Source organism: Opisthocomus hoazin, chromosome 18 (genome assembly GCF_030867145.1).
Source record: "Opisthocomus hoazin isolate bOpiHoa1 chromosome 18, bOpiHoa1.hap1, whole genome shotgun sequence".
Taxonomy (NCBI): Eukaryota; Metazoa; Chordata; class Aves; order Opisthocomiformes; family Opisthocomidae; genus Opisthocomus; species Opisthocomus hoazin.
This window is the reverse complement of record NC_134431.1, coordinates 12,184,142-12,256,230: the sequence shown is the minus strand read 5'-3', so window position 1 is coordinate 12,256,230 and position 72,089 is coordinate 12,184,142. Positions and strand designations below refer to the sequence as shown.

The 72,089-nt window shown below is 41.7% G+C and overlaps 1 protein-coding gene across 1 annotated transcript; it reads left to right on the top strand.

The window, feature by feature from the left end:
* The first annotated feature begins 13,656 nt into the window (after positions 1-13,656).
* Positions 13,657-65,513, top strand: BCAS1 (brain enriched myelin associated protein 1). Its single transcript, XM_075438871.1, has 12 exons — positions 13,657-13,725; positions 13,824-13,905; positions 23,947-24,530; positions 29,970-30,125; positions 30,689-30,733; positions 35,411-35,551; positions 38,697-38,732; positions 39,073-39,276; positions 48,837-49,004; positions 55,058-55,123; positions 58,880-59,146; positions 64,577-65,513. Exons 1-12 carry the CDS (start codon positions 13,657-13,659, stop codon positions 64,649-64,651), a joined length of 1,893 nt encoding a protein of 630 aa, XP_075294986.1. The 3' UTR covers positions 64,652-65,513.
* Positions 65,514-72,089: the final 6,576 nt, after the last annotated feature.

Here is a 72,089-nt window from a genome sequence, read left to right as displayed (position 1 = left end):
CATGGAAAGTATAGATCCCAAGCCTTGGTCATGGAGGACAGGTCAGGTCATACCCTGGTCACCAAACAGCACAGTGTGTCAGACAGTAACCTGTCACTCCTGGAAAACTCTGCTTAAAGTATATGAATCTTCATTTGAAGCTCAAAAGTTGATGTATGATTTTAATCCAGAAGTAATTGTTCCAAGTCACCTCAGGCCTAAAAATTGTCTGATTTTTTTTTTTACTAATTTTTAATTCAGATGTGTCAAATTAAAATCCACTCAGTTTCATTTCTGCCCCAGAAATATTGGTCCTCACTACAAAATTAATATCAGGGAGCTTTCATGCAGTACTGATCACTTGTGGGAGGAATCACACTGAGAGGTTAGAGCTGAATTGCAATGTCAGAACTGTGGATGAGAGAAATTTGTTTTGCTGCTAGCTTTCCTATGCATAGCTCTCACTTTTACCTTTGAGAATTTACAGTTTTAAATATTAAATTTAGTTATGAAGTTACTATCTAGTAATATTAACCCCTTCAAAAATGTATAGTATTACTGGATTTGAGTATTACTGGTTTTACTGATAATGAATTATGGTTAGACTGTAGATCTCTTGAATTGCCATATGAATTCTGAATATTTGATAACTACTGTTTGCCTCTTTTTTACATATTGACAATTTTTCTCACATTGATAATCAATTTTTAAAAGACACATAGAATCACACAGAATCACACAGAATGTTCGGGGTTGGAAAGGACCTCTCTGGGTCATCTAGTCCAATCCCCCTGTCGAAGCAGGGTCACCTACAGCAGGCTGCACAGGACCTTGTCCAGGCAGGTCTTGAATATCTCCAGAGAAGGAGACTCTACAACCTCCCTGGGCAGCCTGTTCCAGTGCTCCGTCACCCTCAGAGGGAAGAAGTTCTTCCTCATGTTCAGACAGAACTTCCTCTGCTTCAATTTGTGCCCATTGCCCCTTGTCCTCTTGCTGGGCACCACTGAAAAGAGTCTGGCCCCGTCATCCTGACACCCACCCTTGAGATATTAGGTCCCCTCGCAGCCTTCTCTTCTTCAGGCCTAACAAGCCCAGCTCCCTCAGCCTCTCCTCGTAGGAGAGATGCTCCAGTCCCCTCATCATCCTTGTAGACCTCCGCTGGACTCTCTCCAGTAGCTCTTCATCTTTCTTGAACTGGGGAGCCCAGAACTGGACACAGTACTCCAGATGGGGCCTCACTCGGGCAGAGTAGAGGGGAAGGAGAACCTCCCTCGACCTGCTGGCCACACTCCTCTTGATGCATCCCAGGATCCCGTTAGCTTTCTTGGCAGCCAGGGCACACTGCTGGCTCATGGTCGACCTGTTGTCCACCAGGACACCCAGGTCCCTCGCCACAGAGCTGCTCTCCAGCAGGTTCACCCCGAGCAAAGTGTTTCTAAATGCATTCAAACACAAGTACCACTGAATCAATAAAACTATGAAATCCCAAGATTTGTGTCATATATTTTTGTACCTGTAACAACCGGTTTCATGAACCAGGAGGATTTACAGGAAGTCCTCCTGTGCTGCCTGAAATTCCTGCTTTGTTTCTCCCAGCTCACTTGTTTCAAGTTCACTGTCTGTTGAGCTAATCTGCTGGTGTCATGCCCCTGACTTCCATGGAGCTGTGCTGAAGGACAGGCCTGTTCTGTTAAAGCTGGAAGTTATCCCAAAATAAAGCTTCAGTTTACAACAATCAAGAACTTGCTGAGTAATACAACGGGGTCACAGAGTTTAACTGAAGTGCTGAGATGATGATTTCAGAAAGGGAAAGGGGCAGTGCAGGAGCTGGCAGAGGTCATATCTGGTATTTTAGTGGAAGCTCATCTCCTTATAAATTATATAATATTCTTACACTTCACAGCCATTCAGTGAAATTCATGTTTCCTTGCATAGTTTAAAGCTTTTATCCCTTCAGTGTACTAAAGTTAGGGCTATCCATGCTTATGTTTCACTTGACAGAGGCTGAGCGATTCGTATTTTTCCAGGAAGCAAAATTGGCTCCATCTGTCCTAATCCTGCCGTGACCTAAGGGACCTCTCCTGCGCTGAAGAGGAATATTAACTCTGCGGCAGCTGCAGGGGTTCACAACTGGAGCTGTATGCAGAGTTTTCCCAGATGATGCCTGCCCTGTGAGCATGAAGGATCAAAACAAAGTGCCTAAGAGGCCAGTTGATACTGTTTTCTTGGGAGAAGTCCAAAGAAAAGCAAAGAAAATATGGACATTTTCCTCAGCCCAAAGCCGTGAAAGCAGCTGGTGGTGAAATAAAAGTTGAAAATCAACACCATGACAGAAAGACGGGACTGCCGACACCACTTCACCTTCATGGCAGTTGGCACCAGGCATTTGCCAAGCCAAAACCTGACTGCGAAGACTTGCTTTCTGCCTGAAACCCAGCACTTACCCCCAGTGCAGCCCACCCCAACCCATCATCTGCTGGTATGGTCTTAACCTCATGCCTGGCTCCTCCTCAGGACAGAAAAATGTCATAGACATGATCCACATGGACCAAGCACCCTCTTAAAGGTAATTATTTCTCTTACTTCTAATACTGCTGCAGGTTCATGCTGATTGTGACCGGGCTAGTCTCTCGCTAAAGTGAAGAATGAAATATGTGGTCTACAATAAGCCTTTTCTTTCCTCTACTTTTTCTTTTTAGTAAGCCAAGCTCCTCACGTTTTATATTTCAGGCTTGGGAAGGGGAAGGGCGATAGACTGACGGGGGGGAAGGACTGCCAGCAGGCTTCAAAGCTGTGACAGCTGGTGCAAGTCGTGACCCAGCCTTTGCAGAAGCTGTATTAATGAAGTGAAATATTTAACATAGTATTGTTTTTATCAGTGCGTATTTGATGGCAACATAAAATGCTCATACAGGAGAATAATTGTGGCTCAAATGCCTGTCCCACCCACTAAGGCACGATGTATACAATAACTCTCTGTTTCAGTCCTGACACAGTGACCTTTTATCTGTTCTAGAAGCTCCCACATGAAGAAATAGCTGGTGTCTATTTTGTAATTCTCCCTCTTTAAAAAAATAGTGACAGCAGGATCCTGTTATTTTTTTTTGTGACAAGGAAAGGAGAGATAAGAACAGATTACCAGTTCCCTTCTTACATCAACACTGTGAACCACAGTCAGCGTCTGGAGGAATCAGCAGCTGCAATACACAGTTTGAAAAGTCACGTTGAGGCTCTTTCTGGTAAGCAGCAGGAGCGAGTGTTTCTCATTCAGCACGGAGTTTCAGCGGCAGCGCGCGAGCCAGATTCTGCTTTCACGTTAGTGTGAATCCGGAGGGATTCCACGGGGTTTGGTGGAGTTATTTGAGTGAGACCACAGTAACTCGGGCTGCAGCCTCGCTCGTGGTCCCCGCTGAGGGGTACGGGGAGCATGGCAATGATTACTGATGATTCTGCTTCCCTGGAGCTCCCTGCACTGAAGCAATTATTCTCCCTTTTTCATTACCCGTTCAGACGGCACTGGCTAAACACAAGACAGACTCAACAATTAATATGGACTCCAAAGGAGACAGTGGGGAAAATCTACTTGCTGAAAACATAATTCTTCAGCAATCACTAGGAATCACTAACTGTAAAGAAGCCAAATCCAATAAAGCTTAAAACTTCAGCAGAACTTAAGCAGAAACCATTTTCCCTGTAACTCTCAAGTCAGGCATTTCAGTTTTGGAGGCACATGAGTTCAGATGTGCTTTTCTTTGTCTAGCTCAAACCAGCACCTGCTTTCCAAAAGATGGGGAAGTTTGCGTTGCTGGTGTGCTGTGTCTGACTGCCTCTGCACCATCTTTCGAGCTCATGTCTGTCCCAAGGATTATGGATTTCACTCCAGGAATCAGGTGTTTAGGAGTGCCAGCAATTTATTTGGGGTACGTCAGCTGTTGAAACCCCAGATCTGTAACAGTATCAGTCATTGCACTGCCTCTGTGTTTCTGGAAACCTGTGCTACAGTGGGTTACTGAAGTAGCTTACAATGATCTGACAAATCTTAACCTCAGAGATCTCACTTAAGTTTCTTAGAAATGCAAGGTTACACCTGAAGCCTAAGGGTTGCTGTGTTGTTTGCTGTCTGCTGTCTGCACTGGAGTGTCAGACGGGACAGAGTCTCTCCCTTTCTTCTGAAATGCCAGTGCCAGTGTGCAAAAGCTCTCACTGCCAGGACAGCCTTCCCTGAGACATGGTATTTAATGATGCATTTGGCCAACGTTTTCACTGGTGAAAATTCCCACTGGGATATTCAGATTATATTAAATGTGGTTTGGATGTTCAGTTTAAGCTGAAACCACAGAATGGTGGAAAGGGAGATGGTTACGTAATTCCTGATGGATTTATTGAGTTTCCGTGAGAAATGATTCTACATCACCAACTCCATTTACTTTGGTGTCTGCTTCCTGCCAACACTGGCTGGAACCAAATCACCTACTTCAGACTTGCAATCCCACTGGGTTCCTTGTACCTCAGCCCATTTCTTTGACCAAAGAAGGCAGAAATTTACCCAATTTACCCTTTCCATGGTCTTCTTGGACAGGGATGAAAGTGAACTCAATGAACTTGGAATTTTTCACTGGAAATGAAGCATCTTTTCCTTCACAGCTCATCCCTGTTTGCAGCTGTTACTCAGCCGTCAGTGCAGGGCAGACCCTGCAGACCTCAGAGGCTGGTGTGTCACCCCTCAGGCAGTCAGCCCCAAACTGCCTGGGTGCTGGGGGCTGGCCTGGCTCTGGGATTTAGGTGGCTCACACGGCTCTCCCCACTTGGGATCTGGGGTATATTAAGCAATATACCTCATCTGAAAGAAGAAGGAAGTCCATGACTCACTTCATCCATCCTCTTGGGACTGAAACAGAAAAGGCTGAGTCAAAGCTTCATTCACATTTTGTCTGAAACTCAGAATTTGACTGAAGTTGTGCCTAATTTTTTTTCCTCTGCTGTTCTCCTGCAGGTTCCTTCTCTCCACTCTCTCTAGTGCTGCTAAGGGTGTATTGCTGCTCATCCCTCCAGCTCTGCTAAATAAACCTTGACCATAACAGCCAGAGGGAAGTCCTCACCTTAAACTAACACATCAGCCTCTTTCAAGACTACATATAGCAACAGGAGATGTAAACATAGACCAATATTAATATGCTCTTCAATTGTCAGTATTGGAATAGTGTTGGCTCTCATTCTGGACAGTAGTAAAAGAAGCTGGCTAATTGTATATAATTGTAGGGAGCTCTGTGCCATTAATTAACAGGAAGTTTTATGCAGCTGTCAGATGCAGAAGCTGAGCGTTTCCTGCAGGGGAGAAAGATTTATTTGGTGACAGTTTCATTATAAATTTTGGATAGAAAAAAGTAGCATTTTGATCACTGGAAAAATATGAAGGAAGCACACAGTTCCTTCTGCTTTGGAGAGGATTCTCCTCTGTGCCCGCTGTCCTCCCTCTGCTGCCACCCAGCTAAATAATTCCTGAGCATGAGGCAAAGCAAAACTCACCGTGTGCAACTCTCGTCTGTCCTTGATGAATACATGGAATGTCTTTGAAGTGGTTGTAAAAGAATAATCAAACCTGAGCTGAAATATGCCTCAAAGAATGGGTGGATAATTATCCATTAGGATCACATAACTGAGAAAAATTAAATGAGTATAAACCTCGCTCTGATCTCTCTAATTTAATAAGGTTACACTAGTGTAATCAAAAGAGCATCTCAGCGACTGCACATCAAATTAGCTCTCAGTATAATTGCACTGATGTTGGAGGAGTCACAGCAGAAAGATATTTCCTCTGATATTTGCTGTAGTTATTTCTGTTGCTGTAAGTGCTGCCATGCCAGGTCAGAGAAGGATGAGCTATGAGTAGGGGATGGAGAAACGGCTTTGATCTCAACACGAATGGCCTTGATACTATGGAAAGCCGCACGGGGACACTGAGAGTATTCACATTGCCTGGTTGCAGGCATCCGGCTCCGTTGCCAAAATTCAGGGATCAGACTTGAAAGATACTTCAGCTGGGTGTCACAACAACCTCCTGATTTGTCCAGGTTAACGCACACTCACAGGACAGCCGACGTAGCACCCAAAGGAGATTTGTCCCCTCACTTAAGCACTTATGCTAAATGCCCAAAGCTAGGCAGTGACCTTTTCTTTTAAAAGTATCTAAACTATTCCTGCCCATTTCAAGTCATGAAGGGGAAAAAATACCTAGATGAATGATGGCAAACACATTTCTGTGGAAAATAAACAAAAGCGTACAAACATCCTTTAGCAACACCACCATCTGTTTGGGCTCAATTCTAAGAGCAGCCTTGTTTGAGGCAAAGGAGTATTTTTATTCTTCTATTCATAGTACGTACCATAAGGTGAAGTATATGATAATCCAATTTATTTTTTTCATGATGCACTTTAAGTTTTTAAGGCTGAATTTGATGCCTTTTTAGGAGCAAATAGATCCATGGAAAGCAAAATACGGTGCAAACATATACTGAATCTTAATGACATTTTATTAAAGAAATTAAATATTTCTGTAATTAAATATTTACAACTTGCATTTCAAAATTACTTCATGATAATATTTAAACCCAAGGAGAAAGATCAAAAAATTAAAAAAAAAGGGAATACAAGCAAGCCCAGAGTCGCTGAATGGGTGACTGAATTCGCAGCCAGGTTGGTATTTTGTGCCTTAGCCTACAGACAAAATTTGTTGCCACCACCACACGTGCCATCCAGTGATCATTCCCAAAACCATATCCTTCCTCTGTACAGGTTTATGAGACCAAGCTTGTGGGGTATCATCTGAGCTTGTAAGCAAGGATTTGCAATATCTAAGGTGATAAATTGAGGGAAAAATGATAAAGATGCTTGACCCAATGCTTGAAGACCCGAGGGAATCAGAATGTCCACTCACCCTCCCACGCTCTGCTGAGCTAGTGGATGGAATCAGAAGCTCTATTTTCAGTTTCTTCATTTCTTTAGCATCTGACACTGTTCACAGCCAGCACATCACTATTGTTATAGATCTGTTTCTGTTTCTTTATCATGTCTATTAACAGAATTATATTCAAAACCATAAAGCAAGACAGAAATAAAAGTGCCATCCAGATGATATGAGCAAGTCAATAGGGAAAGAGATCGCTGGGGACTGCAGTGGTATTCTAGTATATTTGAACCTTGAGACACATACTGCGTGGACAATGCACTACTTGAAGCAAGCTGATTGATGTATTTGAACACTTGAAGCTGACAGTCAAGTGATCTATGTGCACCAGGCTTGGATGAAAGGAAGCCTAAATAGAACTTCTGCCAACCCCTGGCCTTGGGATTCTTCATTAATAATTAAGTTGACACTTCACATCATGACGGTGTTAGCAGCATTGCTGCTGTCACCCGCTGTGCTGGGGAGGAGCCTTGCAGCAGGAGCTCCAGCCAGTCCCCAGACTGGTTTATGGTATCGCCCTGTGCGCACCTTTCACAACTCTTTGCTATTGCTTCCTCAAACTATAAAATAAAGAATTTTTTGTTTGTGTTACAACAGCCTGTGGGAACCCTAGTACCCGAAACCGATTTTTATTGGCTGGGGTGGTGTGAAAACTCAGAACAAAAAGGCTTTCCCTGCTCCAGACACCCCCAGTCCGAGCGTGGGCTTAGTGACTCACGTAAGGGAGCAGTAGATTGTGACAATAGGTTTAAAATACAAACACTTTGTCAGTTTGCACATTATGGAAGGATGTTAAGATCCACTTTTACTACAGCAAACAGTCCTGTCATTAAACGTACTTTGGTTATTTCTGCCATTGTGGGAAAAATCCTTTCTTGAATGGGCTTTTTGCTATTCAGCACAACGTTGCAATTTCCAACAGCAAAGCGTCCATGTTGGGCTGCTCCAAAGCCATAAAGTCCAGTACGCATATGAATAGGTACGGGTGGCCAGAACGCTTAAGAACAAAAAATGTTTTGAGAAGGGCTGGGAAGGTGGACTACTCCACCCCTCTGTGTGTTTGCACCTAGTGTTTGTGAGCACTCCCTGGGCTGATTGCGGGAGGCAGAGGCAGGGGCAGGGGCAGAGCCGCAGGGCTGGGCCAGCAGCACCTCACCCGGACCAGCTCCAGCTCCCAGGGGCACACGGTGCCCTGGCCGCCCTCCCCCAGGTAACTCCTGATGATGGTGATGATGGTTTGGCTTTTCTTGGGTTTTGCTTTTGCTCTTCCTCTGCTGCCACTTCTGTCCCATGCTTGAGTTTAGTCCTGCATGCGCTCTCATGTTAAATCATCTTGGGAGCTCCTGCAAGTGCTTGGCTTGTTTTGTGTGGGCTTTGAAGTGCCTGGTATAAATTTTCCCTTCTGGTGCACTGGCTTTTCCTGCAAAAGGGCACCAGAATAAAAAGATCAGATTTCTGACAGAGTGTTTCTACCAGCCAGGTTGGGATTGTTTACCTTTGTGGCATTGTTGAACTGTTCCCTCCCTGAAAGCCCAGGGTGTGAATGTTTGAACTATTTTGCTTTTCCCATTTGGCTACAATGCAGAGTGGCTGAAAGAATTGCGTGAAAATCTGCCCCTAGAGCCTTAAGGACTGTGAGTCTGCATGTCCTGGATGCACGGCCAGCCTCCAGATTGCTATTCAAATTGTTCTTGGGTGTTTCTTGTTTGCCCTGGGTGAGTCATCTCAATCCTTCCTTCTCCTGTCCCTTCACTACTGTCTGTTGTGTGTCCGTTTCTCCTCCTTAGCCACTGACAATGCTCAGACCCGTTTGTCCCTTGGTTTCATCATACTCGACACGTGTCTGAGTTATTTTTTTCTGCAGGAGAGCAGTTGAGAGCTGCACTGAAGGAAGGTAAGGAGACTTTCTAAAACCCTGTCCTACTATGAGTCCTTCTTGGCTCCACATGAATCAGAGCAGGAGCTTCTGCCTTTCTAGCTGGACACCGAGATTTCCCCATGTTCACCTATTTTCCAAGAGGCAGGATAAAGGGCAGGGATGTACTAAAGGGCTTAGGATCCAGTCCTTGCCCTGTGGCCACAAGGCAGGCAGCTTTCTGAAAGAATGAATGTATGCTAGGTCCTTCCTCTGCCTCTGGGAAATACACAAGTTAATTTAAGTCTTTCCTCGACACTTGCGGAGTGAACATATCTATAATGAGATGCAAAGAGAGCTAAGTAAAGTTGATTATTTTTTTCTGACATTTAAGCATAACATACAGCAAGTTTTAGTGAGGAATTACTTGTGTGCTTTTTATATTAACAGACACCGTGACACAGGTGACTGTAATATTCTAGGTTGGTCAATACATTAGAAAGGTCAGGCTTATCTGGCTTTAGCCAGAGTACACAGTAGATCCTGGATTTTTTTGTAATTTTCTCTCATAGTTTTCAAAGCTTTCACCACTCTGCCAGGACCAAAACAACGATTTTTGAGAGTAAGAGAAAAAGGAGAATTTTACCAAGCCTTGAGCTCATGCTCGGGGCACATTACGGTTCATATAATGTTAAAAAACCAAAATCTAAAAGATACAATTTTTCTTTTGGATTATTTTTTGCATTACAATAGAAGCAGTGAGGCATAATTTGGGAAAGGAACTATTTCAGAGCTTTGTCTGATCTGGAGGCTGGCAGTTCATGTTCCTTTCTAAACCAGTCAGGCTGCATTCCAGACGGTCTGAATGAGCCCCCCATGAGGATAATATCTTTGAAACATAATTGAAAATTCCGTATCTAGAAGCAAGCCTAAGGATGAGAATGACCTTACTCCAGTTCCTCTCAACTACTAAGGGTTTTCTTCTCATTTTGAAAAAAGTGTTCTTGCATCGGGATCATCTCTTTTGCCCCCTCAATCCCCCAAAATTGTGTTGTCCCAGGGAATGTTGTCAGACCTTCCCTCATAAAATAGACATCTTGACAACAGCACTTCCCAGGTCTGGTGGAAATTCGCTCCATATTCACAGCTTACTGCAGGGACCAGCTTTGTGCTTTTCAATCATAACAAAAAAGGGCACAAATAGGTCCTGCCTGGTGGTTGTACCACTCATAAATAACCATGAGTAATAACCAATACAGCAAAAAAACCCAATGGAGAGACCAAGTCAGCATCCCAAGAGATAGTGTAGGATTCACAGCTGGACAGAGGTCCTCAGTGGTTGACAAGGTCTGATTCTGCCCACCAGGAACAAGCACATGGCCAGATCCTGAGAGCTCCCGAAGACTCGCAGCTCTCAGGCGAGTCACTGCACGCTGGGAGTCCTCAGCATCTTCTGAAGCTCCATGTGCTGGTGTGAGGACTTTAGCTGGGTGCCAAAATGGGGCATGGTGCTTACCTTTTGGCAGTCCATGTTCAAAATGGTGGTCTTCTTAAATGTACTGGTGAAAAAAGACACCAAACAAGAGCCTTGTGGGAGCTTCTTATTTTTCCTAAAACTTTCTTGGCTCCACATTTAATGACTTTAGCTTCAAAATAAGTTGTTTCAAATAAGAGAAAGATTAATTTTTTAGTATAAACTAGAGTCCTGAGCACTCTGGGGAAGTTGTAGCCATTTCATGTTAATGACGGAGCTGGAGCAGAGCTTGTTCATGTAAATCTAGAGACCCATATGGGTGCAATAACATGCAATAGTCTCTGCAGCAGCAATTTCTAGATGCAACGGCAGAAGTGAATAGCTGTGACATTACTTGCTTGGCAACTTGAAACTGCCAATGTGATACCATTTTGTATGTGTGTATTATCACTTCTGCTGATACTCAGTTTTGTCTATAGGTGGCAGTGACCTTTCATTTTTTCTTTAAAATAGAGAAGACGCGTACATACATATATGTCTTCCTAATTTTACTACGGGATCTGGGCCAGGACTGTGAGGCTGTGCCGCTGACTGAGCTCTGTACACAGAGGAATGGCCACAGACTTGTCACCTTCCTTCAGTAGCCGCTTTGCCCTAGAGCATGCCAAATGTGTAGCTGTAATACTGCTCATACGATGCAAAAATCAGTGCAACACAATAATCAATTACTGTCGCAAGGAGGCAAAACGTCCAAAGATATATTGTACATGTGCAGAACTGCATTTGGTGTTTTGGGATCATGTTCTCGAGAGGGTTATGTAGCAAATTTGTCCCATTTTTAGCAAAAATAGCCTGGAAGACTTGTCCAGCTTTCTGTGAGAGAGAGGGTTCTGGTGAGTGAAAATTTTAAAAAATTCCACATGACCACTGCAAGTGTTTTATTTCAGTGAGAATTATAAACTTGATTGCAGAAAATGGGTAATCTCTCCTAGAGTAAACTATGCCAGAGATCAGAGCCTGTGATCTCTGCTCTGTATCAGTTAAAGATAACTTACTTGACATGAGTAGAGCTGTATCAACAGGAAACAGGAGTAATTGAGAATCAAGCTACAAATCATTGTCAAAAGTAAAAAAAAAAAAAAAAGAATTTTCTTCTCTTGCTCCCCTCAGATATGTACCGATTTTACAGCACATGTGAAAAAGGAAGCACGTAACCTGCAAATATTCCATCCTCTGCTTAAGTTGTCTTCTGGCATAAACCAGGTGGCCTTGTGAATGGAAAACAAAAGTAAATCCTCCAGATTCAGCCAGATACTAAATTTACCATCAAGACTAAGCAGTAGGATTTGAATCTTGTTTTCTTCTCTTCCGATAGGATAATACTTAAAGTTGCTAGGAAACAGAACTACATAGCAAGGACAAGAGGCCATTGTACATCCATGGGGAAACATTGGCTGTTTTCCACCATAAATCAGAAGTTCTGATTTACAGTGGAAATATCAGCTGAGAAGATAAAATCCCTGTAAAATAACTCGGCAGTCTGAAATCAAGGCTCAGTCCTACAACCACTATTTATGCAGCGATTCTCAGCAGCGCACGACTGCAGTTCTTGTTTCAGCATCAGTGGGGGCCGTTCAGGGTCCAGCATGGCACTAGGCACTTAGCAGAGAACACGAACTATCTCTGGAGAGAGGCCCAGCTTGCATTTCATGTCAGCTAGGATGCAGCATAAAATAGAAACCAGACCTGGACCATCCCTATAAAGCAAAAGTTTGTAGATTGGGGTTAGGAAAAAACCGCAACCAGCTTGAGCTCTGTAACTGGTAACTGGAAGCAGACACTTGGGGCTGTGGGCTGAAAGGAGAGCTGCCCCCAGTTCTGGCATTCAAATTCTAGTGAACGTGATTTAGCAAAACTTCTCTTTTCCATCTTTTCTCCTATAGCCAAGGGTTGTCTAATTGAAACACTAAAGAAGTTGCTCTCATCCACACCTCTGCAGCTCCACTGATTCATACGGGCGTAAACCAGAGCAATAATAAAACAGAAGGGCACTTGCTGCCGGTGGTGGCTGTGCAGGACATCCAACGGGATGAGCACCGAGGCGGGAGCTGGCTGCAGATCTCTGCCTTCCTCTCTTTAGAGACCTTCCTCTTTCAAGGCATGGCTCAGAATAGTCTCTCCTAATTGTTAATTTGTGCAGCTTTAACAGTGTATATACACATATATATCCTGAGCCAAAGTCAGTAGAAACCTTCCTCTTTATTTCTTGATGCGCATCAATCATGTCGCAGGGAGTATGTATGGCCCCAAAGAAGTTACAGTCCTAAAGCACAGCAAGCTCAGAGGGTACGTAAATGTATTTTAAATTAAGTGGAAAAGAAAAAAAGTAAAAAACAACCCAAAAAACCCAACAAGTTTATGTCTACTTGTGCACAGGAAAGAAGCTAAAATTGAATCAAGCACATTACTCCAGAAACTAAGTTTAAAGAAATTAGAACAGTTTCACCGAGTGTTGAATTATCTAATAGACTAATAGTAATTAACTAGCTAAGATTATGCCTGGATTGTAGTCAGAGCTGTGACTCCAGTAGGTATGAACATCAGAAAGCCATTTAAAACTAACTAGCTGGGGTATCAGTAGTGCTGCACCTCTGGTAACACAAGAGGCTTGCAAAACACATCCAGGACCACAGATGAACGCTGCGGTGGCTGGCTCATGTTGTCTCTGTCTTGCTGCAGCTACAGGCTTGGCAGAGCTCAGACTAGTCAAGGAAATGGAGCTCAGTTACTTCTGTGAGCTGCAGTTGACCTGTGAAGCTGTCTAGAGCAGGCCAAATACTTCCACAGCCATAGGCGAGAGTTTTCCCCAGTGGATTTGTTATGCAGAACTGCAGGACATACAGGGCCTAATTTTAAGAGTTTACATGCATGATGTCTTTACATGCTGCCTCTTTTCTCTTACTTTTTTAAAATTAAAACCAAACAAAAATGTAAAACCCCACCAAACTGCTGTAATTTATTCACCTTCTGCTGCTGCTAACTTCATGTTACTATCTGCTGAGCCTTAATGAATGATGCAGGTGTGATTCCATCCAGTTTTCCTCAACAGACAAGAAAAGTTTGTTAGTTTGTGCCATTTTCAGTGAGCAGCTGTAAGCCCTTATGCATAACTGGGTTTGAGTAAGACTGGTTGGTGCAGACTGATGACTAGGGCAGGTGCCTTTGGGAAAGCAGGTGAGGCTTTTAAACAGGGAATTTAAACAGCCTGTCAAAGTCTGTCACCATTTGCTGTCTCTTAATTTGAATTAGGCAGCAAATTCATATTACTGAGAAAGCAAGGGTTATTTAGGGTTTTTTTTTTTCCCCCACCACCTTACAGGAACTATGGGGAACACTGTGAGCGTCCCAGAGGAAGCTGAAGACAACAATACATGCACTGTGAAGAGCTACCAGGTAAGCAAGAGCTGCCAACTCTTGTCTTCACTGGCTATTGCAATTTTCTAATCCCATGATGTACCAAGTTCTAAGAACTGTATTATTTGTTATTTCAGGATCTATCTGAATCATCTGAGAATATTAAAAATGGATCTGTTGCATTTGTTCAGACTCATTTTCCTGCAATGAATGGTGAAGGTATGTACTGGGAAAGAAAGGGTGGCATATTTGCATTTTTTTTGTCACCATGCAGGCAGAGAGAGGTTTATGCTGGAGCAGCAATAAATACTGGTGCACGCTCTCAAATTAAAAGATTAGCCCTTTTTTCAGCTTTTACTTGTGAATCAGTATGTGTGGTTCTTCAGAAGCTTTGAAGTTTAAGGGTAACAAAGAGTGAAATAGGAAATGGTGTCCAAAGTCCTCTGGAAGCTGATGATTAATTGTTCTAAGAATTTGGTTCTGCATCTGGTCCACAAAAAGTGGTTTTATAGACTGAAGGTTTTGGTTAGTGTGAAGCATTGTAGGGCAGGAGTGGTCTGGCACTGGTCCCTTTCAGACTGCTGCAGAGACCTCGGGGTGTCCTGTGATGAACTACCTCTGTGTGGGCTCTGGTGGAAATGGTGCCTCTAACAAGCCTTGGAGGAATCGTTGCTGGACGGAGCGCAACTGGGGCTCTTGAAAGGGGCATAATGCAGCCACAGCACCAAGGCAAGGAGCAGTGACCTGTTACTGGGGACATAATGAAATGTTGTTTTGCAGACTGGAAAAAGAGAGCAGTTCATGTGTTGGAAGGGAGAGTGAGTTGTCTTTAAACAATCTCATGGCATCCTTTATCAGGAGATGTTGCTGTTCTCAGATGCTAGATTGAAATATCCACCGGTGTAGGAACCGATAGTCTGGAGGGAATGTAGGGGACTATAAAAAAAGAGGACTGAATGCAGTGAGAAAAGTAAACTTATGCAGGCTAGAAAATAAATTGGTTGAGCTTTAAAGTATTCCACAGCTACTGTGGAGGAGTAACCTTTGTGAGGCAAATGTTTGTGCTGTTCATTGGGCTGCTTGGCTTTGCCAAACCCATTCTCTGGTCACAGTAGGCACAACTCTGAGACTGTACAGAAACTGAGCTGTTACATGGAGAGCCACTATAATTTTGTGTTTATAAAGGGAATCAACAAGGTGCCCTAGACTTAAGGATCTGTCTCCAAATTGCCTAATAATGACGTCTGAAGACAGGCAGGCTAGAACAGTACAAAGCTTTGCGGAAATGGAGAATCTTGGGATGGACAGAGGAGATGAGAGTAATGGGCCAGAAAAATGACTATTGTATTGCTCCAAGTGACACTGTTGTGCTTACCAAGGAGCTCAGTGTGTCTCACTTCATCTAAGTTTTGTAAGGAGCTCGAGGAAGGCGTCTCAAGGGATGAATGAGGTTGGCACAATAGGAGTTCACCCTACTGAGCTGGCAGGTCGTTAAATATCGAGTGTAGGAAAGGGTGGTGGAATCATACAAGCCCAAAAGAAGTGTGTTAGTGTAAACTATTTAAAGCCAAAAGTAGTATTGTGTTAAGGTGACAAAGGGAAAAAGATGGGAGTAGGAAACTGTTTTGGGGGACTTCTTTTAGTGACTGCAATAAAAGGTATTCTTCTGAAACATTCTGCATGCACTGGGGTTGTTTTGAGCAGCTTGACATTAATAAAAGAAAATTTTGCAAAATTCTTTGCAAGCTCTTCAAAAACATGAAATAAAATTTAAAATAAAATAAGATCTGGGTCCTAGCTATGTGTTCTTGCCTGCAAGATTGTAAAGTCTTAGAAACCACCTCCGTGGTTTTCTTGTGAGTGCCCTTTGTTCATCTAAACATTTCTACCTTGCTTTCTGGTTTCTGGTCCTGTGTTCTTCAACACGTACATTGCTTTGACTTCAAAGATGCCAAACAATTATTTGTTAACAATGAAATATGTATAGGGATATTTTTTCTGTCCTGTTTGTCACTTAGAAAAAGAGATTGGCTAGGAAAAGTACTGTAAGAAGGTAAGCATTATACCTGCAGCGGTGGTGTTATAATGTAATTGCCTCTGGGTCTGAGGTTTTGCAGTGAAATGCCACTTTTGATCCTGAACAGGGCCTTGGTACCTTTCATATATATAAACCTACCTTGCTCTCCTTTTTGAGGTAGCAGACCTTCTTGAAGAGACCAGAGTTTGTCTAATCTGCAGCGAGATTTTCGTAAACAAAACTTAACTGTGTCAACTGCCTGTGTTTGAATTCTGGAGAAGTTAGGGTATTGTACAGTAATTTATAGAGCTAGATAAGTGGCAGCTGGGAATGCAGCATGGCTACAACACTATGACCAAGAGGTCAGTCCTATTTGCCAGAATTTATTCAAACTGCGTCACAAGACTGATGTTGTAACTCTGACCACCTCTCTCCTGTTACTGTTATGGGACGTATTAGATATTACTCAACTGCCAGAGCAACAAGAGCATGGCTGGGGGGGACAACAACATTTTTCTCTTTCTCTGTACACGAACAAAATAAAATCGACATGCCCTCATTGTATATAAACTGTGGGTGTTAGCATGGAAGATGAACAGTTGGTGGGGATATGGGTAAATGCCTGCTCAGGAAGTGCATCTTGTTTCAGACCTATTTAGGTGGTCTTTGTAGCAGCACAGCAACCGGGTTTTTGAGCGATCACACCAGTAGCAGGCTGGAACCTGGGCTCCTCTGGGAAAGGGGCTGTCAGCACCCGAGCCCCACTTTCAGTGCTGACATCTTGAAAATCTGGTGGTGTGATCTATATGGCCTGATCACTGAAAATTAGGATCCAAGTAGTTTTGAAAAGTTATCCCCACATATTTATGGGCAATTGCTCTCATTCAGATATGTGTCTCTCCTCACCTTTTGGCACCTCATTAATTTCTCCTTCCACCTCTTACTGGCTTTGGAGCCTTTTTGAACAGCATTCAGGCAGCACTCTTTTGGAGCAGTGTTGCTTCAGTTCATATCTCTGCAGATTCAGCCACGTTAATTTTACCAGTGTTTCCCTTGTATTGGATTTCTTTCTATTTTCAGAATACAACAAAACCCAACAATTATCTCCAATCTCTGTAAGAAAAAAAAATATTATTTTATTATTCATTAAGAGAACCCTCTCAGCCTGTTAGATCCAGTTGAAAAATCTAAGCTAAGACGAAAATAATCAAATACTGGCATGGCAATATGCAGGTGGTACTGATTACAGTTCAGAATCTCTGCTCCATGGCTAATTTCCTAATGTCATCTAGCTATAATAAGTCAGTTTAAATTGTTGCCTACTAGAAAATAAAAGCCTGTAGCTGTGTGTTTCTGCTGGTGTAAACCAGCAGAGTTCTGGGAAGTAAACAAAAGCCAGATGATTTACATCTGAAGACCTAGAAAATAAGTGTATGTTTTACTCTTTATATATAAAAATGAAGCATATGGGCAATGTTTTACTTAAATGGATTACCTAATTAATGTAATTACTAAACCAGCTTAAGTAGCAAGTTGAAAAATTTGGCTGTCCTGTGTTGATATTGCTTATGTTTCAACTTTATGTTTAAAAGGCAGTTAAAATCATTAATTATTTAGATACCACTGAAATCTCACTGGTTTGTGTACTGTAATCAAGGTCTTGGTGAAACAAAAGTGCAAGTGCAGTTTGGAGATAAGTTATTCATATAGAAAATGTAGTTGATGTTATTTCTAAAATCAAACAACGCAAGGAACAGTACTGTAATCTATCTTATGGTCATAAAGTGAGCAGTTCTGGAGAAGACAGAAGAGCTGCAAATAAGGCAGCTTGCAAGTGAAGCAAGAGGATTTTATTAATAGTGTTAGATGTATATTTGTGGCCTTTGTCTGGTTAGTTTGCATTTCTGTGATTGCCAGTGATCTGACCATGTGCTGTGCATTAAATGGTAGAGTTGATAAATGAGTCTATGAAATCTATATCTGCTAATATAATGAAAAAAGAATTCAGAGAGTTAACTTAATATAACCGGAGGAAGTAATGTTATTTGGAAGAGCCCTGTCACCATCTGCTTCACATCTGGGTGAACAGATTGGCGACTGGTTCCCTACATTTGCTGCTTCTGCTCAAACAGGCTGACAGATGTGCAGACTTTGGGATTCTTTCCGTGACTTGCCTTCCTTGCTCCTATTGATGCTCAAGGCTGCAGATGTTGCACAGAGTGCTAGCATCCACCTTCTCCTCCTCTAATGCCACTTAAATAGCAGTGGTGCCCTCACTGCTGTTTCATTGCATGTCGCTTCGCAAGCAAAAGGGTAGCAAATTTGATCCTGACTTTTCCTGATATTTTGTGTTGGCCTCTGAACTTCAGGTAATAGAAGTACTTGGTGCTAGGGAAGAAGGCCAGAACTAAAAGCTGTATATCTGAGACTTACACTACATAGAGCAGAAATGTATCTAGAGGACAAAATAGGAAAAAATTTGTTTGCATTTGGGTGGCAATTATGTGTGGATTAAAACCATAACCTGCTCATAAAAAGAAAGATCACACAAGGAAGAAAGGTTCAGTTAAGATGCAAATCGTTTGTTCCTTAGGGTAAATGTGATTCAGCAAATTCTGCTACTAGCCAGTATCTAATAGAAATAGGTGTATTGCAATAACTCTGTGTGCCTGTAAGGTATGAAACAATGCATTTTAGTTACTTTTTTAAAAGTATGATCATTACTATTCTTGCTGCTACCTTCTCTTCCCCTGTTTCCATTAATTGCATTAAATTTGTTAGGTAAATAGCAACGCTATTTAGTGAAACAATTATTCTTAGAGCATAAATGTACTGTCAAGTTTATTTGCATGGAATAGTTGAGCGAGATTGCAGAATATTAGTATGTTTTTTTCTTTTAAGAAAGTAGGAAAATGTCTTATTTTGGAATTCTCTAATGATTCTGAAAACTCTGTCATTTAGTCTTGTCACAACAGTTTTTGGGGGTTTCCCACATAAACATGAGGTATACTCAGAGATCTGAAAATTCTACACCTACTGTAGCATTATGATACCAACTCAGTCCTAAATAACAGAAGGAAAGACTAACCTACACAATATCTATAAAAATATATCAGAAATGTAGATTAGAAAATTCCCTCTTTGTTGCTAGGCATTTAGATTTTTTTAAGTCTAGGATTTGCTGCAGTAATTCATCCAGGACTATTGTAATACATTGTGCAGGCCTACACTGATGGACTTCTTGGTGTCAAATGTTGCCTTATAGCCCTTATTGGTTCCTTTATGGCCATTAAAATCTATTGTCTCCATGATTATCTGACCTCTAGGGAACAAGATAATGCTGTGGTACTATAATTACATTGCTAAGCAAAATATCTATTTGTAACTGGCTTGTATTCAAAATAGTCAAAGATACTAAAACCGTATTTGTAGCTAATGACTTGTTCAGTTCGACTTCAAAAACCCCTGATTTTTTTCTATTGTCAGAAGCAACATCACCAGCAAACACTTTCTCCTAGCATTTATTTCATGACATGTTCACATGCTAGTGGCCTACAGGAGATGTCTATGCTGAAGACATTGCCAGTTCAAGTTGTTCCTCATTCAACCACTAAAAATTACTTGCGCTGTTAAAAAGTCAGTAGGATAAATGGCAGGAGGTGAGAAGCTGCCAAGGTAAGACATCACAGGACACTATTTTACATGTTCCCCATGTGTAAGTATTTGCCATGAGGGTGTGTATAACTGCTGAAACCAGACTAGCAATCAAAGGCTAAGGAAAAGGAGCATGTCTTAAGAAAGCATCTGAAGGATTTAACTTGAACAAATTGAGCATCAAAAAGATGTCTACCTAGTATATGGCTTAGGCTGCTGCCAGGAATAAAAAGAGCAAACTAAGCTTCAGAGAGAATGAGGTTATAGTGGAGAGTGGAAGTGCTGGGCAGAATTGCTTTTGGCCCCACTTGAGGGAATTTGGCTGTCATCTATTAGGTGCACCAGGCTGAAGTCTGGTTATATTCCCACTGATTAGCAAAAGCAAATCAGCTCATAAAATGAAAATGCTTCCTGAGCTTTATGTCGGACTGGTGGGTCATGTCAGTCGCATCCTCAGCATTCCTGCCCGCATCTGTTGTTGCCTCAGGTTGAGTGCTGCATCCCGGTCCCAGGCACATGTGAAATAGGTGCAGGCACTCTACACCGATGCTTTCTGAGCTGTGCTGCCTGCCCATGAGTTTCTGGGTATATTAGGTCCCATAAAGAACAGAAAAAATTCCATACCTATATGGTCAGTTTTGTAGCTCACATGCTCAACTTGAAGCATGTGCTTGCCTTGAGGCTTTGTCCATTATAATCCTTTATTTGCTGGCTCTGTCTATTAAAATCTAAGCACTTGCTTTTCAAAAATCAGTGATAATTCTGCAGATTTCGTCCTCTTCTTTGTTAGCAAACATAGTGCTATTCTTCATCCTCAACCTGTGGAAGTGTTTAATGCTAAAGTCAAGAATACAAAAGGAAGGGGGAGAAAGTCTGTTTGCAATTACTTCTGAGCAGGGAAAATCGTATTGACATAACATTGCACTAACCATTACTCTTCTCTGTAGTTTTTCTTACAAGAAAAGGATAAAATGTGGGTCTAATCTAGCTAATTTCAAGAAAAATAATCCTTATTTTGAGTGCTTTCTTACAGAAAAGGAACTTTGTGCAGCTATAGTATTGCCTTTTTACATATCCTGATGAAGTGAATGGAAAGGAAGGACAAATCTTCTGTACTGCAACTGGCCTTTGTTAAGCACTTGAAAGGAAAATGTCTGTGTAGTCACAGTATGAAATGCAATCTCACAGCAGTGCTGTAAATTGTACGCTGATTTTAGCTTCAGAGCAGTTATTAATCTCATTCAGAGTGAGCAGCTTTCATCTACTTAGAGACCTGGCTTAGGATTTGGGAGGTTTTGCTTCTATTTGTAATTCTGCCTCTGGATTTTGGAATAATTTTGGAAGGAATAGCATTTCTTGTGCCTCTTTAAAAACAAAAGAATCATGTACTTTCAGCTCATTTCATATGAATGAATGCAACAAATGGTGTGTTTTTATTACCAGGGTTCTGACAGAGAAATGGGATAGTGGAAACCTCATGGGGGTACAGAGGCTTTGAGTGCTCCAAAATAAATGTGCTTGAGAGAGGAGCAAGCAGCTGGGAGTGTTGAGTTTTCTGCCATATGGGGTTCCAATCCAAGTGCCAGTTAACTTGCTGAGAGACAGATTAGGCTTTAATCAGGTAATTTGGAGAAGTCAGTTGGCAGGAGGTATCTGTGCTCTCAAATCTTCTGCACATCTTTGTGCATTTACAAGCAATTGTAGGGACGCTGGATAGAAGTGAAACCCTACAAGGAATCAAAGACTGAAACAAATTGTGTTGAGAGGTTGAACGGTGCTGTCAAAGCTGCAACATTTTCATCCAAATAACGCAGTTTCAAAACCTTTTTCCTTCAATTTGCTGTGAATATGGCATGAGTCAAACTCATGTTTAGCCCACCACAGTAGTGTCCCCTCTCTGGCAATGGGATCTGCTTTGCCTGGTGTCTGAGCAGACTTTCCCTGAAACAGTTTGAATTGTTTTGACATGAGACATGCTGCAGAGCTCATGCTGGTGACATTTTCCAGGTCTTTCATTCCTTCCATGATAATTAGAGATAAAAGGAGCTTGATAGGTTCATAAGCTACTTTTTGGTTGGTTTTCTTAATGATGAGCTTATATTCCTATTTTTATACTAAATACACTTTTCCTGTGCTTCATTTTTTATCTGTTGCATAAAGCAGAAGCTCAGTATCTATTACAATTATTTTCCAATGGATATTGTTTCTGCTTTCTTTAGCTGGAGAAGGGTTTGATTTTTGCTTCCTTCCCAAGTTTCCAACTATAACTAGCAGCTAGTTCTTCAGGTCTTTTTCATGTAGTACTACAGGAGGCTTAGGAAACTAACTGATACTCAGTGGCCCTGACTGAATAGGTGGTTGAGTAGCTAGTTATTTTGTACCTTCTTTTTGCATGTCAGTGTGTTGAAATATGTGCTCATGAAATATTGCAGAAGAATATTACTGGCAAAGGAATCTTGCCAGTGTGAGTCATTTTCTTACATGAATAGCAACAGAGAATCCAGGGAAAGAAATTTTTTCTATTAGAATACACATAAAGAAGTAAAAATCCGTTTACCTGGACAGAATGGGCTGTATTGAGGCACTCTGGCCCCTCTGCATGCTTGCATATGCCCATAACATAATAAGAAAACAAATGTCAAATGAAAAATGTTAGAAGTAGAGAAGTTAGGAGCCAGCTCCCTGGCAGCTGGCAAAATGCTGGCCACAGTTATGAATCCTGCCACCACAGCCCTTGCTTTGTCAGCTGCTGCCTCCACTGCTGGCAAGGACTTTGGTAAAGTCACTTGAGATTCATGCTGGCATGCTGACACGCTCCGACACTTCTCATCTCTTGGGTTCATGGAAGCTCCCACCTTCTGCGAGTCAGGACGAAGCCTGGGCTGTGAGGCAAGGGTCCAGCGGGGACTCTCAGTCACTGAGTTAGTGCTGTGGGGAAGGGGATGTCGTGTCCGGGGTGGGGGGGGCTCTGTTCTCCTCCTGCATTTACTCAGGGACATGCCCAGGGTCCCTGGGCACTGCCATAGGAGGACAGCATGGAATGGATCCAGGCATATGTGGTAGCGCGCCTGCTGATGCTTGTGCGTTGTTATGCAGAATCCTTGGGAAGAGGGTGGAAGATTGGGGTAATTTTGCTGTGAAAAGCAAAGGGGTAGTTGTGAAAGCTGTGATCTAAAAATGTTCTGTTTTCCTTGTCTTAACAAGGAATTTAAGAAATGAAACTGAGCACTGAAGATCTGTATTGGGGAAGACAGGCAATTTTAGTCAGGTTTTGTTGGTGTCTGGGGTTTTACTTCTATCAAAGTAAAATGTGAAGGGCATAATATTGACTAGACTATTACAATTGTCATTTGAAATAATTTCAATGTTACACTGCAACTGACAGTTTAAAAATTCTAATTTAGCAAGTCAGGTTTAGACTGTCAGTTTTTCACAGTTAATTAAGTAGACCTAAATTCATCCTTGAAATTGGTCGTGATGATTGACAGGGAAATCAGACACATATTTTACTCAAAGTAGGGAAGAGAAGCTCAAGCTGAGGGGGAGCTCTAAGGTTTACCTCTCAACAAGCCTCCTCTTGTCTACTGGGGTTTCATACCATGTAATCTGTGATTGTCTCCCATCCACAAAACAGATACAAGAAAGATATTTTTTTTCTTTTCTCTTGTTTCGTTTGTCTTCTGTAAAGCTGAAGCCTTCTCCTGCCTCCATAGAGTGTATTAAGGAATTTCACCTCAGCTGTATTATCAAAGTGCCATTGTAATATAAATCACAAAATATACTTTGAAGATGAATGACTTTTTTTAACACCTAAAGTGTGATTGCCCTGTGTGTACACAAGGGGAAATTTGTGAGAGTTTTGAGGGAGTGAAATGTGATTAAGAGCTGTACTGCTGGTAAGTAAAAAGTCAGAAATATAAGGATAAAAAGCCTGGTTCAGATGTGATTTATAACTATTCAAATCAGGCAACCTACAGACAATAAAGAAGTGCAAGTAGAAACTGCACTATTAAGAGCAGGCAGCAAGGCAAGGAACAGCGCTGAAAAAATGAATTATATGGGTTATGACTGCAAAGACCTGCGGGGAGTTTGGCCAGCCATGAAACGAAATCAGTCCTTGCAGTTTCCACTCTTTTTCCCACTTAGCTCTGACAGAGGAAGGCATAATATATTAATATGTAACTTTGTCTCAAGTTTTATTGATTCTTTTTTTTTGCATATCATTTCTTCAGTTTTAATTGGAAAGTAAAATATTCTCAGCATGTCCACTGGGCTAAGTAGTCAATAACCTGGTCCGCTAGCTGACTTTGGCAGCTGAGAGAGGGCTGCAGAGAACATACAATTTTCACCAACTTCAGTGAGGAATGACAGGAAAGAAAATCAGACAGGCAGGTCTGATAGATGAGCGGCAGCTTGTATTTAGCATGGGAAGACAACAGTTTCTAAACAAGCTGCACTCTGTGGTGCTCCCCAAGACTCCACATTTCAGAATTAATTTATTAAAGAGCGGGGTCACCGTGATTAATTGTACAACCAGTATAACTTCTTTGCTGTACCGGATAATTACTGGCTTATGCTTCTGTTTGTAGTGGATGCAAAGGCAAGTGTTGCATGGGATAATGCGGCCGTTTCTTCCCCGAAGACAATGGAGCAGAGCCCCGTTCCCGAGGCGGGCGGGCAGAGTCTCGGGAGCGCTGCCAGGAGAGCCCTGCCATCTGCTAAATCCCGCTCTGTCTTCGCATTTTCATGGTCTGTACCAGGGCGTACTGAAGATCCAGCTACAGATTCATCAGTTGGATGGGCGAAACTTGATGTCAGCTCGGAGGCGCCCAGAGTGAACAAAGCACCAAGTGAGAGCGCAGAGGTTCCCGCAGCAGCTGCATGGGAAGAAGGTGCAGATAAAAACCTGACCCCAGCCCCGCTGGCAGCATCGCTTTGTGACACGGATCTCGCAGCATCAGTGACACCTGAAGGAGAGGATGCAGCCACCTCAAAGCCAAAACAAGTAACCTTCTTTGACAGGATCTTCAAACTGGAGAAGGGAAAGGAAAGGAATAGAACGCAAATTGATACCCAGGAGGAAAGGCAGACCTCAGACCTTCCTGACGGGCGCATCACAGCGACAGAGGCTGCTGGATTACAGAGCACATCAAACAGCATCCCGCAGGGGAAGGCAAGTGCTTGAGTAGGAATATCCAATTCACTCTTAATGAAACCTCTTAGGAGTATTAATAGCTCAGGACAACCTGATGTCATGATGGCTGTGTGAATGAATCAGTGTTGCTCTTAAAATTACTGCAGGTTACCCCCCGCAGCGGTGGCCGAACAGAGATATGGGAGGAGAACCTATGGCGGAGTGGTGATAGCTCTGATGTCTGCTTCATGACTGAATCCTGGCATCTGACCTTGACTTTAAGTTCATTTGTATTTCTCTGAATGATTTGGGCGAGATAGCTGTGCTCCTGTTCCAGTTGCCAGGATGATGAACAGCAGCCAGCTACAAATGAAAGCACAATATACCTGAAAGTAAAACTTTCTTCTACTTTCAGAGCTTGGAGTTTGATACTGGATGGTTTAAAGATATTTTCATGTGTTTTGTGCCATTCTTGTAGAATAGTCACTATTCTTGAGCACTAGCTGCTTGTCACATAACCTGCTTACCAGAATAAGGAATATTATGCTGCAGCAATTTTTGCACTCTTAGGTACTGTTGGGTTTTTAGTCAAGGAAATGTGATCCTTAGAATTGATTTTACAGGATGAGAGTACGATATAGGAAATTAAGTAACTTGTCTGAGAGAGCACACTAATCAAAGGAAGGAGCTGAAAACAGACAAGTTTAGATTTTACACTTCCTGCAAAGACTGATATCAGCAAATATACTACAGGATTAATTTTCAGGTAATTAACTACTGAAAAAGTCCATCCTCTGGATAGGGATAAGTGGCATAACTCTTATTAACTCCACTGGAGAGGTGCCAGTATACACTACCTGGTGATCTAGCTCAAATCTTGTCCAACGTCAGGAACAGGAGAGAGAAATTAGCTGCATGGTCCCCACATCAGACTCTCTGTGTCCATGCCACTTTAATAGTAACTGCTTCTATCAGTCTAGTTCAGGCTTACAAATTAGACTGCTGTATGATCACATTCTTTGAATGGTGTTGAACATAGTTCACAGGATGATCGCTGCCTGCACTGACAACATTGCACATTGTCTCCAATGGTCTCTTCAATTTCTTTGGTTCTACCTTGTCTTCTCTATCTGATGTCTCCTCAAATATGAAGATCACGTCTTGCATAAACTTATAAATTGTGATATTTTCCTGAAGATTCATTTGTAAGACTAAACAGTTGTATTTTTGACCGTTGCCCTTCAAAACTGGCACCCACCACTAGTATTTCTGTTGTGTGTGCATTTAAGGAATCTATAGTCTCAACCTAGCAGAATATCAAGTCATTCACTACATAAACAGAACAGGGTGAATAATTCAGAATGAATAATCTATTCAGTGCATACTGGCACTTCTGTTTGCAGTTTGTAAGACTGAAGCTTTTCAACACTGTAAATTCCTGCAGATATTTTTAACTAATACGCACAAAGAATAACTTTTGCCTGAGACTCGCAAGAAACAGTTGCTTTTACAATCAAATGCAAAATTCATAACTGCCTATTTTGCTGTGACTGCAAACTACAGAGTGTGAAAGGTCACAGTTTGTGCTGTTCAAGTAATACAGTGTGAAAGTCTCTAACAAAATAACAATGTGAAGTAGATTTAACCAGAATTCAGAGTTAAATATCTGTTGGGAAAGCTCAAATAAGCAAGTGTTTGTAATGAGCAACCATCAGGGGACAGGACAAGATAATCTAAATCTTCTGCCCATTAAAACAGACACTAGAAGCACTGTGCATTCAGATCACACTTTTTTATATCAATAATGCCTAGCTTATTAATTTTTAATTCTGTTCCAGTCTTCAGTTTATATCTATCCACATCCTGAACCTCACTAAGTGGGAATAATCTGGAAATCTCAGGGACTCACCAGCTACAGGTCATGCTTATGTGTGTGTTTGCAGGATCCTAGCCCACAACAGCTTTTTGGTGCCTGGGGACCTGCTTGAGGACAGGTCTCCTGCTTAACAAAAGCGCCTGTGCATCCCTTACATGTGTGTTTAAAGCTGTACCACTGAAAATCTTTGACGACTCTCAAAATTGGGGCTCAAGTTGCTCAGTGTAAACGAGTGGCAGAACTGTATCACAAGGGAGAGTGATATTTAAAAAAACATTTTAACTTTATCGTTGAGTTTCTGGACTGTAATTTTTCTTTCATTCTTCAAATACGAAAAGGAGTATATGTTTGGGGCAGAACCGGAGTTAAGGACCTTTTCTGGGAAAAATATATCCACTAACCACTTCTGATCTGTTGCCAAACTTCGTTTAACTCCATTTCTAAAACAAAGGCTGTGGCTCTGCCTTGCAGTACAGTTGCCTTCTGTTCCCTCTGAAGTTGCTATTTCTCATGTAGGATGGGAGAATGACCAAGTCTAATTTAATTGCTGTTACTGTAGTAACTACAAACTGTTACCAAATAATCGTACTAAAAATCCAGACATCGCTGCCAACAGTTTCTTTTTTTCTTTTTTTTGGTGGATTATGACTTGTAGTATCTGTAAAAGCTAAAAGCAAAGCGAAGTTTCACTGAGTTGAGTGCCAATGCAAAACAAACAGCATTGCTGGTAAGTAAGAGAGAGGCTCCACAGTTGTAGCTTAAGAGCTGCACAAACATTCTGTGTTTGGTGAACCACTCTTTATTTTTGTGGTCTACAAAACTACATTCAGAACACAGCATAATCAAAACAAGGCCAGAATTCATGAATTCATGAAGCATTTACTATGTAAGCCAAAGAAAAGATAAATTATATGCCTGAAATGTTTCACTGAGCCATGATTCATACAAACAAAAGTGCTGGCAGGAATACATTCTTCTGATATGTTTTTCTAATGACTGAACTGAAACTACAGTGTAAGTATTTAAGGTGTTTATTACCCCCAAATTGGGCTCCCCAAAGAAATGAATCAAACATTTACACAGTATCTGTTATCTTCTAATACTGACTTTCTTCTACTATTTCAAGAGTTTTCTTTCATTACTGCTTGCCTCCGAGGCTTTGTGCAGCATATTATGCAGTGAGCTGCTACAGAGGTTTTTGTGGTTATTTGACTATGGCTCTGAAAATGTGATATTGTAGGGCTATCCACATTATCTCTCCCGGATTTATATGCTGATGGCCTGCGTCTGTGCTCCTTCCTACAGCAGTATTCCCAAGAAAGCACAAGAGGAATCACAGCATCTATCAAAGTCTTGATTTGAGTTGTGTCTCGGTAGCTACTGGCAGCCTTGGTTTGGGAATCCTGGCGCAGAGTCCCCTTTCAGTAGTGGGTCATTACAGGGACCATTTGTTCTCCGCAAGTCAGAGTTCAGGGATTTTTGGATGGCATCATGCCTCAGGCTCTGCACAGTCTGCAATAGCTTTCACATCTGCTGGGCAAAGTGTGGCTTTAGCAGGGACCCACCCTGGAAGAGCTAGTAGTGGTGGTACCTGCTGTCATATCTGTGGTTGTCCCAGCTGTTATCTGCAGCTGCTAACAGTCGTGTTTGCTCAGTGTTTAGTTAGCAAAAAGATCCCTTCCTCCTAAACAGCGTGCAGCCCAACACCACAGCTCGGGCTTGTGTGTGTTTAAAAGAAACAAACAAAAAACCCACCCCAAAACAAACAAAACTTTCTTATTTTTGATAACATGAAGTAGTGAAGAGTTTGATAGCATCAACAGCATCAAGTACTTCATTAATTAAGCCAGTTTTGTTTAGCAATGTATCTTGCCCCTTTAGTATCTGAAACAGAGCCAGAGTTTTTCATGGACCAGAGCTCTTTAGCTGGCATCCCTGGCAGCAGGGCTGCTGAAGCTGGCGTGGCCACGCGTGTTCTGCATGGGACATATTGTTCTTGGAGCCACCCTGGCCCCTTGCAAGCAACTTCTAAATAGCCTGTTGAAGCACTCTGAACTACTGTGCTGTGTTTCTTCCTGGGTAAACTTGGAGAACAGTGGGTGGAGAGTTACACAGATGTCTGTTCTTGCAAGTAAAACCCTGCATATTTTAACTACTTCAATGCTGCATGGAGACTGGCTGCTCCATGCTTGTCTTTCCTGATGCTAACTTAACTCTCTGAAGTTTTAACTCATTTATGCGTCTGTAGTCTACTCCTTCCATTAGTGACCTACAGAAATGTATGTCCTCTGCAAATCCTATACAAATACTGTTTTTAAACCTCCTGGTACAGGGAAAGGTTCTCAAGAGTAAAGTTTAAAATCTTCCTAGTAAAAATGGCACCGAACAAGTATGTCTAATCAGTAGGTCAGGAGAACACGCCTGGTGTCACTTAGACCTCCAGGTAGTGTTTGAGAGGCACTGATTCAAAGATCCTTTTTACTGGAGACATCTAGACAGGCTCATCTGTTTTATTTCTTGTCCTTTTTTTTTCCCCCTCTGGAGTAATCTGGGCATCCTAACCACTGCTTCTTTAGTCACTGTTTCCTAAGAGACCAGATGTGTACTGCCATCTGAACAGTTGGGGATGACAACTGCTGCTGAAGAAATACAGCACTGCTGTGATTGCCCATTCGATAATGTCTCCAATCCTCTACCAAAGTTGAGGCCACCATCATGCTAGGCACAACTTACTTTAATAATTGACAGATCCAGCAGTGCACTTAGAATATAGACACACAGATAAAAGGGAGGAGGATTATTGGTAACAGAGGAGACTATTACTATCCAAATGTAATACTCCTTAAATACTAAAAAGGGACATGCTGAAAGGGACTTGAAGACTTGTCTCAAGCTGCGCTCTCCTGCGAAAAGTTTGTGTTGGCTTTACCTGTGCAGGGTCAAGGCAAAAGTGGCCAGAATGGCATGCAAATTCAGCATAAGAGGGAACCAAACTCTCCAAAACTGGTCTAAAAGGAGTTCCTTAAAAAAACAGAACATTGGTTAGGTCTGTAAACAGAGACTGAGTAACTTAAGGATATTACATACAAGTGCTTGAGTACTGGCAAACTACTTTTAGGCTCTGGTAACTGTAATTCCAGGAAGAGAGGCGGCAGCTCCATCTGGCTTGGAAGCACTACTTTGGGTTGTTGCTTTTTTCATTCTTTTAATCTGTACCATGTTTGCGTTTTGCTAGATAAATTTTCTGGAATTGCAGAATACAGAGTATCGGAAGCAATCTTTGTATGGTACCATCAGACACTGAGCCTTGAAAAGAGAAAAGCAGTGTTGTTCAGGATGCTGTGTGCAACTTGTGTTTGTTATACTTGATAGCTGAGAACAATGTTCCTCCAACCAACAGCGAATGCTGAATGTATTAGGAAAGTGGGGAAAGAGATGCATAAATGCTTGATTGTTCTGAATATGTAGGCTGGAGAAGTATGGTTGGAATTAGGGTTGTGACTCTCAGAGCAACATAATGCAAGTCACAAATGTTACTTTTGCATTCCATTGGAAATTAAGCGAGCTAGGACTGAGGGAACTCTGCCCCCTTTTTTTTTTAGGAGATAGATGACTGCAACCAAAAAGACCTACGGCAGGACTCGGCAGGTGTCAACGGTCTCACTGCTGAGCAACCTGAAAAGGCAGAGGTAAAACAAGACAACCCCCAACCAGCTGCTGCAGTAGACAACTCCATCATGAGTTTCCTTAAAACACTGGTAAGCTTTTGCCATTCCTTTTCATCTCTAGGCTATACTTTAAATTGCTTATAAAAATCCCATGTAGACAATTTAAGTGTAACATGTTCACTGTCACAGACACTGAGAAGTAGTGAAGCCAAACAGATGCCTTAGAGAATGACTCGAGAGTGACAAGAGACGTGTAGGTACAGTGCAGTCATGATCAAATGATGATGACCTACTCTAGAAACTTCCTCTTCTGCAGAGATACTTGTAGACCTGGAGTTATTTAGCTGTCCTAAGCATTTTCTGCATGATGAAACTTTTTGTAATGTCTCCAGAAGTTCATTTTTATGGATTAATTGGATATACAAGCTTGAATAATGTATCTTTGGTCCATGTATTTTTCATTTTAGCCATTGACGAAGTTGTTCTTGAGAAATATTTATATTGTAAATTTTCTCACATGAGGGGGAAAGCAATGTTTGTACTTTTACCTTTGTGCTAGGAAAAAACTGCTAGTTTCAAACATATGCTCTTTCAGATTTTTCAAAAGACTGAGTTGGGTGTGACTGACTTTTTTTTTTTTTTCCTCATTTAAGGTCTCCCCAAGCAAAGCTGAAGCCAAAAGTGATTCTGAAGACAAGGTAGGTAAATTCCCCCTTCTGTCACGGGTTGCTATGTGTTTTTGACACGGGTGTTTCTTCATTGTGTGGTGTTTTCTGTAATTGACATTACCATTTGAATTAATTTAAAATATTTTTCCCCTGAATGAATTTGAAAGGAAGATGAGCATAAACAGTGCAATTCTTCCTATCATGTGTTACAATCAAGATGTGAACTGTAGCATTTTCTGCAAGGTGGTTGATGACCTGGCAATGTTTCTGGTTGTTACTTTGACTTGTCCTTGATCTAAAACTACGGGTCCCTGCAGTGAAATCCTGCTGAGTCTACAGCAAACTCCATTTGCTCAGAGCTGTGTAAAGCTTCTGGTGTTCCCATTTCCAGTTGTGTATGTGCCTGTTTCCTTTACCTCTCTTCGTGCCTGGGGGGCACGTGTGAGGTCCCCCTGCCTGTGTCAGCTCTGTAGCTGAGTGGGCAGGAGCCTGCCCCCATCACCCTGCCGTGCAGTGCAGCCACAGCTGCTGCTGGGTCACCCGTGGGGTGCAGGAGGGTGGGTAAGGATCAGCTTCCCACTGAAATCAGTGAAAAGCAGGAGGAGATCCCAGCGTCTCCTCTCTGGGACTCTTCTGGCTGAAGCACCCCTCCATGGGCTGTGCTGCAATCCGAGCCGGTGGGCTGTTCCCAGGCAGCAGCTGAAGCCTCAGGAAGATGACGGAGCTGCTTGGGGCAGGACCAGGGCTTGTGGGCGAGCTGTCCTTCCCTGACTGCTCAGGATGCTCCCCTTCACATGCAGAGATGAGGATCGGGGTTTTCAAGCGGGGTGAATTGAATACTCAAGCTGTTCTAACACAAGGCATTAGGCTGACTGCAAGTGTTTGATGTTCCCTCTGGGAGGTGAAATCGGTATTGGCTGGACAGGTACAGAACTAGTCTGAGAAATGCTCCTCTAACAGGCAGATGTTGCCTCTTGCTTTCTTCTTTACAAATCGTTTGTTCTTGGATTCCACTGGCAAGAGGAAACTTGGTTTTAGTGTCCATGAGCAGTGATGGTCCTTTATATGTGAATTCAGATAAGCTTCAATATTATAGCTTTCATTTGTTATTACAGATACTGAAAATATCCAGTTGATCCAATGTATTTACTAAACTTAAAAAAAAAAAAAACTGTGGAAAAACCTAAACTGTAAAAGTGTCAAGCTGAAAACATAATCTTCTAAAATGGAGAAATGTAGGTGTTTAAAGACTTCTCCTTTCCCCTGCTTTCCTGTTAAGTTATTGCCAAAACATAGTTTCAACAGAAGCAGAAGGGAGACAATTTGTATTAAGCTGCCTTCTATCTTCTGGCATTTCAGTGGCCTACAGGCATATCACTGACTGTCTGCACAACTGGGAACTTCCAGATTAAATGTCCTTACGTGTTGTTATGAATGTAATAACTGCAGTTTTTCTTGCAATATCTGTGATATAATTTGATGTGTAAAGAAAACCCTAAAAAAGAAAATGGTCTTTCCAGGCAGGTATTAGGCAACTAAAATCACTATTGGCATTATCGACATTCTTGTTTGCATTCCCTTTTTTTTTTATTCCTTTTGTCGTACTCAACTTTTATATAGACTGGTACTAAAATGGTGAAGTCGGTCTTTTCAGAAAGCTTGGTGAGTACATGGGGGATATGCATCACTCTTGGATTTATAGCTCAATAATTCTGGAAATTGTCAACCAGATTTAAGGTCTTCCAAGATATCCAGAAAAAGCAGTTATCAAATTGTACTGTTTCAGTGAGACTTGCAGCTCTTTCAACAACTGAAAAATCCAGTTGTTCAGTCCTGTTTGCATACCTGACTTTATCGAATGCACCCGTGTGCTTCTGTAGCAGGTGACTGTTGGTGCAGGCGTACTGCAATTTGGAAACAAATACACTGTTTGGGTTTGGTTTGCTATCACACCTGTGAGGGTAAACAAATCCAGATGACTAGCAGGATATGGAAACTCATTACACAGAGGTTAAATGGGAGTTGTTTTTTTATGAAGAATTTCTTTATCTTCACTAGTGTTTTCCTGATACAAGGAATGACTTTTTCACTATATTAAAGGAGAAATACGTTAAGAAGGTTAACTTGGCAACTGCCATATAGAAAAGCTGCAAATTTTACAGCTGCTATGTATAATGAAATAATGGTCATTTTTTGCCTGAGAAATAACTTCTGTCTTAATGGTAAAGATGTATTCCTCATGCAGTCTGAGCCTCTCCTGAGTGCCATGGGGCTTTCGCGTAGTTTGGCTGGCACAGAGACCACTGTGCCTTTGAGTCTGGGTCGTGCTTTCATGTTGGCTGCTCATGCACCCCCTTTGCAGGGAGGTGCTGTGTTTTATCACACCAGGGCTGGGACATTCCCAGCATCTCAGCAGTGCTCTCCCATGGCTAAGAGGACAGAGAAGCTTTCTCATAATTCTGAGAAACAGCCGCAGCCCGCGTCAGCTTTTCAAAGCCATGGAAGCACGTTCCCTCCTGCTGAAATGCAGAGGTGTGTGGCACCAGCCAGGCTGAACTCGGTGTTGTAGCAATGTGCTGTCATCAGCACTGCTTCTGGCTCTAAGCAGCTGGCTGAAGGTATGAGTGCTTTCAGCAGCCTGGGCACACCCTTAACAATTGTCATTTCATTGTGTAAACACAAGAGTTCAATGTGAGTTGAGTCATACCTCCTTGGATTAATTGATCCTTTGCAAGCTTATAGTAACCAACATGGCATTCAGATTGGATCTGCCCTGGGCCATCTGTTTGACCCTTCTGTAGCAGATCCTGACCAGTTCCCACATCAGTGTACATTTGGGAACACTGGGAATGGTACAGAGTACAGCATGGAAAAATGCGCAATTCTGATGACTGATCCCAGCCTCTTCATAGTATGAAACACTTTGTAAGCAGCACATAATTGCAGTGAACGGAACATCTGGAGACCAAGATCTTGAATTCACATGCTTCTACATGTTACGTGCTGTGCTCTGGACCTTCCCTCTTATCAGCTATCAACCACAGTGTTTGACCCTTCATGGTGTAAATGCTGTAGGCTGTTAGCTTCTTTGGAGTATGGGTCTCTTCATGTTTCTGTAGTTCCTAGAAATATTTTCAACTTATTTTAAAGCTTTTTACTGATTGGAAGCTTTTATTTTTGCCTTGCTCAAGTGTAAAGGAAACAGAATGAAGCTTGCAAAGGGACAAGTTAATTACCCAAAGGGTGAACAGCTAAGTAATTTTTCACTGAAATGTAATTTTCAAAATTCTTTCTTCGCTATATATGGGCCTGATTCTTAATTAAATCAGAAAATAAATTGCCTAAGGGACATTAGAATGAAGTCCAGGATACTGGCAAGTAGAGAGGAACAGAAATACGACATCCTCCTTTGTACTAGATAATCAAAGGCATCTTGCTGCTTTAAAACCTGACACTGTGAGACGCTGAAGAGGGAAGAATTCTCCCCCATGTTTTTTGTGATTAGTCATATGATGGGCATACATACAGTACAGCTTCTATAGAACAGACTCTTGTGTTAACTTGTTTGTTAGCTCAGTTAAGCAACCTTGGAAAGCTGTGACTTTCTCCCTCCTTTTTTTTTTTATTATTGAAAAAATGAAAGAGGAAGTAAAAAAACCCTGTTGTTCATAACAGGAAAACTTCAGCTTTTTTCATGGACAGATAAATCCAGATGGTTGTGTTGAAGATTGCAGGGGAGGAAACTTAAACAGAGAGATTTTGAAAAGCTTCTTGAATTTGGAAATGTATTTTTTCGATGCTGTGAAAAGTTAATGGGAACACTTTCACAAGTGTTACACAAGTTCTTCCAAGACTTATAGAAAAGTCACGTATTTGAATAGGCCCACCTCTACCTTATGCAGGGTAATTTATTCTGCATTGAGCTGCAGGTAGTCTTTATAAAATAGACTGATATGGCTTTTTCCATCTAGATATCAACATTTTTCTTTAATTTATAGCCCTCTGCAGTGGGTTTTTCAATGAGCTGCCCAGATTTTTAGTGATCCAGTCTCTAATGTCAGTGGGCAATGATTCCCAAAACACAGGCCTTCTGCAGACCTTTACAATGGAATGAAAAGGCAGCAGTGCCTTCTGATGCAACACTCTTAGTATCAGTTTATCATTACTATTTTTCTGATACTTTTATTTCTAACTTATTTCATGAACATTAGTGCAAATTTGAAATATTGAATGTAGCATACATCATGAATATTCGTACTGCCCTTTTCCTAAATAATGTATTATGCAAAGCATGTAAGTCTCTCTAATACTGCAGCAAAAAGAATGAAGGTATCTTTAAAGATTTATATATCTGCCTATTTCAAGCTTAAAAATCCAAAATTCAGTTGGTTACTCATGAATTTAAAATACAGAAGTCTCAGTCTTTGTGACTTGGGTCTCCACTGAATGAAGATTGGGGAGGGGAAGAGGGCAAATTATGGTTTAGCTTTAAGTCAGCTGGATTGCCCTAGCTTTTAGATTTCTTTCACTACTTGTGTGAAAGAAAGTCCAAGGAGAACTGAGTAATCACTCAGAAAACATACTTTGTTGTCCAGGAGAAAAAGAAATGTTTGTTTTTAATGCTATGTGTATGAGTTTGAATGTTTTTCATGAACCAAATAAGAACTTTGCACTAAGTAGTCAACTTTAAATGCTGTTATACAAAAGGGATCGAAAGTGGAAAAAGGCCATGGTGGGCAACCTGCTCCGAAGACAGCGGCAGAATCCCAAACTAAAGGAGCCAAGAAAAAGAAGGCAGAGAGTCCCAAGCTAGGACACAGTACATTTAGTAAACTCTTTAGACGTAAGGTCTGTATGAAACTCTAGCAAGAGCAGAACCCTGAGCAGTAACAGATGGCTCCTGTCTCAGAGCAAAGTTATTTAATTGGTAACTGAAATCAGCATCTGGCCAGCTGTGCAATGCTCTAAAAACTACTGGCATGTGCATTTCTGCCATGCATTATGAAAACATCATGTGCAACGTTTCTCTCGTTATGCCATCTGTGAATTCAGGATTCTGAAATAATTCCTCTACCCTTCCCTGCTATGTGCTTCCCAATTACACTACTAACGCTGACTGAACATCCCTGGCCACTTAAAATAAAAATAAAATAAAAGGTTCTGACAAACAATGAATTATGCAGATATGAACAGCACCTGCAATTTATAGGACAGGTTTAGGAGCTCAGTCCAACTGCAGGTTAAGGCTTTGTGATCTGCATTGTCTTCACATGCACTTGCCACGTGGTTAAAATTGGTAATTTTGTGAGCTGGGGCGTCTGCTATGGCACAGAGAAGGCTGAAACATGCGGTTTCCTTCAGAAATAGTTACTTTTCACTCAAAACAAGAAAAGTAATTGTTGACTGAATTCTAAGTTTTGTTTGGATGGAAAAAGTTTGATTTTCAGGGATACTTTAAAGTTGTTCAAAACGCACACTTTTCATACAAATGGCTGTTTTAGAGGGCATTAGCTTTTATCTCTTAAAAATCACTGAAAAGTTTTCATCAGCATTGGTGTCTCAAGGTCTATTTTTGGGCATTTCTGCATTGTCTGAAGAAGATAATCTGCCATGATAGTCTGTGGCAGGGAAGCAGAGAATTATAGCTTTTTAGCCCAAAGAATGCAGAAGCAGAGACCCTTCCACAGGGGGAGGAAAGTAATTAATATTTAATGCTCATTCAGAACACCCACATGGAATTTTTGGTGAGTAGGGGGCTTTATAATCAAGGACACAAGGCAAAGGGAGTTCTTTAAGATATTTTCAAAACAAAAATGTTCTTTCTACTGTCTCATTTTTGAGATAAAAATGCCACCTGCATGTTACTGAAGGAATAATAAACTTCCCAATGGTTTCAAGCCTACAGTTCTCACGAACAGCCTAAAGTGAAGATCTCATCTTGTATATACTACATTGATAGCTAATAGCTTTGATATTTAATACCATTAAAATAGTAATTGTTCATAACGAATTAGGGCTTCCTGATAAAAAAAAAAAACATACCTGGCTACCATTTTTAAGGTGCGAAGTCTCTTCTACAATAGTTAAAAATCTCACAATGAGTAGTTAGGAGAAATGATTGGTTTTCATTAGACTATTTGATAGAATTTTGAAGACTTTTGATCTGGAATGAAAGCAGTTATCTTGAAGGAATGCAACAACACTAAATTTTTACAGTAATAAAATGTCTCATAAAATGCCATTACTTTTTAAATAGTTTTTTTCTTGTTTCTAAGCTTATTTTCACAGCTTTCTTTCCACATACAAAATGGAAGCAGTAAGTGTGGTATCATTTATGATATATTAAGAATAAAAGAGATGGATTAAAGTCAGTGCCAACAGTTTTCTTGTAAGGCAGATTGAATGTGGAAATTCAAATCAGAGCAGTGATGTGACGGGCAAGCCCCGAAGTTATAACTTCTAGTAAAAAAAAGTAGTTCTGTTTATCTCTTTTTCATCTGAAATGTCTTAGCATGATGTGTCAACTAGATGATTAGGTAATGAATTCCTTTATTTGAAGTGATCATTTTAATATACGTAGTCATATTTAAGCACTTTACGCTCTGTTCTGAAAGTTCTGTCTCTGCAAGTATTCCAAAATGTGCCTTGAGAAAATATTTACTATTAGATTAACCAACATTGTTTTTCAGTGTCCTGTGTTTACATAAATACTAACTTTCAAGCAACTTGTGAATGTTGTTTTCAAACAGCAGTGTGTATCCTAACACAAATCCATAACATAAGCTGATAGAATAGGATTTGGCCATTTGACCTCAAAGACTGAGTTCGGATGGCATTTGACAGCTGGGCCCCGTCAGTTCTTTTATTCCCATCCATGTATATTTGCCTTACATTGCATGCCAGTTTGCAGTATAACTGCACTGATTTACGGAATTTTGACTTGGAAGGGTTAATCACTTGTTTTTGGCATCAGTACTGAAGCATTGTGACATTGCACTACTTTTTACCACTTGATCTTATTCATTAACGTTAACCACAAAAAGTTGTTCTTGGCTCCTGCAAAATAACTCTCACCTATTCTTTCAAAAAATCTGCAGTGTGTGGCAGGCTGCCTAAACCCAGGGGTGCTGGGCTCACATTCACTTGAGTTTGTAGCTTGCCCCTCTTTTTGTTCAGCTCAGATGCTCATCCTCAGTGTAAGCTATGCTGGATGTTAGTCAATAGATATGGGGATATATCACTGGCCAGAAAGGAGTTTAGCAAAGTGGATCCCTCCTGGCTTTGTGTATTTTGATGAAACCGGCAGATCCATCACCATGAATGCTTTTTTTACAAAAAAAAAGCGTTTTGTTTTTTTTTAACAAAAGAATAAATCCCACCTAATGCACAAATGTGAGTGAATGGATTAAACCAACCTCCAGCACCTGCAGAGCTTCTCTTTGTAGGGCTGTGGCTCCTGCCTGTAAGTTATAAAGCTGCTGCTGTTCGGTGCCCTTCATTTCCAGGCAGTTGTCTGCCTGTTTTGTATCCCGGAAAGCAAAGCCTCCTGCTCTGACAGTGATGTTAGCTGGTCCCTGACTGGTATGCAGTTGCCCCAGAGGAAAAGACCCAGACCTGGCTTGTACGCGTGCACTGGAAACTGCACACGCAGACCCAACTCAGGAAAATCTTTGCTAATATCTTAAAACCCTGTGTAATGTCTTACCTGAAGAAACTGTAAATATACGTATTCTTAAAAAACAAATTGAGGACTGCAGGCACAACAGCATGAGAACAAGGCTGCAACACTGCTGCAGGTAGAAGGATGCAAGCTGGCAGTCCCTTCAGGCAGCCTCACCTCTGCCAGAGATCAGTTTCCATGGTTGCAGGAGCCAGGATTTCCACAAACATTCACTAAAAATAAAATAACTTGTGAGACAGTTCCTGAACTGTGTAACTGTGAGCACTGACATTGCCAGAGACAGACTTGTCTTTGTGTTTTGTTTCCCTTCAGGCTGCAAAAGAGACCCAACAGACAACCACTACCAAAGTGAGTAGGATGATTCAAGCTATCTGTATGAATAACGCAGTCAAAGGGTAATTATTCTTGCTGTTGTTTTCAGTATCAAGGACACTGTTTTAATTTCTTAATTAATCATCACTGTTGTGAAGGGTGGGTTGCTATGTAATTTGTTTCCTCTGTTCAAGATATTACTTCATGGGAAAGGACAGGGATGCAGCTTATAAGCTGCGCCTCGTTGTTCGGTGTGTCCTATGCAATGGCAGTCCACTCCATGCTTACCTCTTGTACCAGGAGATGCCTGAATGTGCTGTGAGTATCCCGTCCTTCACATGTTTCCAGTAGCCTATGTGTTTGTGCTTCTTTCTAGAGCACTGAACAGCAGCCTGTTACCTCTGCAAAATCAGACAAAAATGTCCCTTCCTCTCAAGAACCACAGACAACTAAACAGAACACAAAAGCCCCTGAGCCTGCAGCCCAACAGCAGGCAGGGGCCAGCGAAGCCCCCAAAGAGGTGACAAAGGAGAAAGCATCATCCACTGCTACACCACTGAGCAAGCTCTTTTGGAAAAAGGTATGTCTGGATTTCAGAGCTGGTCCATCCCGCCACTCCACCTTCACACAGTGTCAAGAGTTACAGCAAAGCACTCAAATCTGCAAAGTTGAGCAGATCCCCCACGCTAAATGCACGAGAGGCATAAATTAGATAGACGCATACAAATGCATAGGTGAGCTTTGGGCAGTCATGTGTACACGTGATAATGGTAGTTAAACTCCTGCAGAAGAATCTTATAAAACATAGTCTTTTAAACCTGTCTGTAGTATTGTTTTAATGATATTAGGGAAGAAGGAATGTTATTCTCTCAGTTCAATGCATTTCTTAAAAATCCCACAGAGATTATAGCATTCTTTACCAAATTATATCATTAATAGAGATATAGCTATAAAAACCCATTTCACTTTTATGAGAACAGTTTGATGTAGTTCTAAATGTCTGAAAACTTGGAATCTGGTGGGTCTGTTCTTACTCAATAGTAGAACTTTCATACCAGAGTGGATCAGTCTTTAAATTTGGGGATTGAGGTCAGTTGCTTGGGAAGGCATATTTTTCCTCAGGTTAAATAACAATTTTAACTAAAAATAGGGCTAACTTTGAAAACGTGGTTCCTGTTTCCATGATCCTTAGAGGTTTATAAGGTGAAGGTTTATTTTTCTCTTGTTTTATTTAAGCAAAGGGCTGTATTAAACTTTACTGAATCACTGTATGTTGAATAATTGCTTTCCTGGGCTTCTGTTCAAGTTCAAATCTCAGAAGTGAGCTGATTCCAAACACACAGCTGCTGCCTGAGCTGCTAGCCCAGCAGCTTCTTTAGCTGTATCTTCCCCTACTGAGCAGCGATACCGGAGATATGGTTTGGGCATGGCACTTGCATTAAAAAAATAAAAAGCCCTCAGGTGTTTAGATATTTACAGGATAAACATACTTGAAACATTGGTTGCTTAGGACTTAACTTCCTGTGGAACTGGGCAAATCAGGTACTTAAAAAGAGAGGAAACTTGTGACGAAGAGGGAGAGGGATGCTTTTAATGTAGTTATTATTGCTACGGAAACCTCCTCCTCTGTCTGAGTAGTCTGGCTTATTTGAAAACTGAGATGGGAAGCAGGATGTATGATGAACATCGGGACAAAAGAAGGAAAAAAAGGCCTTCTAGCAAATGGTTGTTTGCAGTTTCAGTATAAAACAGAGTAATAAATCTGGCCTGAAGTTCAGTATTTTCATAAGGAAGTAACATGGCCTTTTGCATTTGAAAAAGAAAAAGCATGCAAGAAGGGAACATTTTCTTGCAGGAAAATAGTGAAAATCACTCCTGTGGAGGAGCAGTTGGTGGTCATGGTTAGTTTAAAAAAAATCTGATTAGCTTGGGTTAATCTTTCAAAATAATGTTTTGAAATCTTACCAAAGCCTTATGTAGTTATCGCTATTTTACCGCTTTGTATAGCGTAGGTTCTGCCCACAGTAAACACCACCTCCCCATATTTCATAGCTAAGCTAAACAAGGTCTAGACACCTACGCTGAGTCTTTCTAACCTTACAACAATCTTCACTGAAGTCCTGGGATCTCAGACATCTCAGGGATATAAACCTTGTACCAAAATTCTGGTTTTCACTTCTGTTCGTAATGTTGAGTTTCATTTACCCTACATCATCATTAAAATAAAGCTGCTTATATCAGTGAATGCAAAGCGTAGAGAACTGTCTACAACTGCGAGCAGGTTTTGGTTCCACCAAAAATATCAAGAGCTAGTTAAATCATTTACCCAGCTACAGTGAACTACAGTAGTCTGCGAAATCGGACTTTTAACTTTGTGAAATGAGGCCATTTCTGCTCAGTTAAAACTTCTTAGGACTGGAATCATCCCCAGACCAAATGGTTTTGCAAGTTTACTGGAGTAAATTTCTTCAGTAGAGAACCGAATTTGGTCCTAAGGATTTAAAAACAAACAAACAAAAAAACACCTGCTTGAGCACTGAATTCTTGCCTATAAAAAGCTGATGTTGCTTTACTGGATTTTCTTGACAGAGAATAATATTATATTTCCTTTGGTGAAAGAACTTGGTGACCCAGTCAGCTTGAAGCTAAAAAAAAAAAAAGATATGTTTAAAAAAAGAAAGTCCTTGGACTGTAGGTTAGCCTCAAACTCAGCTTGGCTTGAGGATTCTGTCTTTTTTTTTTTTTTCCTTGCACTGATTTTGTCTTTCTGGCACCCTTAATGTACTGCCCTTTTGCTAGGATAGAGAACTGAAGTTAGCAACTGTTCCAAATAGGTGTATAATTCAGCCATGTAGTTTTTTCTTCTGAACTGACAAATAGCAACCACAACACTCAATAGATCCAGGATTCAGATCCAGCTTCTCTCTTTCCAGGCAGTCTCTCAAATATCTATCTTCTGATGAGCTTTCACTTCAAAGTAAAGCTAACAACGCACCTGTCAACACATAGCAGTTCATGCCTCTGCTCTGACTACAGACAAATATGTAAAAGAAAGAAAAAAATGCTTATTCATCTCCTGACATGGAAACTACTTCAGCTGTATTTGCCCCATTTCCTGATTAGTCTGCACAAGAGTTCTTGTAACTTACTCAAAGTAGCATCTTTTTTTGCAATACTAAGGAATATTAATAGAAAATTACAGTAGTTTCATGTATTTGTGTTGGAAACCAGGTTTTCAAGACCTTGTAGATATCTGATCAGGGCAGAGAAACATGACTCCTCGTTTATATCTGATCAAAGCATGCCAGTAAACGACGGAGGAAAGTGATTGAGGGAGTATTATTTAGACTGCTTTGTGAATTATCTTTAAAAGCGGATATATTTAAAAAAATAAATTTAAGCTGTGGCAACTCTGTTGCTATACAAACACAGAAAAATCATGCCCTTTCTACTGCGCAGCAGTATGATATGCACTGATAATACAAACAGCAAACCAGTTAGCTATTAAGTGAAGCAGAGTAACACCTTTTATTGCTGAGCCTGCAACTATACTCTGCCATAGGAAAGCAAAGATAAATATTTGGGTGGAGTGTGTGAGATAAATGTTAAAATTACCAAGGACTTATCAAGTTCCTGTATATTCCAGGATGGGAACAGTTTACTTGCTCCCATGCTGGAATATGCCAGCTATGAAGCAGTAGAGAAGGAGATTCTGGCCATTTTTTCAGGGTAAGTGGATGAAGAAATTTGAATAAGAATTCCCTCTGGTTGAGGGAGTGAAGAGGACAATAAGTATCACAACCTGTCTGATCCAAACCACAATGGCTGGCATAGCTGCCATTCTTGCAGCAGGGAAGGGCCTTAACCTCCCCAACCCAGTGAATAAAACCAATAGGACTTGTGAGTCAGAACCGTGCTCCTGGGTTGTTTACAGACCAGTCTGGTTTTAACCAGAAGCTGACAGTAGTTAATAGTAATTGGTTAATAGTCTGAGCTGCTGGAGCTCAAGGTCTGCCTGGTAGCACCTTTAGGCAGCAGCTGTAGGTCACAGCAGGCTTCAGGGTGGAGGTCCGAGAGCACATTGATGGCTAAAGCTGAGCTGCCTTACCTGCAGCAATGTCTCTTGTCTTTGCCTTGGCAAGGGAAGGCAGGAAGGTGGGTTGAAGCCTCTCTAACCCTCTCTGCTTCCTGCCTGTGAGGCTGCGGGCAGCAGGAACAGATCTCAAGCATGGCTGCTCTTTTAAGTGGAAATTTCTTGAGCGAAAGGTCATCTCTCATATTGTTAAGTTAAAAGCTGCTTCATGAAGACAGAATGGCCCAGGCAAAACAGAAGAACTGATCCTTGTGTCTAATAAGATGCAGTGGAGAGTGCCAGTTCAGCCTCCAGCACAAGATCAAAGCAGGGTACAGTGTTTACTTCAATCTTGAGGAAAGATGCAGCAAGAAAAAGGAAAACTCCTATCAAAGTTATCCAGGTCACAAAATAAGTTACACTCTCATAAGACAACAATTTGTATGGTCAGGAAGCTAGATAAGAAAAATGGTGTAGTAATAGTTCACCAAAACAATAGGAGAGTTTGTAAGAACCAGAAAGAGGACTCAAAGGGTAGAGACAAACTTTCTACCGTAACTGTTTTAAGTAAGCTTACTACTAGAAGAAAAATAGGGACACTATCATTTAAGGGGTGGAAGAACGTTCCCCAAACATAGTGAAACAGAGCCTAGTAAAATACTCTTAACTAGTAGTGTTTTATAAATTAAACGATTATTTTGAAAAAGAAAGCAAAGGTAGTTCTGTAATAGGAAGAACAAAGGATGGTGCTCATCTTATTTCTTCACATGTGTCTTAAAATGTTTTCTGAGATTGGCAGAGTGCCTTTAAAAAAAATAAAAAGAAAATAACCCAATAGCACTTCTGTCTCCATAGTGGGTAACAGCAGTAGCTGCTGACTTACGTTGAATTTATTACAATTTTTGTCTAAGGAGATTGGAGACAGAATTTGGACTCGTGAATCCAGCAACTTCAGTTGATGCAATTTATAGGTATAAGATGATAATTTACATTTATGAGAACACTTATGCATTAAAGACTTATAAAGCTCATAGAGCTAGGCTGTTTGTAAGTTGTTATATACAAACTGCAGTTTCCTCCTAAAACTAGTCATAAAAAAATATAATTTTTGTTTTTCTCCCAGCTGAAGTAAAGAAACTGAGCCCATTGTTCTAGAGAACAGTTTAGGTTAATGTAACATCATTCAGAGTTTATTGACTTTATCTTTGTCAGGGTCTTCCTATTATACTTTCAGTTCCTGTCAGAAACACTTTGGTGATTCTCTTGAATGCACAAATGGAAATTTTTCTTCTCGTTTCCTAGGGGAAACAGGAACAAAATTTTAAAACTCTGTTCTTAAAAGTACGTCAGAAAACCTTCTTAGCTGGAAGGGGTTTTCCACTCTACTGAAAGACCATGCACAGGCATTTGCTGCATCTCTGAAGTACACAATATAGCATGGTCATGTGTCATCAGTCTCCAGGAATCTGCCACCTTAGTCTTACTTGAGATGACTTTGTGATGTCTCTAGAGTTTCCTTTTATCGCAGCGTATCTGAATACTCTGATTGCAAGGAAGTTGTGGAATCTCCAGCCTTGGAGATACTGAAAGCTCAACTTGATAAGTTGCTCAGCAACCCGATGCAATTCCTGCTTTGACAAGAGGTTGGACTAGGCCTCTAGAGATATCTTTTGAGATCACAAAATCATAAAAGAAAATATTCAGCATTGGTTAATTTAGTCCTACAGAGAGGAACGAGTACACAGGAATGATTCCTGGAGATAATTACAGGAAAATTATTACAAAATTTTTAATAGCAAGCCTAAGATCTCAAAGAAGATAACCTGTAACTTCTGCAACAATTTTAATGTGCCTAACAGAGTAACAAATTTAAGTAACTGCATAGGTACATTGGATAGCAAGTTAAAAAAAAAAAAACCCAGAGTAAAAATTAAATATACTAAAAAAGGATTTAAACTTTCCTAAAGCCTCCTATGGAATCCATCAAGAAATGTACAAAAAGTCACGGATTACTTAAATCAATCTCTCTGAATAGTTGGCTATCACTTAGCTCTTTATTTAAATAGACAGCACTTTTCAGAGTTTAGCATTTTGCCTCGGGAAGCATTTGTTATCAGTAGGACACTAATGCTGTTGCGTAGACATAGCCTGAGAGACAAAACTCATTTGGGTTGCAGCTGTAGCAGCGTAGCAGTAACATGATCCTAACCTGTAATGTCCGAATGATGAGCTCCCAGAAGCTAGGTTGCTGCTTTATTGAGCCACTGTTTCAACTCATGTAATGAATCATTTCCTTCAAGCAAATAGATGGTGAATTGATTATATGTATGTGTGAGTAGGCAGAAATATAGATTAGAATTATTAGCACAGGACCACAGAATGGTAGGGGTTGGAAGGGACCTCTGTGGGTCATCTAGTCCAACCCCCCTGCCGAAGCAGGGTCACCTACAGCAGGCTGCACAGGACCTTGTCCAGGTGGGTCTTGAATATCTCCGGAGAAGGAGACTCCACAACCTCCCTGGGCAGCCTGTTCCAGTGCTCCGTCACCCTCAGAGGGAAGAAGTTCATCATGTTCAGATGGAGCTTCCTGTGCTTCAGTTTGTGCCCGTTGCCCCTTGTCCTCTTGCTGGGCACCACTGAAAAGAGTCTGGCCCCGTCATCCTGACACCCACCCTTGAGATATTTATAAACATTTATTAGGCTCCCTCTCAGCCTTTTCTTCTTCAGGCCTAACAAGCCCAGCTCCCTTAGCCTTTCCTCATAGGAGGGATGCTCCAGTCCCCTCATCATCCTTGTAGACCTCCGCTGGACTCTCTCTAGTAGCTCCTCATCTTTCTTGAAGTGGGGAGCCCAGAACTGGACACAGTACTCCAGATAGGGCCTCACTAGGGCAGTGCAGAGAAAGGAAGAACCTCCCTCGACCTGCTGGCCACAGTTGTCCTAATGCATCCCAGGACCCCATTGGCTTTCTTGGCAGCCAGGGCACACTGCTGGCTCATGGTCAACCTGTTGTCCACCAGGACACCCAGGTGCCTCTCCACAGAGCTGCTCTTCAGCAGGTCCACCCCAAGCCTGTACTGATGCATGGCTTTGTTCCTCCCCAGGTGCAGGACCCTGCATTTGCCTTTGTTGAACCTCATCAGGTTCCTCTCTGCCCAGCTTTCCAGCCTGTCTAGGTCTTGCTGAATGGCAGCACAGCCTTCTGGTGTATCTACCACTTCTCCCAGTTTTGTGTGGTCAGCAAACTTGCTGAGGGTACACTCTAACTCTTCATCCAGGTCATTGATGAAGAAGTTAAACAAGACTGGCCCCAGTACTGACCCCTGGGGGACACCATTGGTTACCAGCCTCCAACTAGACTCAGTGCCGCTGATGACAACCCTCTGAGCTCTGCCATTCAGCCAGTTCTCTATCCACCTCACTGACCACTCTCCAGCCCACGCTTCCTGAGCTTCCCTAGGAGGATGTTATGGGAGACTGTGTCAAAAGCCTTGCTGAAGTCTAGGTAGACAACATCCACGGCTCTCCCTTCATCTATCCAGCTAGTCATGCTATCATAGAAAGCTATCAGATTGGTCAGGCATGATTTCCCCTTAGTGAATCCATGCTGACTACTCCTGATAACCTTCTTTTCTTCCACTTGCTTGATGATGGCCTCCAGGATAAGCTGCTCCATCACCTTTCCCGGGATGGAGGTGAGGCTGACCGGTCTGTAGTTCTCTGGGTTGTCCTCCTTGCCTTTTTTGAAGATTGGAGTGACATTGGCCTTTCTCCAGTCCTATCAATTATAGGTTGATTATCTCAAAAATATTCATAAATACAAATTAAATCTACAATTCCATGGGGAAGCAGGCTGTGCTGCAGTCATCTTGGGCAGCAGGGGACAAAGAATATTTATTCCTTCATCATTCTTCTCTCTTCTACCCCCCCAATGTGTTTGTTTCTTACACAAAAGAGGAGTAAAGAACAAAGCAAAACCTCTCATGCTGCTGTAGAAGTCCATGGTGAGTCCTCGTCTTGCATGTGGGGTCTGCTTCAACTCAAGAAATATGTTAGAACTAAAAGATATAATGCTGAGAAAAATGCATAAATATATTGAATGGCTTCTGTATGAAAAACTACATATATTAGGCATGGGTTTTTGGCTCAGAAAGGGCTTGGCAGAAAGGAAGATGACCGCAGCATACAGAATGACTACTGTTACATAAAAGGTGAACAGGAAAGATCAGTTGTTGCTCAAAACAAAAGCGGTAGAGTATCAGAATTACTTGGTGACAAAAATAAAGTTGGGTTTTTGTTTTTTTTTTTTAAAAAAAGCATACTTTAGCTGTTGAATCTTTTGCCATGGGATGCTGCTGGATCTCAGGAACGTATATCAATTCAGAAAATGTTTAGCTAAATTTCTGTAGGGGGGAAAAAAAAAATCTATCAAGGGCTATTAACCCAAACATACTACATGGGAATCGCCAAGTTGAAGACAACTGGAAAAGTATGAGGACAGTAGTACTGCAAGCTGCTGCTGGAGGAGGCATCTGTTTTTCACCACTCTCAGAGTCAGGATCTGGGGCTGGGGTGAATCTTTGGTATTATCTTCTAAATTGTTCTCACGCTCATGCAGCTAAAATTACTTTGGTCAGAATAACTATGAGTACGCAGTACATGTAAGGTCCTGTAAGTACATGTAAATATTGTGAAATATCATTCTGAGTTTTATGTATAGCATTTCTATATTAACCACAGTATGCATTTCAGCTGTAACTATGCTGTATTTTTAAGCAGCAGCATGTGTTGAAATGCCAGTACCTAGGGTAACTGTTTCTGTTTGACTCTGTCAGAGGCTGAGAGTGTAACTTCTGCTTTTATAATGTTCTGCACCTTTCTGCAATAAGCTGCAAAATGATAAAGGGCTTGCTTCAGGTCAAATTACCTGGTTATTAGCATAATAGTTTCTTTTTATAGCAGAAGGGAAGATACTTCTTTATACAGTTACAGTGGGATGGGAATTAATTAGCAGTTCTTGAGGGCACGGAAGGATGTTATTTACCAGGGCCCTTACGAAAGGCAGCAGAGTCAGCCGAGGAGATGCCCGGCCAGGCTCCTGCCCAGCTGTGCCTCTAGCTCCCGCAGCAGCAAGGTGCCTCCTGCTTAAATGCAGCGAGCGTTCCCAGGATAGCCTTGAGAAGGCTGTGGAATGAGACATGCCGGAGATTAATCAATAAATCTTATGGGGCTCCATATTTCAGAGGAATTTACAAACCACATGCCTCTAGTTGAAGTCCTATTATAATAGAAGGAACTTTCCAGTAATTCACAAAAGCCCAGTGGGACCCAAAATCCTTTTATAAAGGCAATGCTGCTGAGTACCCAGCAGCTTTTCTTGAACTCAGATGAGGGTCAACATTATCAAAGAGGATGTCTGCAACCCAGGGGATTAGGTGAAGTAATAAATGAGCTACTTAACTACCTTGTACCTCAAGAAGTCATTTGTATCTTTGCAACCACGAAGACAAGCTACCGCTGTGAAGGTGCCCAGCTTGAGAATGCTGCGGCTGGGACGTTGCACATCTGTATTTCACTAAGAGGGCTGCTAAAGAGAGTTTTAGTAATTAATAAACCCCATGGTGTGTTTTAATTACTTAATGCTGTTCTTTCGTGTGCGAATTCCTGGGTATGATCTTTCTCATTTTTACTGATTTTTGCCTGATTGTCGTCATCTTATGGCACATAAAGCTGTAATTTTGTTTTCTTTTTAAATCATAATCAAAGATAAATCACTGTGTTTGGGAACTGGTAGTGCAATTCAAGAAAGGCTAGTCCTTCAGTATAAACAAGTGCTTAAAATCCCACCAGTTTATATACTGTTTTGAATTAGGATTAATCCAGTTCCTGGAGAAACCTGTACTGGTACAGGGACGCTGGGAATGCTTTCATGCCACGTTTGTTCCTGGTGTGCCAGCTCGCTGTACTGCTGAAGCGCTCTGATTGTAACAACAAACGAACAAACCACCTCGCTGCTTAAGTCTGAATGTTTTTTCCACTTTCTTAATGTTTGCCCCACCTAACCCCAGAACGCCTCGGAAGAAGCAGAGCTCGGGAGCGCTGAGGCCGCAGAGGCGTCCCTGGAAGCTGCGGCTGCTGACCAGGAGGGCACCAAGGGCCCGGAGGCCGCGGCAGCCAGACCCAGGCGAGAAGAGAGCAAAACCCCCAAAGCCAACCTGCGGAAGTTTTTTAAGCTGGTGAGCGGGGCGCGGGGGGTGCGCTCAGCGCCAGGCGGAGCCGGCTCGTTCCCCGCAGACCCTTCGGGAGCAGAGGCCCGTGAGGGTGCGGGGGGGACGCCGTGCCCGCTTCCCGCGGCGTGGGCGCGATCCCGCGCGTTTCGCGTCCTGCACCGCCCTCTCGTGGCGCCTCCAGGAACAGCCCTGGGGCTGCCGCGGGCTCCCCCCCGCGCCGAGGCGGCACCGGGCGGTGCCGGGTCTCGAACCTGCGCTGAGAGCGTTGCCTTCGAGGAAGGGGCGATGCGAGACGCGGGCAGGGGCTCCCCGAGGAAAGCATCGGCCGTTCGCCGCGGTGGTACCGAACGGCCCCGCACCGGTCCTGTGCCCGCTGCGGGCAGCTGTGTTTTCAGCAGCGAAACTTTTTTTGGCAGCTTATGCAGGTTTGCTAAGCTGGCACGTGAGAGGCCGCAGCTGCTGCTGCAAAGGTGCTGTGCGTTAGGTGCGAAGGAGAAAGGCGCAAAGCAGAATCTCACCCTCCTCCCCAGAAGATGACTGAGGGGAAGAGGGAATCCGCTGCGGTGACGCGGCTGGTGTCGGCTTGTGGTCCTGGGCGTGCAGAGCTGTCCTGACGGGCTGCGTACAAACAGCCCGAGAGCCTTCCTCAGAAGGGTCCAGGAACGCGGCCGGGGAAGTAATCCCAGTCTAGAGCTCACGCCTCTCTGATTAAAACTGTAGCAGGCCTTGAGGATTTATGTCGCAGTTGATCTATTAGGTTTGCAGATGTGTATGAAAGATTTCTGTTCTTCATCAACGCTGGTTTATTTTCAGACAGCTACATGGTGCGAGTGTCTGAGTAACTTATACATTAAATGTGAAGAATGTAGTTTCTCAGAATACAGTGTAATAAATACCCCAGGCTGTCCAAACTGTCTGCTCTCAGGTAGATGCTGGTACGTACAGCTGCGAACAGTCGCATTGTCCAAGGTTAAAATTTGTGAGTCAGACCCTAGAAGGTACAAGCAACACCCCAAACCCTGATTTCTTTTTTATTTCCAAAAGATTACAAAGTTTCTTTTATTTTCAGTTTATTAGCCTCAGCCCAAACCATGATGGGTGAGTTTACTTTTTCTTCTTCAGAGTTACTTTACTACATATCCACTCTGTTGTATTTGAGTACCTAAGCTAAAATTCTTCAGATCAGCTAAGGATTGTGCACCCAGTGTGCCTTCAATTCCAAATACCACTTTACAAAATTAGTCAGTTAGGAAAAATATTGACCTTGTTCCTAAATTCAAGGGGACTTGTGGTCACCCTGCACAGAGGCTCATCACCATGGCACATGCTAGGCATGCAGAAGGTGATTCGGGAGCCGTGCGTATCAAACACTGATGTCTCTGGCAACCATGACTTCAAATCATGTCACTCTACCAAAAAAACAGAGCACCAATTAAAAAATAAAGCTGTTCCACACTCAGTCACCATGGAAGAAAAGAGAACTGTGTTTAAAAAGGTGGGTGTAATGCTGCAGAGCAGGGGTTTAATCCAAATTTTGGCCCAGAAAGACAGAACTAGTGTGTAGACAAACACCTACCCACATGGGAAAGAGAATTGTATTGACTGTGTAACTGGTTTTGCAGCTTTTTGAAATCTTTAGTATTTGTCTGCTGTACTTCTGCCTTTAATATATTTATTGTCCTTGAAGTATGTCCCAGGCTGTTTCCTCTGAATTATTTTTGGATTACTAGATCACTGCCATGCTGTTGCACGCAACCGGAGCTACGCAGCTGCCCTACAGCTTCGTGCCCACTGGTCAATCAGTATTTCTGATTCTTAAGGCAGACAGAAAGATTTTAAGCCGCTACTAAACACCTAGGTTCTGTAAAGCTTTTGAACTAGTGATGAGTGCTGAAAATGCATGAAATGTTTAAGACTCCAACACAAGCTTGATCTTCTCACAAGGAAGGGGAGGGAAGCTCCGGTGCTGTGGGCTGAGTACTGTAGAGATGTCTGATAGTGCCCTTTTGCTCAGAATAGCTATACTGGCAGACTCTGTACGAGAAGGTATAATTTCCACTCAAAAAGGTCCATTTCCACTGTCATTTTCTGTTGAGGTCTGGCTACCCTACAGTAATAGTCATAAAGCACAGGAATTCCCGAGCCAGCTTTGCAATAGCTAGCTCGCGTCCTGGTAGCAGCGTAATTCTGGCACCGTGGAGCTTGGAGCAGAGTAATTTGCACATTTTGGGGGACTGCCATTTGCAGCCTTCCCCAGTCTTCATGCCAATGTCATTAGCCTGCTGTTCATACTAATGCTAGCTTATTTGAAACTAACTCAGACATAGAAACCAACTGCAGCTCTGCTCACAGTGTGAACATACATTTGAGGAGCACAGCAAAGGGCCCGACATCAGGCCATCCCCTTGTGCTTTCTACCTGTGTGAGGAACTCAATCCTTAGCACCTCTTACCTGAAGCACTGAGGATAAAATGATGTCTTCACATGGTTGCATCCGTTCAAGCTCTTTTGCTTGCAGATCTGGACAAACCTCAGCCAATGCCTAAATGCACCTTGTGGTGTTCCACCTCCCACGGGTGACGTTGGGGCAGGAGGCTCCTGGAGGTGTGGAAAACTCCTGGAGCTGGCATCAGACCAGTACAAACCATGCCATGCCCATGGTGCCGGTCACTGGCTCATCCAGCAGGTCCTCTTCGAGCACTCCTCCTGCCTCACTGCAGATGGAGCAAGCCACGGATTCTTGTAAGATAGGATCTTAACAAGCACAGGTACTCATGGTCTCTGAAACCAACCCTGCTTGTCAGGGGGAAGGAATGCGGCAGGACTTCTTTGATAAAACCCAGACTCCTGTTTACTGATAAACTTTACTGTTTAGTCTCCATTCTGGCAATAGATGGATTATTGCTCTGGCTGCTGAAAGGGATTGACTTTTAATTTTACATTAATATGATTGTTTATTGCGTTTCTCTTCTGCTTGTGAAAGATGATCCCAAGATATTCTGATAACATCCACAGTTATGTTACACAGGTCAACCACCCAGGTGCCTAAGAAAAGGTAGCTTTTCTTCTTCTTAGGATTCAAGCCTGGGACACAGAAATTAAGCTGAATTTTACTTCAGTCTGTTGTGAGTCTCAGACAGGCAAGTCAGTTATTGTCCATGTGCCTCAGTTTTGACGTGTTCTGCCCAGAGAGCACAAGCATAGGCTGATAGCAAGCAGACGTTTAGATAAGTAGCACTATAGTTAACACTGCTGACACAAGGACAGCTGCTATAAGAAGGAGTAATTTACTCTGGAGAAGGCAGCGTGTGTATCTTGAAGACTTCCTGCTGACTTGCTCAGTACAGTTGTCCCTTCTCATTTGTGATGAATTATTTGCAATTGCAAAGGTCACAAAAGTCATTGCTGTGGTTAAAATGGGAGAGGGTTAACTAATGCTGTAACAGCTCTTGGGAAATTGTAGAAAGATATAAAGTGCTAGTTGAAAGCCTTGTGATTCAATGAGAGATGAAGAAATACCACTGCTCTTTTATCTAACTGTGCTATGCCCACATGAACGGGAAATCCTGTGCTTCCAGATGAAGTCACTTGTGCTTCATTAATCAAAATCAAATAGCTATCTTATTTACAGGGTGGCATACAAGAGATCTCTTGATAGAAATGGCTACACCTGAGCTAGTCACCCCAGGTTCCCTCTAAAGGCCCTGAGTAGAGGTGAGCAGGTCTGAGAGCCCCTTAGGACCTAGGATGTGCCAGGTGATGCAAGCCCTGAAAATTCCTGCTTTTCTCCATAGAATATAAGCAGTTGTAAAGGTAGGTAAGATAAATCCTTTCAAAATGTCTGGTTTGAGATACTTTGTGGAGATAAGGGTGCAAAATGGCATTTTTTTTAATCAGAATGAGCAGAATTACCCACTGTAAATGAGGCTGTAGCCTTTGTCCTCAGCTGGGAAGTTGACTGGCAGCACGGTTGGTCTGAGATGGCGCTGAGTATTGTCTCTGCAAATACAGTGTCCTACGTCTGGATTAACGAAGATGCTCCCAAGGAGAATATATCTTTCTGGAATAACAAAAAAGATTATTTCCAAATTGTCTGCAGTGTCTGTGCTGGCTTGCTTCCCCACATAAATAAACTTTAACGTAATAAATAGCATTTGGAATCAAGAATAACTATTTTATGTTGTCCCACCTTAATTTTTCTTCAATGTAGCAAGTCTATTGCCTGTTCCCACTCTCCTCCATTGAAGGGTATGCTGATCCACCCTTATTGCAGCAGAAAGCAAAAAAACCCTTTCAGGAAGCTTTCAGCAGCAGCAATCCTAAATGACCAAAGGCAAGGATAAGAGGACAGCCGTGCTCTAGAGAGAAATCCTTGTGATCATTACATATACGTCTCACCGGAGGCAAGAGCGAACTTTGTCTAGGCAAAGACCTCAAGGTCTTTACTCTGTTCTTTATGTTCTGGTAAAAACAAAAAACCCCCCCACCCATACCCCCACCCTGAGATGGATTACTAAAGGTTGGCTAAAGCAGGTTTTTTTTCTGTTTTGTTTTCTTTTGGTTTTCTTATTTGTTTAGGGAATAAAGGTAATAAAGTGGCTGCTGTTATAGCATAAGCATTTTTTTTTTACTGGAGGCATTTAAAGACTTGCTGAAATAGAAGTGCAAAGTAGATCTTATCACAATACATATTCATACACTCTGGACTGAGTTTCTGTCCTGTAATGGTAAGACAGACCACACTGTGCTTCCTCCCCTCCATTTCTGCAACCTCTTACACAGATAACGAGCGACGAGCACAAACATGCCAGAGACTCAACAGCAACATGTTCCAGAAAGGGAGAATTTTTCCCACAATTTGTGACAAGTAGTGAATTGTCATGGAGTGGTTTAGTTTTCTATCGTGCTGCTGCTATGTATTGATTTTGTGTAGTTTTATAGGAAAATCAGAGACTTAAATAGGCCCTGGCAATAACACCGTACACAGGATCAAGCTGATACTGTTGTGCTTCAAGTAACAAATCTACAAGCTGCAGAAAACCACAAATCCGCCTGATCTATCTTTAGAACAAAAGTCACATCCTTTCATTGTTTTCATTGAACTTATGCAATGAAAAATGACATTTAAATTTGGGCACTTTGAAATTCTGGAGTTTATGTGTTACTGCTAAGCTGTGTAGCTTATATGGTACTCGGGAGAATACCATGTTGAACCCTCTAACACACTTTTTAATTAAAAATATACATACCATTCCTTTTGTTTCTTTTATGTTACTAATTCTAACTAAACCTTAATCTGATGGTCACAAATCTTGTAATATTTACTCATGGAGTAAATACTACTTCTGTTAGACAGGTTTTTCTCATTTTTAAATCTAGATAGGAGATCATACCTCAAAACCATATTTCAGAGTCCAGGTTTGCTATGACTGACCTGCCAGTACCACAGCCTCTGGGTCTGCTCTGATGGTCCGGGTGGGGAGAGTGGGCACTAAGAAGGGCCATTACTTAGAGGTATAGAGAAAGAAGGCATAAACTAGAAAGGAAAATTTGTGAAAAATGGATGCTGATGATAAAATATAAAAATATATCTATAAGCTGAGTGGGTTTTAATTATTCACGGGCTACGCACTTAGTATGATGGTTAAATACAAAAGAAGTCCCACTAGATCTTACAAGACAGGTTTGCCTCTGAAAAGCAAGCAAAAGCTCTTTGCTAGGAAACTATGGCGGCAGGGCTGATAGCACTGTCTTGTTTACTCGCTGATGTGTTTGCTGGTCCGCTGAGACTTCGTTCAGATATCTCAGGCCTTAATGGGAAAATTGACTTGCAAGAGACAATCGCGCCACATAGAAAAGAACTAGCAAAAATCGACCTTGGAGACGTGGGTATTTCAAAGATGTTGGTAGCGTTACTGAAATGTCTGGTTTTGTTTAAGTGTTGTAAAGAGTATCCTTAAATCCAACCTTGCATTTTTTGATTCATGTGTGTTTTCATGTTGAATTAATGCCTCAAACAGGAACCCAGTTAGAAGTCCTATAATCCTTTGTTATTTTAGTCAGTCAAGGGTGATGGAGGGACAACCAGTTCAGAAGAGGTAAATGGCCCAAGCCCCAGTCACCAAGTAAGTGCCTGGATTTTTTCATCTTTTGGTGATGGGTTATTTTCACCTACTTCCACACAACTCTAGCTTTTGAAATGTAAAAATCACTGGAAGAGAAGTGTAACATGCTCACTGAGCTTCATGTATTTACATATCTCTTATCTATTTATTTTACCTATTCATACAATTAAACAAGATTTTAAAGGGTTGCTATCAGATTTTAAAAAATGCTTGTTTCCAGGTGTATTCCTTTTCTTAACATAATTAGTGGTTTTATGTTCAATTTTATTCTTATCGTTTTTGCTATTATTTTACTTTCTGCATGTACCTTGGCTTAGGCAGTGAAACTAAATACACACAGCTAGAATAATTTTTACTTGGTTGATTTACTTGTCTGCTGAGGAAAGGATCATTTAGGTGGAAACTCTATAGAAGAGAAATGAAACTGAGAATTAAAACTGTTCACTTTAACAAAAGCCGTGAAAATATTTCTTCTTTTCCTGTTTTTGTTTCTTTCATTCTATGTTCATAAAAGCTAAACCAAAACTTTGGATGTGACCTTTGCATTATATTTTTTATGGCTTTAAAACTGCTTCAGAAAAATCGTATTTTCATTAGAAATACAAATACTGTGACCTTTTCTGAGTCAAACCCTCATCTCTTGCAAGTGAAGATATCCAGAATAATTGCATTCAGTAATGAGAGATAAAACACAGGTTCTGTGTATACACATAGGGTTTCCTTTAACCTGAGAGCAAAACTGAAGCTGTATTGAAAACTAATCTTTCAGTATTTCCTTTTTTATTTCCTTTTTTAATTAATAGTAAAATTATTTTTGCACTTTTCCTGTTTTCATTATGTCCTATGATACTGAGGTTAATCTTTATGAATTATTTTCCTAAAAGCATCCCAAATATAGAAGGTCTTGTCTTGTGACATTTATTCCTTATTTCATACAACAGCTTTGTGAAATGGTCTGGATAAGCACCTAAAAGTTACAGTCCTGGATGTACTTTTTATTATTTTATTATTTTAATTAGCAGCCAGTTGCCTTCCATTTGCTTAACTTATTAGTCTTCCTTCTTCTCTCACTTGCACTGGTGTAAATTCGCACAGTTTCATTACACAGAAGGGCTCAAGGAAGACTGTATCTGCAGTTGACTGTTTCCTTTTTTAGAACTTCTGTGAAATTATTTCCTTAAATTATGCTATCGTGTTGCTGGAATGCTGTGATTCTTCTTTTCATCACTGCTGTTCCTAATGCTACAGAAATGCATGACAGCACTGATCCAAAATCTGCAGAAATTTAGGGGTCTGTCTTTTGCGCTCAAACAGCAGCCTTGGGGTACAGTCTCCTGTAACGTGATGGGGAAAAACACTATCGTGTTAATCTCTTTTTTTTTTTTTCTTCAGTGGCACTGTTAATGTTGAGAAAGTAAAAGCAATCTGTCAGGTGCAGATCACCCTTTAGAATAAGAAACATTAACATGTTTCATTATTCATAGGCTTCACTTTGTATTTCCTGAGCTGCTCCCATCAATATAAAATATGCCAATTTCCTGCCTTTCAAGGTTAATATGAAACACCTCAAAGAGATTATCTGATTGGATTTTTTTTTTCTTATTTTGCCTGGAAAATGTATTATTAATATTTTTTTAAAGTGTTTTGTTTGACTAACATCAAAGGCCCAAACCTGCTCACAGAAATAGTCCCGTTGCACCCAGTTTGGCTTTGGGTGCAGTGCTGTCACTGCCAGGCACCTACGCAATCAAACACGTGCGGTGAGGAAGAGTCGACTCTACTTTTACACCTGCAGAGTAAACCCACAGATTTCACAGAGTGTTAATAAGGGTTAGAAGCTGTTCTGGCACCTTTGAACTCAGACGTATCCAGTCTCACAGCTGTATTTTGGGCGCTGTGGTTGTTTTTGAATTTTGCAGTTGTACCAAAGAGACACATCTCAAAAGCGAGCTAGGGCAAATAAGAGTGAGAAGGAACTTGCCAAACTAACCAATGGGTTCAGCAACGGAGAGCTGCTCGTCTGACAGTTAAAATGAGTCAGAAAGAGACAGAATTAAATTTGGGTTTATGAAGCTCTATTCGTCCTTGTGCTGCGAGAGTTTCTGCATCACTTGGGCTCTCAAAAGCACATCCAAGCAGGTCTCTTTCCTAAGCAAGGCAAACAAGATGTAGGTAGCATGCAGTGTCTGCGCAGCCCCAGACAATAGTTCTCCTGTACTCTGAGGCTGTCGAATTTGCTTGAATAAACTGCTGACACTCAGGTGGCGCCTGCCCGTGGTGTGTGGGGCTGCTGATCACCTGCATCTCCAGGTTTCACATGCTGTCTTCACCTATCTCCTGCAGAACCAGAGCACAGGCTAGCTTCATGGCTGCAGTTTTGAAGTCTAAAAGCAGACAAATCCAGATGTAAGCACATATATACCCACATATGTCTGTCCTTTGGAAAAGGAAATAGTTAAATACAAGGACATATTTTGTTGCGGACTTAAGCCTATTGGTCAAGACTGAGTGTATGAAATGGTTGCAGGTTCTATGATATAAATGTGGGGTTTTTTAAAGATTAGCTGGGGAGGAAAGGTGAATCAAGTGAAAAAGGTCAGTTAGTATTTCTACCCCCTCTCATTCTTGTTTCCCCAAAATTAGAGCGTCTTGAGGGTTTTTTTAAATAGATATGAGAGGTGTATTTGCATTCTGTTTCTCTAGAGTTTCTGCTTTCAGGTTCTTCTCTGAAATCATGATGTGTAAAAACATATTTGTTTTTAATGCTTGTCATGTAAGTGTATAACCCTAGGCCTTTAGAAGAACACCAAATATTTCAAGACTAATGGTAAAATCCCCAAAGCTGGAAAACTTACGCAGCATTAAGCTCCGGGCTATGCCCTGAGGACAGATGTAAGATTTCTAGCTTTCCAGCATGGCAAATTATTGTGCTATTTTAATGATTATGTCAATAAATAAAGCAATATGATTTTTTGCATAAGAAGAAAGAAAAGCTCATTTGCAAACAGATCTGCTAGCAAAAACATGCCTAGTCACTTGCTACTCTGCAAACAGTGACAGGTTCATTGTTTTATCCTTTGTTTGCCAGATCTGATTTTTCTCCAGTGAGCTTCAAACATGTCCCATACTTCTCTGAGTTTCAGAACCTTTTCCTTTTCTATAAATAGGTGCTCTGTCATTGTGTTTGTCTTTGGAATATTTGCTATCTCTTCTTTTGCTCTTGTACATGTAATTTTCTATGATGCTGCAGCCTTCCATAGCCAAATACTATGTTGTTAATTTTTTGGTAGAGTGTTGCAGTTTTATACTGAAGTTGTTTTCATCCTTTACTTTATGGTGTCTTTTACTTCTTTTCTCTCCCAAATCTTTCCCTCGCGCTTTTTGGGTGCTTTCACAGCCTGGGATGCAAAATCTGGGGGAGCTGACATTGCGTGCTTGTGACTCCCTGCACCTTTCCATGCATCTCTGCCTCCTAAAAGAATCTCAGCATAGACATATACGTAAATACAGCAAGTCTATGCAGGGATGGTTTGATCTTGCAGTCTTTGCTCACGTAAGTAATTCTATCGGCTCCCTGGGAGTCCTTCCCTAAGTCAAGGCTGCAGGAGTCTGTCCCAAACTCTGTAAATGAAAACCTGTTGGACAGCAGGATTTCTCCCTGTCAGGTGGCCTTTCATTTTTTAATATATTTACGGATTGCCTTCCAAAATGTTTATGTTTCACACTAAAAATAACCATTGTTTGAAACTGCTTTAGACATTAAACTCCACAGAGAGGCCAGTTGCCCCAGCTGAAAGTGAACCTGTGGGTCCAAAGAGCAAAGAGAGTTCAAAAGACAAGAAGCCTACAGTGGAGCTGAGCAAACCGAAAGGCAGCAAACAAGAAACCAGGGAGCAGCCAGACTCCAGGGAGCAGCAAGCAGCCGAGACCGACTCCATCCAGAACGGAGGAGACGCTTCGAAGGAGCCTTCCTTCAAGAAGATGGAGAAGAGGCAGTCGCTTGGAGGGTTTTTTAAGGGCCTTGTACGTTAACTTGATCTTCTCTTTCTAGCCATCTTTCACTGATTTAAGCACCCAGCCTGCAAGGTATCCACCACGTGAGATTTGTGCTCTGATGGCAGGAGTGCAACCTCACAAGCAGCTTGCAGGACAAAGGCCAAACAGCAGCAAGTTTTTGAGCAAAGGCGAGAAAATACGGGCCTCAGGGTACTGATTCCCAGGCAGGTATGGTTGACTATGGAAGAGCTCTAATCCTTCCCACACCCCTGTTTTAGAGGTTCATGCCTTGGCTATGGGGATGACTCAACTGTTCCCATAGCAGGGACTGAACCACCTACAAATTACAATGTGTCTATTAAGGAAAAGTGGAGGTGGTGCTGGTTTACCAGAGTAACCCGCCTGCCGTGATGGTGGTTCAGCTCCTGCCTCAGAGGAGCTGGGACATGCCTGCAAGTTAAAAATCGAGGTAGACCACTGGGTGAGTGGGAACCAGCTTAGTGGTCACAAGATAAGCGCCTTTTGTTAGCTATCAGTTATAGGCCAGTTAAAACACACACACAAAAATACACATGATATTTTTTTCTTCCTGTTTTATTATGTTAAGTCTTACCCTAAATTTTCTACGCCCCCTTCACTGAAACTTGAAAAGTAGAAATGAAAGAATTCAGCACACTAAAAATCTGCGTTTCTGTAAGGCTTGGTGTTACTGATGCAATTAGTGGTTCCTCAGGGCATTAATTAGATGGAAACTTTTTTTTTTCCCCATGTCCATATTCAGGGGCCAAAGTAGAAACAAAAGCTCAGGTCAGACCTGGGACTATCTCTCAAGCCTTGGCAAGAGGGCAGTTTTCCATTGCTTTTTATAAATAAATAGGAAGGATGTAGTTTGCTCCTCTTTCCTCACATTGCCACCACAGCAGTGAATCCACAGAGCCATGGGGTCATTTTTAGCATCTTTTGGAAACTTTGTGTGTTAACTAAGCTTCATCACAAATTTCAAGTGGTGTAAAGAACTAAATGGATTCGATTGTTACCTGCAATGATTCCTGGTGAATCTGGCTCCCCTGAGAGACACAGCTTTTTTTTCTCCCTCCCTACCTTACTTCTAAGGCTGTCAGGAAAGAAAAAGAGCTAGGCAGTCTCCAGGTCTGAAAAGTCAAGCAATATAGATTGAAATAGTAAAGCAGATTTGAAAATTAGCCCTGTTAGGACAGTGGGTTATAAAGTTAGGCTGCCATGCAGACCGGTATGACTCATTCAGAGGCAGATGTTTTTCCACATCATAAGAAGTGTTTAATTTGCACGCATTTCACAGAATTACTATGTATCCTATGGAGGGCGATTTGCATTACCGAAACAATTACATATTAGAAGGGGAATTAAGAACAAAAGAAAAATAACTTTCTGCAATATTGATTAGGAACAGTTCAGCCACTTCTGCTTTCTGTTTCACCCCAGTGTTCTGGGGTAAAATCCCAGTCCACCCCAAAATCAGTGGGATTTTCTGCTAGCTTCAATGGAGCAAGGAAGTCCGGTAGCTCATCTGGAATAACTACCAACCTGCATTGGCTTCTACTCATCTTGGCTCCCAGTGAAGCCAAGAGGAGAAATCTTTTTGCATAATGCAGTGACAAATAGCCAGGGGTATGGTTTTATATGTATCTGTGAGTTATATGAGCAATTGATGTTGTTGAACACATGCATGCTCATTTGCACTTTTCTTTCCCCACCCCCTTTGCCTCCAAATTCTCTATGAAATTTCCATTGTGCGCAACATCAGTGCATGTGTGTACCATCCGATCCACGCTCACAAGCGCGGTGTGTGGGTGTCGTATCCTGCACTGGGTATTGGCAGCCTCCCTCCAGCAGTGAAATCAAGAGCTCTGTTGCTTAAACCACTTAGATGATGGAAATAGATCTCTTATGTCTGCTGGAGGGGAGGAAGACGGGCACATTTTTCTGGCATAGGTTATCTAGAAATGGGGCAAATGTTAACTACCTCTATTATTTCTGGAGATAATTGAGATTTGTTTTTCTGGTCTGGAGATTTGTTGAAATTAAGCACTGACAGCCCTCCTTTGTCAAAATTCTAACTGTAGCCACTGTGAGAGAAAGGGTTTGTGTGTTGACAACTGCTCTTTATTTTGTATGGTGTCATTTATCCAACCTGTATCCAAAAATATTTCATAGAGTTTAACAATAGATACAAATTTAGAATTATTCCAGAAAGGGAGATATGAGGAAGTGCAAGCTAGCAAGGAAACATGCTTTCAAGTGCAAGTTCATGAAAGACACAGAGAGAGGCAGGAAAGGTGTCTCTGATTTAAAGGGCAAGAAAAAGCTTTTTGATCTAGAGAGAAGATTGTGAAGAGGTGAAAGGACCATTTGGGGAAAAAATGCAGAATAAATGTAGAGGAAGTAGAGATGTTCTGTGAGATATTTTTGCTTGCTGGAGTAGTATGCCAGACAGTTTAACTGTAAAGTGCCTTATCTTCTGTTGCAATTATAGAGGCCAATAGTATTCCTACAGCTTCCCTCTCTCATTAACAGAAGATGGCGCTTGAAAAAAAAAATTTTTTTTATGACAGTATAGCTGATTTGGTCAGTTTATTGTGCTTTTGAACCGGGAGGAAAAAAACCCCACACAACAATGAGGTCTGTGTATGGAAAAGATCTCACAGAAAATGGCTACCTCCTTTTGAATATCCCCAAGAAAATTACACATACCTAAGAAACCTAGTTCTGCAATGATTCTAAAAAACAATCTACACACCTCCCAGGTGATTATACTAAGCCTCAGGAAGGTGTAATCATTAATCTAAAAGTATTAGATCACACACAAACCAATGCCAGAATTTCCATTTCAAGATAACAGCTCAAGTATCTGGTAACAACTCAGCAGAAATATTAAGCTTTAGGCTGATAAAATGAAAGCAGGAGATATTTAAGAGGGGATCCAGCAAGCCTTACTTGCTCCTATAATCTATGCCCACCAAGCTCCTCCTAAATTCTGGTGAGCTGTTTCAATAGCAGCTGTTCTAACAACACTCTCCTCAATCCATCGATTCCTCTGGGAAAGGGCACAAGAGTGTGTCATAGTGCAGGAATGCAGCTGGTGAGAACGCTTCAGTTCAAGCATCTGCTCCCAGGGGGGCTAACAAATACTGAAACTTTTGATAGAAATGGAACCACTTATGCAAGCAAACAGTGTTATGGTCTGGCTGCGTGATTTTAGCACAGACGATAAGGTCCAGTGGCTGTTCCTATGGTAAAAGAGATGAATTTATAAGCTATGTAAAATGCAAAGGTATTTAGTGAGTCTTAGAAAGATTAGATTAGAACAGGAAAAAAAAAAAGCCGGAAGATTAATGACATTGTTTTCTGAGCTGGAATAACTCATACTGAAGTTGTCAGAAGCTGGGAGTGCTTAGCATGCGGAAACTATTCTGACCTATTCTGCTCAGAGTATCTGGTATACCGACACAAACTTCTCCTGAGCACAAGCTGGAAAAAAAATATACTCAATACTATGACATTCCTGTGTATGCGCTTTAAAGTACTCTGCCGAAAACAATATGTTCCAGCTTAGCAGTCACAAACGCAGGCAACTTCCACAGTGCTGAAAGGGGTTATGCAACGTAACTGAGAGCAAGATGTGAGCCGGTGGTACCTGTGCTTCTGAATCTGAGGCTAGAGCTGGAATTTGTCCGTTAAAAGGGCAGGAACAAAGTTCTTTATTTCAGACTGGGCTTGGAAATTCCAGTTTTACAAGAATCATCAGCCAGTCTCCCTCAAAGCTTCCTGCTTTAATCAGCAACCACCTTGAAAATGGGTGTAGCAGGGAGACTGTAGTACAAGCAAATAATATGACACTTCTGCAAATGTGCTAAATGAGTCAAAATGGGGGTTATCTCAGATGAAATCCCCCTCCTCTGCTCCACCCTCCACTCATTTGTAGGAAGAATGGCAAATAGTATAATCTCATTTCCTAGATCAGTTTAGAAATGTCTTAATATTTTCATGCATCAGACAGGAATGGCTACAGCTGACAGACTCCATTACTCCTCTAATACGGGAAATTTTTTAACTGATGTGCAGATTTTTAGGATTGCTGGGTAAATTTGGAATGACTAGCTCGTTTGGTATTGTTTGATAGATATTAGTACCTATTACATTTTTTTTATGTGTCTTCCATTTGCTGCTACACATAAGTGGCCAAAAAATTTTATTCTGTTCTAGAGTATCTTCCAAACTCAACATCAGTCTCAGGAGAAGCAAGCCCATTGCAGTCAGTTGAGCTGCACAAGATGATTGCAATTAGTTGAAGACAGGGGGTTCTGTTGGTCCGTTGTGATTTTTGGCTGCTCTTTGTTATACTTAGGTTTTTAAAGGTGAAAAGTTAACAGAATATCAGTGAGGTGGAGTCTAAGTAGTATAAAAATCCCACAGTTTTTACTTCCCTGAAAGGGATGAGGAAGCTGAGATCTTTCACCCTCCCGGTCTGACACAGAATAGTCCTTTGGTGACCTAAAGTGATGAGTCAGGTTTCCAGTGTGAAACGCACTGTGTGAAAGGACAGTTCACATATGATTTTGCACTGCTCCTGTTGTAGGGAAAGCACATGGCAGTCACCTTTAGCTTTGTCATGCTGTTTTTCTCTTTAGTATGTAGTGTTTTAGGCATCTGGCTACAAACAGAATTGGCATCCTACGCAATGTTAACAGTGACCTCTGAAACAATATTTGTGAATCCATTTTGCTGTCATGTTCTGAAGTTTTGATGGCTTCAAGGCCAGTTAAATTAGGTCAAGGCATCTTAAACTAAAGCCACGTTTTTATCAATTATCAGTCAAAAATTAAGTTGGTATAGCTAGATCTATGCATTTCCTTCCGCTAAGCTGGATTAGTGTCTTGAACTGGTTCCACAACCAGAATTATATTTGTAGTGTAAAAAAGCTTTATTACTCTAACATTGTCAAATACCTGTCATGCATAAAAGTATTTAATGTTCCTTTAACTTAGAGCAGACCAAGGCTGGCTATAATACTCTATTAATCATACTTGAAGGACTCTTAGGATGGTTTCAGTGAACCGTTTAGACTAGGGAAATTTTAGAGAAAGTTGTGCCAAAACTACAACACTACACGTACACAGCAACATGTCTGAGGTATGTTAGTCCAGTTTCTAAAGACAATTGCTTTCTATGCTGACTGGAAGAATTATATTGAAATAACCAACACATTAAGGCAAAGTCACAGGCCGTAGCTTTCTGGGGTTGTCATGATGCAGATGGTGCTCATGTACTTATACATATTAAAATAAAGGCAAATTAAGAAAAGCAGAGAAGTGAAATGAGTGTAAAATATCTGCTAGCAAAACTGTAATGCATAATCCTAGCCTTAACTGTTCTGAAATATTTGAAAATTTTTATAAATTTCTGTATCTTATTCCACAGGGCTCCAAAAGGATGTCTGATGCAGAAGTGCAAACAGATCCAGTGTCTATCCTACCTGCTGGGAAATCCAAGTAATGAATACATGTGGCTGCTGAAGGATCAGCAGCATTCTGTAAGCTCACTTGCCGTAGAGATGACTCATTATTTTTCTTTACATGGCTGTCATCAAATGCCTGAGGCTAAAGCAAACATTGGTGTATCATTTAAGGTATATCATTTACAGGGTTTGTTCATTAGATGTTAGAAAGCAACTCTGAAGATCATCAAGCAATGTGTAGTATATTAAAGAAAGGTCATGTGGATGATTTTAAGTCTATAGAGGGTAGAGCATGTCAGGTAAGAAAGTGGCAGTGAATTAAATAAATAGCAGAAAAAAATGCATGTGACAAAGGAATGCAGTTTGTGCAGCAAGGCATGAGCAATAAACCCTCGGCTTTAGAGAGCTTTAAAGCAGCCGGAAAAAAAAAATCTCCTTTGATAAATGTTATACTTCAATGTAAAAACAACCAAGTCACCTTTTGAGGTTTTCAGTAGAGCTGAAATTAGCAAAAAATCTGCAATATAATAGAATCAGTGGTTATAAAATTATGCTTCACATTGGTTATTAATGTAAATTAAAACGCTAAAATGCAAAGGCTTTACATGATTGAGACAACTTCTCTCGTCTTGGTGAGGTGGGATAACAAATTATAAACTATTTAAGGCTGTACCGGGAACACAAGGGGGCACCCGCGTCCCCCCACAGTCCTAACTCCGAGGCGGTGCCTACAATCCTGTTATTAATGTTTGTCAGACCATAGGAAACTTAGTTGTTTCATCAGAAATTTGTTTATAGCTGTACTTGTAATTAATCCTAATAAAAACCAAAATCCAGGCACCTCCCTGCTTCACAAGACTCCTGTAATAACTGTAGTTAATAAATTTTACAGAAAATGAAGATTTCTGTGGTTTATTCAACCCTGGGCTAATCTAGGCAGGGAACTGTGGGCCTGACATTTTAATCCACACTAGCGTCTGAATGATACAGTACTGTATATTTTGACCTGCTTGTGATTAAATAAACAAACACTTATCATTTCAAAAAATACATTTTCTGCTTTAATCTTAACACAAAGTCTGTTCTTTACATCCCTGTTTTCTGATGATAGGTATGACATTAAGGCATAAATCGACACATAAAAACCCTGCCTGTGAAGTTAATAGCTGTCATTCTTTATCTGAGTAAAAATTACAACTGGAAATCAAGTTAGAATTCTGTAAAATCTGCAGAATTACATTTCTAACTAGTCATAAAAGACAGAGGTAAAAGATCCTTGTTCTCCGTACAAGCCATTGTAGGTAGGTGGTATTTTTGCACTGGCCTCTGCAAACCTGTGGACTTACGGCAGACAACCAAAACTTGCAGGTGGTTCGATGTGCAGAGAGCACAGACAAAAGGTCCTTTAGTTACAATAGTACTTTCTGTTCTCCTCCCTAGCACAATGGGCCTTTGACGCCACATAAAGTGATATCAATCAAGAGTGACTGCTTACAGATTTCAAACCTGATTCCCAACGACCTACTTCTACCTCTGTGTAGGACCAGTGACTTCTGTGCATCCCTATTTATGGTAGAATGAGAGAAGACTCAGGCTTGCTATACCCAGCTTTGCTCCACAAAATGTCTCAGGCTTTTTTCTGCACTACAAGAGTATACAGCTTTAATTAAGTCAATGCATATAAAGCTACAGTGAGCTGGTATGAAAGTGCCAGATGTCAGCATAGTGAGTGTTATCAGAAAAGAGGAATAAGATATCATGCTATTCGGTAACTTCATGCTGCTGTCATTGCCTTTGTATTAGAATAGTATTTAAGCAATTTTCAAATAAAAAATGCTTTGGCTAATTAATTATATTACAGACTGTATCTATGTATTATTATATTAAAGACAGTGTAGATATTAATATTGTCTTATGGATAGATCAGGCCTTCCATGGAAAAGAATAACTCTTCCCTAGTCTGCGCTTTAGGAGCAGGTTTGCGTTGATTGAATTCTGTATTCCCGAGACAATTAGGACTGCTGACCACATGATTTGACCGTATCACTTGGCAGTGGGGCTAATTTCAGGAATCAGAAAATCCTCTTGGCAGAAAAACAAGAAAAACAGTAAGTCTGGCTGTGGATGCCCCTAATGCCACTGAGCTATTATTGCAGATGAAATAACGGTTGGTGCTGGCATTGCCTCCCACGTAGAAACTCCCCGTTTTGTTTGATTCCCCTCTGATAACAGGAACAACACCAGCTTTGAAGAAGCAAGTCAGCCTTCTCATAAAGCAGCAACACTTGGAGCCCCAAGAGGAAGAAAGGTCTTAGGAGATGCACCCACAGTTAAGTTGAGCTTCCGCATTCCACATGCCATATAAGAAACATAAAAGTACAGCTTTTATGTTCAGGCCCGGTAAAGCTTAACAAGTCATTTGGAAATCAAAGCTTTGGAAGCGGCTGCAATCCAAGACAAAGGAGAAGAGCCGCAAAGCAATACATTGCATTTAGACTCTGTTGTTAACAAATAAGCTCTGGTTTTATGCATAGGATCTTTTGAGGGGAACTGAAGCAGATCAGACTGCTTCAAGGATCTTAAGGTGTGTTTCATGTACGCATTTCAGGAGAATTTTAAGAAGATAATGGAACCTCATAAGTGTAAAAATCCCAGGACATGGATTAAAATGGCGATTTTTTGTGTAAGAAATGCTTCCCTCCAACAGACAGGTGTTTATTCCCCCTGCTCCGTAAAAGAGCCTGGTCCCAGGTGAGGTTCGGGTCTCTGCTGTCTCCGGGACAAGCCCCAGCGAGCCCAGCTCACCGCCGCTGCACAGAGAGGTGAGCAGCTTCCCAGCAGGTTGGGTGCTGCAGGTTTTTGTATCTTGAAAGCAAATTATCTGCCATGAAAGTATATCTGAGCTCCATTGTTCTTCTCTGGAAGCCATCCAGATGTTTAACTCTACTGCATTTCAAGCAGGTTTTTATAGATAAGTCCTGGCAAAACTGCCCTGCGCTGACTCTGACAGTGCGCAGCCCAAGTAGAAAAATGCGATTTCCAGTGTTAAACAGTCCGCCTGTTGATTCTGTGTATAACCAGCAGCTAATTACTAGCACACACAAAACAGGTAATTGCACTTGAGGGGCAATTATTTGGTGTAAGCATTACATACAGATCCTTGCCTAAAAAAAAACCCAAAAGCCTGGTGGTTTTTTGGCCTGCCCTGTCCACCTGTTGTCTTGTGGGGGTCTCGGAGCAGGGCTCTCAGGACGGCTGCAGCGAGGCCTGGCCAGGCCTGTCTCCGTTACTAGGCCTGCCTCCGTCACCAGGCCTATCTCCGTTACCAGGCCTGCCTCCACCACTGGGCCTGTCTCTGTTACCAAGCCTGTCTGTGTCACCAAGCCTGTCTCTGTCATCAGGCCTTTCTCCATCACCGGGCCTGTTTCCATCACTGGGCCTGTCTTTTCTCTGGCAGGAGGGCTGGGCTGGGGCTTGCTGGCAGCCACAAAATGGCTATGAAGTGTAAGGAATCGCTTGGTGGGTCACAGAAGGAAAGCGACCTCGCTGCGTGCGACCAGTGGAGGCCGAAGCGTTCCTCCAAGTGTTGGTGCCAGCACAGTGCTGGCTGTTGGCATGGGCAGGCACCGCAGCTCGCAGCCCCACAACCCACCCCACACCCTTGCGGGTCCCCTCGGCTTCCTCCACCTGGCCAAAGCTGGGCGGCCCAGGGACTGCTGAGGAGCTTCTGCGGGTCCCAGCTCCTGCAGCATATATGCCTGAAAATATAACTACAGTCTCATTCCTGCATAATAGGACTTTTGGAGGTTCCTGTTGAGCCACTTGTCTACTGAAAGCATTTGTGCTGTTGAATTGTGTGAATCCATCAGTTACGCTGTATTTTGCATTCCCAGGGAGGTCTGTGGAGCGATAAACATCTCTGAGAGCTTCTAGAAAGTACAGAATTTCTCCTCGTTGCCCATGCCGGGCCTGTATCTACCCTCAGCCTGGTCTTAAACTGAAGCTGCCTTCCAGCTGGGAATCTGATTAGGATCTTGCCCCTTGTAAGTACGAGATTCTTTACTTGAGGAGACAGTCTGCTCACACTGAAACGAGGATCTAACACCTGAGGGAGTACAAAGCTGCTTCCAGGGTATGCACGGTTCACATTGCTAGCTCTGCACTCAGGGCGTAGAACGTGTTTTAAGACTACCTTAATACCTTTTTGTGTGTAAACGTTTACAGCTGGCTTTGAGGGAACTTATGCAACAAAATCCATGGCTTCATACACAGAAAAGATAGCATGACAGGAGATAAACAGGCAGGGTTAGTGCATAGATGAGTTGTGGCAGTGGGAAGTGACCCCACTTGTGAGGTTAGAGTTGGAAGAGCTCTAATTTCTTTATACTCATTTGAGGATATCAGTGAAGAATCTGGATTTGCTATAGACTCCACCTCTTCTGGATAACACACCCAAGTCTTTACTGGCAACTTCAGCAGTTTAGCAGTTCTGAGAACACAAAAACAGGAAATTCTGCAGCAGCCTTGACAGAGGCTGAAGATGTGTATAAATTCCTTAAAGATTGTATTATTTTCTGAAAACAAATTATCAAAAGCCTTGACGAAGAATAAATCCCTTATCAACACTCTCTGCTTTTACTTAATCATTTCCTATTGAATTTATCACCTACTAAACTGCGTAGGAAAACAGCCTGCTGCACAGGAAGCATTAGCGATTTACCTTTAAACCAGAAAAGTACAAAGTCCAAACTCCTCTTTTATCACATCTCACTGTAAGCAGGTGATGCAGCATTCCATGCTACCCCTTCACCTACCTTTACACAGAGTAGGAGTAAGTTCCTTTACAATTGTCACAGTGCATGGGGAATGGTAAAGACAGATCCTGGACACAATCTTCAGGACATTTAAAAAATTATTAGAATTTTGCAGACTCATCTTTGTTGTGGTACTTTACGAATTGCAAGGATGTTTGTGATTTCCTCTCTAGAGTTGTTTGGAAAACGTAAAGGAAGTGCGGATTAAGTTGCAGACTTTTCACTATTTTTTATTGGTCAGCAGTTTCTAGTCAATTGGAGAAATAGATTCTTGGTTGGTATAAACTGAAATTGTATCACTTGAGTAAATGAGATTGAAGCAACCCAGTATGTCGAGGCACTGTCATCACAGGAAGCTTTCTGTTTGTAGCTTTTGAGCTCTGGCAGTGGCTGTCATAAGTGGAGGAAAAGAATTCCTTGTGAAAAATTTGCTTGTAAAATTGAGCTTGTCTCTGAAGCAATCTTTTTTCTTTCTCCTTTTTCTTTTTAAGCACTGATTCACAGTATTGAAAAAGCATGTAATTATCAAATGCCCTGTTCCTACACAAATAGATTATATAACCCCTGATAAGTAAAAGACTGATAGAAATAAGAGCATATGTCTGTCTGGTAGAACTGAAAATCTTCCTATCACTTATTCAGTCTAGAAGGCTCAAATCAAAACACTGCTGTCACGATTCCTCCGCAGGCAGGTTGTCACAGAGTGCTGCATTCAGGGAGCATCTCCCTTTGAGGGCACAAGCAGAGGGTTTGGAAGAAAGAGTGGGATTTTGCCAGCAGCTGGCTTCAGCCTCCACCCATGTAGGCTGGGGGGGGAGTGTGGGTTAATAAGGCAGTGGGCAGCACTGTAATGACTGCTACAATGCCAGGCTCCTAGGAATGGCAAGAATGTAGTTTGCAGCTGTCCTGCTGCCTGCTTCTGATCCTGTATCTGTTCCTTCTCAAAGCCTTCTCACTCAGCCTCTGTATAGGAGACCGTAAATTCTTATCTTTGCATAGTTTACACTATTTCTAGCGAAATATGAGCATAAGTGCCTGCTGCCACCACTCTGGAGGTGATACCATGTTATGTATGAATGCACATCATGCTTGTTTGCTGAGGTGATCAGGCTGGTATAAACATCTAGATAATTAGATACCTGGTGAGTTCCTAATGCATGGTGATTCTCACTGGAAGTACTGTAGGACAGTTGCAGATGTAAACATGTGCTAGCTCTTCAGCTAAAGTATTTCATGGCCTTGGGTATTTATCTCTGTAAAATAAAATCCCTGGGTATGACCTGAGATCACTGAAAGGTGACCTCTTACTCACCTGCCAGAAGAATCCTACAGGAGAGTAAGCAGGTGGAAACAGTAACCTCTTAAATGTCTACAGTGCAAAATAGCAGGCATCCTGCATCAAATTCAGTAATAAAGGCTAGATAGCTTTATTAACACCTGTTTACTGAACACAAAGTGGCCATATCTATATTCAAATCCCCAGCCATGGAGCAGAACCTGGTCTCAGATGTTATAGAAACAATTCCATGCAGCCAGAGAACCCCCTAATGGTGCACACTAGAAGCATTTTGGTGATTGTAGCTAAGTGCTTGCAACAGTGCTAGCATAGCACCCCTGCCAGAGGCGTGAGCTACACAAATTCAATTCCAGCGTGAATCCATGCTAAGGCTCTTATCGATGTTGTGACTATACTAGAAAATCTTTCTTGGCTCTCTCCTCCCACCCTCTTTCCTCCATGCAATCCTGCCAGTAAAACTGCCAAGTGAAAACTAGGATTTTGTCCATCCATCTCCTGTTGTGGTGGGGTCTGCAGGTCCCACAGACACCTAGCAAGGGTTAATTACTGCAGTGGGGTGAGTCAGCCCAGTTGCTTTTCATATATGAGTTGCTGAGAAGGTTTAAGCTCCTTTAAAAAGGGTTGGGAAGGAAGACAGAGCTGTCACAGTAGCTGCCAGAAGACAGACCAGGTTTGGACAGGGCCAGGTAGGAGCTGTGCATTACTGAACCATCTCTTGGGCAGAGAGACCGGTGTGGGATTGTTTTGTTGTCTTTTCAGTCTGGAGTATGTGCTCAGCCTTTCACATGCAGTCTATCTATGGTGTCCTAAGGAGACACCAGTCCTTGATAAAATTCTCTAGGTTTACCCTTCTCTGGAGTTTGTGGCGTGATCTGTCTGGAAGTGCTGTGGCAATGCCTCAGCTCAAGCCCTCGTTAAAACCCAGCCTTTTGGAAGGGTTGAACGCCTGTAACCCAGTGAAGCAATACACTCTCCTGCCTTTTTGTTAGAAGCCTAAATGTGGACTTAGCCACCTAACTTCAACCCTGAAAACATAAACAGCTTTGACCTCAATCAATATTTGTTTAAAGGTGAATGGTAATGCTAAAATGTAAGTTTACTGAAGCCCAGAAGTACATAGGAACATTCATCACAGAAATAACAAGCTTACTTTTTAAAGTTGCCTTTCCCTGTAAAATGCGCTGGTGCCCTGTAAGTAGGAGATATGACACTTTGAAGCCTCGCTAAGAGCCCCAAGCAGGGCTTCTGTTGAGTACCTTGCTGTGACAGAATGATGGTGGATTTTGGCATGTCTGCATCAGAAAGCTTGCCTGTGCCAGACAGCATGAAATATTGTTTCTTGGTGTGTGCTGTATAGTAAATATG

Bases quoted from the DNA above. Each gene is read 5' to 3' on its own strand.
- BCAS1 (XM_075438871.1), top strand. From the start codon at position 13,657: ATGGGGAACACTGTGAGCGTCCCAGAGGAAGCTGAAGACAACAATACA. The intron at 35,552-38,696 runs GTCTGTATGAAA...GTTTCCCTTCAG, and splicing joins GTAAACTCTTTAGACGTAAG to GCTGCAAAAGAGACCCAACA. The intron at 49,005-55,057 runs GTGAGCGGGGCG...TTGTTATTTTAG, and splicing joins TGCGGAAGTTTTTTAAGCTG to TCAGTCAAGGGTGATGGAGG.